The sequence below is a fragment of the Dama dama genome, chromosome 32 (assembly GCF_033118175.1).
Source record: "Dama dama isolate Ldn47 chromosome 32, ASM3311817v1, whole genome shotgun sequence".
In the NCBI taxonomy this organism is placed as follows: domain Eukaryota; kingdom Metazoa; phylum Chordata; class Mammalia; order Artiodactyla; family Cervidae; genus Dama; species Dama dama.
This window is the reverse complement of record NC_083712.1, coordinates 38,644,178-38,702,020: the sequence shown is the minus strand read 5'-3', so window position 1 is coordinate 38,702,020 and position 57,843 is coordinate 38,644,178. Positions and strand designations below refer to the sequence as shown.

General features: G+C 50.5%; 1 protein-coding gene, 1 long non-coding RNA gene and 1 pseudogene across 2 annotated transcripts; all 3 read right to left on the bottom strand.

The window, feature by feature from the left end:
* Positions 1 to 8,952: 8,952 nt before the first annotated feature.
* On the bottom strand, positions 8,953 to 23,041 carry LOC133050541 (elongation factor 1-beta-like; annotated as a pseudogene).
* Positions 23,042 to 25,030: 1,989 nt separating this feature from the next.
* On the bottom strand, positions 25,031 to 28,801 carry LOC133050475 (uncharacterized). Its single transcript, XR_009691628.1, has 3 exons — positions 26,865 to 28,801; positions 25,275 to 25,487; positions 25,031 to 25,188 (listed from the first exon to the last, which is right to left on the bottom strand). It is a non-coding gene; the product is annotated as an uncharacterized LOC133050475 (long non-coding RNA).
* A 3,760-nt stretch (positions 28,802 to 32,561) lies between these two features.
* On the bottom strand, positions 32,562 to 36,821 carry ZNF703 (zinc finger protein 703). The gene is made up of 2 exons (XM_061134519.1): positions 36,423 to 36,821; positions 32,562 to 35,428 (listed from the first exon to the last, which is right to left on the bottom strand). Exons 1-2 carry the CDS (start codon positions 36,654 to 36,656, stop codon positions 33,902 to 33,904), a joined length of 1,761 nt encoding a protein of 586 aa, XP_060990502.1. The 5' UTR covers positions 36,657 to 36,821; the 3' UTR covers positions 32,562 to 33,901.
* Positions 36,822 to 57,843: the final 21,022 nt, after the last annotated feature.

Here is a 57,843-nt window from a genome sequence, read left to right as displayed (position 1 = left end):
TTTTTTTTTTAACTCTGGAGCAGGTTACCAGCGTATTGCAACCGTTCTAGCTCTCCGCTCCACTTAACCTGTAGCACCGCTGAATGAAACATCTTTTAAGTGTGCAGATTAGCACCATTACGTCGCTAATCAACAGTCCCTACTGTGAATTGCCCTTTATGCTTTTCGAGGAGCTTTCACCTCTGAGGTCCCCAGAGCACCGTAAAGTAGATTAAGCAGGAATTATCTCAATTTTTAGTGAACAAAATCTAGGTTGAATGAAGTGCGAGGGTAACTGGATCATAGTCGTTTTTCAGTTCAGTTCAGTTCAGTCGCTCAGTCGTGTCCAACTTTTTGCGACCCCATGGACTACAGCACCCCAGGCCTCCCTGTCCATCACCAACTCCCAGAGTTTACTCAAACCCGTGTCCATTGAGTCGGTGATGCCATCCAGCCATCTCATCCTCTGTCATCCCCTTCTCCTCCTGCCTTCAATCTTTCCCAACATCAGGGTCTTTTCAAATGAGTCAGTTCTTTGCATCAGGTGGCCAAAGTATTGGAGTTTCAGCTTCAGCATCAGTCCTTCCAATGAATATTCAGGACTAATTTCCTTTAGGATCCAATGAATATACAGGACTGATCTCCTTTAGGGTGGACTGGTTGGATCTCCTTGCAGTCCAAGGGACCCTCAAGAGTCTTCTCCAACACCACAGTTCAAAAGCATCACTTCTTTGGTGCTCAGCTTTCTTTATGGCCCAACTCTCACATCCATGCGTGACTACTGGAAAAACCACAGCCTTGACTAGATGGACCTTTGCTGGCACAGGATTGTCTTGTAACTCTTTACCGCCTTGTAACTTGTGTGGCTCCTCACAGGGTCTTGCGCTTGTCTATATCTTCCAGCTAGATTGTAAGTTCTCTGAGGGTGGAGACAGGGTCTTCCTTCAGCATCCCAGGCGCTTAGGTGCTCGGTAAAAACAGACTACAGCACACTGGACCCAGAGGCAACATCCAGACCTCGTGTCTCCCAGTCTGCAGCCTTCCCGGGCTGACAACATCACACCCGGACCTTTCTCATTCAGCCTCTGAAGTATTGTGTTTGTGGAAGAGACAGTCCACTTAATTACAGTCTTCTGTACTTGGAAAGCAGTTTACACAGGGAAGATGGCAAGCTGGGGGTGTTGGACAGATTTAGGACGCAGGAAAAGGAAAGTGTAGGTTTTCCAGACAGGGCTGCTGGGGACTGGCCCATTTCCAACCTCCTCTCTCACCACCTCCTGGGGGATTGCGCTAGCTGAGTTTGTGTTGAGAGGTTTCATTGTATGTTAAGGCCACAAGTGGGCTGCAAGGCGCTGCCTGGATCTGTGCGCCCACCTCCATAAGTGAGGGTCTCCTGACGACCCTGTCACTGCACCCGCACCTCTAACACACACAGGCTTGGCCAGTTTCCCGATTGATCCTATCAGAACTTAAGAGCATTTCCACTCCAAGGTCAGTGATAGAACTGGGCCCCACATACTTAATAAAAGTTTTGTTAATAGTTCACACTTAACAAATGTTTCCTTAACAGTTGAGTGAATCAACAAGAGAAATGGAAATGTTGGGTTTTATCAGCCGGAGGAATGGGACTTAGCTTGCAGATAAGAGAGTTAAATTAGTTGTCATTTAAGAATTTCCTGACTATTAAACTTTGGAATGATCTATGAACGGAAGTGGTGGGGTTTCTTTCTCAGGAGACTTTCTTTTACCAGGTCTGGGTTATTTACTTATGGCCCTGCCTACAACCGTAACTAAATGATGATCTAATATTTCTGAGAAGGGCATGGCAACTCACTCTGGTACTCTTGTCTGGAGAATTCCACAGACAAAGGAGCCTGTGGGTCCTTTGGGTCCATGGGGTCGCAAAGAGTCAGTCACGACTGACAGCAACACAATATTTCTGAAAACTCCTTAAGAAGCCCGTGATTTTTATGACTCAATACCCAACATTACCAAAGAGGTAGATCTGTGTTTAAAAATCCATTAAAAAAACACTTGCAGTAGAGAGAGTGGCAAACTGCAGATACTCCATGGTAAAATTGTGTGTATTTAAATCCTGTGGGCCCCACCCCCCCCCACCCCCGGCCTCCTATTAGCTGTGGGACCTTGGGATAATGATTTTATCTGTGCCTCAGTTTCTTCATCTGTAAAATGGGGGTCAACTTTACAGGACTATTGTGAAGATTAAATGACAAACCGAGAAAAGCACGTACAATAACCCTTGGCCCATTTTAAGTTTCCAATAAGCATTAGTTATTGCTGTTTTAAATAGGAAATTTCCTTAATGTGTTCTTGTCTGTGAATTCAGATTATTATTATAATTAAGATTTTGTTTTAATTTGCCTGCATTGGGTCTTAGTTGCAGCCACAAGTGGGATCTTCATTTCGGCTTGCAGCTCAGTAGTTTCGGAGTGAGGGCTCAATTGTCCTGAAGCACGTGGGATCTTAGTTCCCTCACCAGGGATTGAACTAGCGTCCCCTGCACTGGAAGCGTGAATTCTTAACCGCTGGACCACCAGAGAAGTCCTGGATTCAGATTATTAATGTGATGGAAAGTGAGAGAAGGATGAGCTCTAAGGTCTATGGTTTTGAATTGTAACTAGGTGAATGCTTATCAGAGGGAGTGATAAGGGATTCTAAAATGATACCTCCATAAATGTTTACAATACAGGTTTAATAAAGTATGACTGAATGTTTTCCACATACCAGGCCCTGTGCCTTTCCCATTTTATAGAATCTTCGGCTTAGCCCTTTGAGTTCAACTGCATTTTAGAGGAGGATGTTGAAGCTTGGAGAAGTTAAAGGAGTGTCCAAATCACAAAGCTTTTAAGTTGCCAAGGCCAGATTCAAATGAAGTGAAAGTGTTGGTCACTCAGTTGTGTCTGACTCTTTGTGATCCTATGGACTGTAGCCCTCCAGGCTCCTCTGTCCATGGAATTCTCCAGGCAAGAATACTGGAGTGGGTTGCCATTTCCTTCTCCATGAGATATTAGCAACCCAGGGATCCAACCTGGGTCTACTGCATTACAGGTGGATTCTTTACCTTCAGAGCCACCAGCGAAGCCCATAAATTCAAACGACCCCAAGTCTATTTCTTCATCATAGTAAATGAGTTAGAAAATAATGATGCAACTTAAAACACATACACACACACTTACCACGTTTATTTCAGATGTAACTTTGCAGGAATGTAGATCAGTGGTCAGAAATTGTGGAATTTTAGGTTGGGCTGGTTCATTTTGGAAGTTGAAGCAGGATTTTGAAAAAACATGCTCACCTCAACCATTCATGTCCCCCAATCTCTGGATGGCTGTTTAGTCCTCCAACAAGTTAATTGTTGGTGAGGGTGCCGCTCCAACAATGGAAGAGATACCTTCTTTCCATATTAGAACCCTTTTCATCAATAACTGGGTCAGCCCTGGAGCAACCAGGCAGCTTTTAAAACCTTTGGCTTCAGTTTATTTATATCATAAGAGTGGAAGTTGCTGGAAAAAGTTTTTCTTTATTTTGAATTTTCCTCTTTAGCTAATGCCCTAAACAGAGAATAGAGGTCATCTTTTAGGACATTTGATCCCAGTAAGATTTTGGTTGGGGAAGAGGAGTGAAGAACTTCAACCTTAATTATTGTGAGGGCTACTCAGAACTTTTCCAGCTGGCGAACCTAGGGCTGGTGCCTTGTGACAACAAAAGGATATTTGCTTGGGGCTAATGACATTTCTTCAAGGGAGTTCTGTAAAAGGATCAAAGAGAAATCATGAAAACAAAATTGAGTTGGAAGTCCTCTAGAGATCATTTTGTGACTATATGTTTTTACAACGTTATTGAGGTATAATTGACATACAATAAAATGCACATAAAACATATAGTTTGATGTTCTGACATGCATACATACCCGTGAAACCATGACGACAGTTAAGATAATGAATGCATGCATCACACCCTAAATTTCCTCATGCCCCGTGCAATCTTTCTCTCCCAGCCCTCTCCATGACCCCTAATTCCCAAGCTCATCTCCTTGTTATTCTAGCTTAGTTTGTAGAATTATGTATGTATGGAATCATGCCATATGTACTCCTTTTGGAGGGAGGGGGATGTCTAGCTTTTTTTTTTTAAACCCAGAATAATTACTTGGAGAGTCATCTATGTTGTTAACTAGATCAAGAGATCATTCCCTTTTCATTGCTGTGTAATATTTCATGGCACAGTTGTACAACGGTTTGTTTTAGCCACTCAGCTGTTGATGGACATATACACTTTGCCTGTGATTTTAATCCAACCTTTTAATTTCACTCCTGGATAAACAAAGGGCAAAGGGGAGGATGTCTTCAGAGAGGTGGCTTGATCAATGTCCACAGTGCTTTAGGGAGTGATGGAGTGAGGAGAAGAGAGTCAGCTATCCTGGGAAGCTATGCTGGAGGCTGATGGCATGAAGTGTGGCTTGGCTTGGTTTGCCTGGGGTGCACCTTCATCTGAATCTTTGAATCCATAATAATATCAGACATTTTAAAAAAATGGTTTGGCATTTGTTCTGCATGTATTTATCCATGTGCTCAGTCATGAAGTCGTGTCTGGCTCTTGCGACCCATGGAATGTAGCCCACCAGGCTCCTCTGTCCATGGGATTTCCCAGGCAAGAATACTGGAGTGGGTTGCCATTTCCTTCCCTAGGGGATCTTCCCCACCCAGGAATCGAACCCACGTCTCCTGCATTGGCAGGTGGATTCTTTACTACTTAGCCACCAGGGAAGCCGATGGGATGGGAAAAGCAGAACTGTTGGAGTATATGCTTGGAATGTAGCTCTCAGCTCATCTTACTGAAATGAAGTCCAAAGAGGGAAATCACTTGTTCTTCAGAAGATGAGACATGGGGAGAGGCCGGGCTGTAAATCTTGGAGGGGAGGACTTTAATGCCACTTAGAAATCAGGCCTGAAACACCCATAATGTTTGTCAGTTCACATTTTAGTGTTCTTGAGTAAGTGTGCAGGGTGTGGGGGATGAAATATGGCAGGTATTTGATTTAAAAAGCCTGCCCAGATTTAATGTCCTGATAAAATGTATTAAATCTTTTAAGGTTTTAATGAATCTAGTATGTGTTTCATAAATCAAGAACTCTGCTAAGCCGTCTCCTGGTTTAATAAGAGTAAACTCGGAAATTGCTCTGAGCAGAAGCAAAATACATTTATATCACATTGAAAAGTAATAGATTTTTAAGCTGAGGGGGTCTTTCTGGGCCTTTTAAGCTGTTTGCTTATTACATTGCTCCAACTCCTTCAAATATTAAACCCCAGGCAAACACGTGCTTAACCGTATCAAGATGTGAACCAGCACAAAGGTAAAGATTATTTGAAGGAGAGCAGAAAACAAAGCCAGTATTTCCTGACCTGCAGACCTCAGACCAAGTTGCTTTCTGCACGAAACCAGGCTTTGTGTATCTAGGCTTATGGTGGTTGGCTAAAAATCATTAGTAACTGTTATTAAACTTCCTTTCCTAAATTCTCTAACTCCTCCATCCTCACTCCAACACATTTGCTGGACTCAAGTGGTAAGTATGTAACACCCTTTCTGGGTTTTGCAGCTGTCCAGGAAATGGCTTGTGAAGGTCGCTGGTCAGACTGTCTATACAGCGGGCATAGGAGACTCTTCTTCCACCGAAGGTTCTGTGCTTAGTCGCTCAGTCCTGTCTGACTGTTTGAGACCCTGTGGACTGAAGCCCGCCAGGCTCCTCTGTCCATGGGATTCTCCAGGCAAGAATACTGGAGTGGATTGCCATGCCCTCCTCCAGGGGATCTCCCCGACCCAGGTAAAGGTTTGCTTTTGTTCCTTTCCCTTCCTTTCTTTCTTGAGTTCCCCCAGCACCCAGGACTCCAGCTCCAGCAGGGGTGGGAGAGGGATCCTGGGGGAGTGGGTGTAACAGCTGGGTCTCCCTGAGCAGGCTGGGATGGGAGCCTGGTCCCCATTTTGCGGCTGGGGCAGATTCTGGGTGAGATGGTGGTTCAGGACACTTGCAGGGGGGAGGTGGTGTTGGAAGAATGAAGTGGGGGTGGTGGGGCTGGAACATTCCAGCGCACAAAAGCTGGCAGGGCTTGTGAGCTCCGCAGGGGAGGGAGCCGGGGCCCCATAAAGCTCAGTGTGGAGAAGCCTGTCCAACCTCATTAGCTGTCACGGGCAACAATACTGATCTGGCAATAAAGGCGATTCCAAACCTGTTGGTCATTAATCACCCGCCTGACAGTTGCGAATGGAAGTGGAAAAACCTCATCCCGCCCCCACCCCCCCCATCCTCCTCCCCCCATGGCCCAGCTCTGGGGTTTCAGGTTACCTCTCGGTATATACGGGGTTCGCTGCTGGGGGCCGGTCCGTCCCCCTCCGCTTTTCCAGGGGCCGGGTTCCGAGTGGACAGGCCACAGGTCGGCCAGAGCAGATTCCTGCTCCGGGACCGGGAAGCGAGGAGGTCCAGGGAGGCGTCAGCCCCCAACCCCTCCCAGGTCGGCCCCCTGGGATCCAGGCTGAAAACTTGGCCAGCGGGAGCGTGGGGTTGGGGAGAGCTTGTCATCAGCGCTCCAGCCTCGTCTTTCCACACCCCCTGGCTCTCCCTGGCACCCCCTCATTCTCTCCCTCCTGCAGCCAGGTGCCAACATTATTTCCCCTTCTCTTCTAGTCTTCCCACCCCTTACCCTCCGATCCCCCGCCCCAGGCAGATCTCCGCTCGGGAAAAGCTTTCATCTCAGTCCTTTACGCCCCGCTCTCAATGGTAGACCCATGTCCTTTCCCAGAGGCACTTGGATGGTCAAGCCTCGTCCTGAACCGTGGCATTTGGCGACAGGCAACTTGGTTGACAGGGATGGTTTGTGCGTGGGAGGACCGGGCGGGTCTGTCCCGGCGCCCCCTGAAGGCAGCTTGCGGGAAGTGCAGCTGAGGCTCCTGGTCCGCGGAGTGGACCGGCAGTGATCAGCTCGGGATGGGTGATGGGTTAGGCCAGGCTGCAGCGCCAGCTCTGCAAAGTTCTGGCCTGCTCCTCAATGCGCTTGAGCCACGTGACGTTTTAGAGCCAGGCGGTGCAACTTTTGCTCCATTTCTGCCTCCTTCCAGAGGAAGAGGAGGGCTTCCCTGCTAGCTCAGTGGTAATGACTCCCCCTGCCAAGCAGGAAACGCAGGTTCGATCCCTGGGTGGGGAAGATCCTCTGGAGCAGGAAATGGCCACCCACGCTCGTATTCTTGCTTGGGAAGTCCTATGGGCAGAGGAGCCTGGTGGGCTGTAGTCCATGGGGTGGCAAAGAGTTCCCCGTGACTTAGCTGACTTAGCAAGGGAACAACAACAGAGGGAGAAGGGTGCAAAGAATTAGCCAGGACTTTCTGAAATGGTAGCCTGACTCTAATTTGCATACTTCTTTTGGCTGTTAGGAGGGGCGGTACAAGAGAGAAGAAACTGAATGCTAAAACCTAGGATGGGGAGAAATTATAAAATTCCAAGTGATCTGAACTGATCCTCTAGTTTCCTCCCGCTTTTCGGAATCCCATGGGCAAAGACTGACTTGGCCTGGCCAACGTTAGCTGGTACCGTCTGTTCTCCCCACAGCAGAGAACAGCAGCGTCTGTCCCCAGCTGATCCATCCAGACTACTGTGACAGAGATGAATTCCCATGACCAACTACCAAATGGAACAAAGTGGAAAAGAGCAGTTTTTAAGGTCTGTTTCATAGTTTTCTTTACATTCCTCCTTCTTTTATTTCCTTTTGTTTTTTTTTTCCTAATACTGTGATTGTTCTTCATTCTACCTACACATTAGAATCACTGGGGGACCCTTTAAAAAGTAGTGATGCCTAAGCCACATTCCCTGATACTCTTTTTTTCCCGAAACAAGTGACATTAAAATCTTTTTTGTTTGTTTATTTTTGGCTGCACTGGATCCTCTTTGTTGCTGCTTGCAGCCTTTCTCTCTTGGTGGCGAGTGGGGCTACTCTTCGCTGTGGTGTGAGGGCTTCTCATTGCGGAGGCTTCTCTTGCTGCAGATCAGAGGCTCTAGGTGCTGAGACTTAGTAGCTGTGGCGTGTGGGCTCAGTCATTGCAGCGCATACGAGCTTAGTTGCCTCGCGGCATGTGGGATCTTCCCAGACCAGGGATCAAACCCGTGTCCTCTGCGTTGGCAGGTGGGTTCTTAACCACTGGACCACCAGGGAAGTCCTCTCTGATAGTCTTATTGATAACATTGGTCTGGGATGGGGTCCCCCCATGGAAATACCTTCAGGTGATTAAAGTCTCTGGTGGGGCTGAAAACTGTGGGTGTAACGTCTTTACACTCATCACATCGGTTCCCATCATGATGTCTTTGCTTTTGAGTTTCCTCCGCCTGGAATGCCCTCCTCTTTTCTGTCTGCCTGTCTGTGCCACTCAAGTCAGCCGCTTCTCCTGTGAAGTACAGTCTTATTCGAGAAAGGAAAGAAGCAAAAGATGTGGTCTTGAGCTGGGGAAGTAATACACGTTAGTCGCACGTAATGTTTCTATGTGATGACTAAATGGTCTAATACCAGAAGAAGGTGCAATCAGAGCTCAGAGGAGGGAGAAGTCAGGGAGGGCTGGCGCAGTCACGGGAATTTGTGTTGAGGAAAGAGCTGGGCTGAGCGCCCATGGGTGTTTGGGTTTGGAGACGGAGGCAAGGAGGATAGAGGACTTCAGGCAGAGGGATGACATGAGCGAATGAGTAGAGGCTGAAATGATCCGGGCATGTGCTGGGGACAAGGAGAAGGTTTGCTTGACTAGACCAAAAGTTCAGCCCGTCCCCCTCCTTCAGCCTTGCGCTCATCCCCACCAGGCTTCCTGGAGCTTCACCCTGGAGTCCACCTCATCAGGAGTTGTTTTGTACTGTTTGGTCATTTTCTCTTTCTTCCTTTCTTGTCTTTCAGGCTTTTATTTAAGGGCACTGATCCACGATGGATTTTAGATCTTATTGGACGCAGCCACATCCATAGACGGCCTGTACTTGTCAAAAGCAGTGATCTGCTCCCCTAGCCTATCTCTTTCAAATTTGTTGTCTTCCGATGCCCACTGTATTTGAAGTTTTTAAAATTCCGTACCCCACCAGAACTAGTTTATAAGAGTCCCATACCAGGCCATCTGCCGCGTGCTTCTGACACACTCCTCTAGTTTCGCTGTATCTGTGTCATCACTCCAAGGTCTCACGTCTAGTAAGAGGGAAGACTTGGCAACAAGGGCTGGGTTCTTGGCTTTCTTTGACTCGTGCTGTGCAAGGCATTCTTCTCTTAGCCTTTTGTCTTCTTCACTTTCCCCTCCCTCATCAGACCCAAAGAGATCACTGTCATCACTATCTTTACTCTCTGGAGCTCCACTTTCTGTGGTGTCTTTCACACCAGCAGGGCCATACTTGCCCAAAGCTTTCTTCACTCCTGGCAGGTTGACCTTTTCCTTTTCCTAAGATTTGATGTGATTGTACCACCATAGGTCATGGCACACGGTGGCAGGTGGTGGGCCCGAGACAGCTTCAAATACTACTGTGTTGGCTTGTGATGGTATATGTCTCTTGATGTAGATTTTGTCTGCTGAGTAAGTCATTGAGCACCTGGAGGCCGATGGGGCATCTTAGGTTTCCAAAATCCAAGGCATGGGCTGAGGGGGGCCTGGGCAGCAGTGGAGGAAAAGAGGAGCTCAGGCGGTCGGAGCCAAGTGCTAAGAAGAAAAAGGATGTTCGGTCAGTTTCATGTGTGTATCTCCAGACCCCGCCAACAGATCTGTAAGCAACAGGGAACTGGGACTGTATGTAAGTTGGGGCTTCAATTCAGTTCAACATACTACTTATTGAGTGCCACTTCTGTGCCAGTTCTAGGCTTTTGGGATTCAACTAATCCCAAACAGAGGATCTAACTCATTTGAGCCGAGATTCTAGGCAGGGGTGATACAGACAACAATAAACACTATGAATAATATATATAGGTAAATTACATAGTCTAGTGAAAAGTATAAGTACCAGGGAAAAAAGAAAAAGAACAGGGCAAGAGGAATCAGGAGCAAGTAGGTGAGTGTGCATGTGTGTGTTTGTGTGTAAAGTTATTAAATGGAAGGTGTTAAATGCAAGGTCTGACAAAGTCTCATTGAGAAGGTGAATAGTGACCAGAGACTTGAAGGAAATGGGGGGGTGTACCCAAGTGGATCTCTGGGAGGAAACAGAGCTCTAGACAGCAAAAAGATTTCTGTGTTGCAGCAGGCCTGGCCTCTTGAGGAGAAGCACAGAGGCCGTGTGGATGAGGCCCTGTGATGGAGGAGACAGTGATGGGAGAGGAGGCCAGAGAGACAGCAGGGATCTGGACCATGCTGAGTCTCAGAAGCCACCCTGTGGGCTTGGGCCCTTGCAAGGTTTCAGGCAGATGAGTGACATGGTCTGAGTGATGTTTTTAAAAGACGTCTTGGGCTGCTGGATTGAAATAGACATTGGGGTTTGGGGATAGAGCATTGGCAAAGGTATGGCCAGGAAGTCCATCATGAGATCAGTGTTTCCAGACACAGCTGAGTCCACGCAAGTCAGTGAAAGAGGACCTTCAAAGCATTCACATGGGAAGGCAGGGCATTATCGTATGTGTGATCAAGAGCATCATTAGAAGATCCCCATTATTTCGATTGGGCTTCCCGGGTAGTTCAGACGGTAAAGAATCCGCCTGCAATGCAGGAGACCTGGGCTCGATCCCTGGGTCGGGAAGATCCCCTGGAGGAGGGCATGGCAACCCACTCCAGTATTCTTGCCTGGAGCATCCCGTGGACAGAAGAGCCTGGTGGGCTCCAGTCCACGGGGTCGCAAAGAGTTGGACAGGACTGAGCAACTAACACAACAACATTATTTAGATTCTTGACCGGACTGAATAAGCCTGACCCTCCAGCTTGGCTTCAAGAGACAATTCTCTCCTTTGGAATTGCTTGGCGGTCCAGTGGTTAAGACTCTGGGCTTCCCTGCAGGGGGCACAGGGGTTCGATCCCTGGTTTGGCATCTAAGGTCCCACATGCGGCACGGTGCAGCGCCTCTAACCCCAAAAGGGACATTTGTCTCCCCAAATCAACACCCACAACTTTGTCATTGCCAGTAAGGTATGTGATGGGCTTTGAAGGTGATTTTAAAAGAGGTTCGCGGCATTTCGAGCAAGGTAAGAGAATAGAATAAAATGTATGTCATTCCAAAGTATCCATTCTGAGTGGGACAGTATTTTGATGTCTAAGCCCTGTTAAGTCTGTTAAAAAAAATTCTGCTACTTTTATAGTATTTCTTCCTCTGTACTCCCCCCTTCTACTGAGCAGGGGCTTGGCACTCAGCACGCAGTACACTCAGTAAGCACTTGGGGAATGGAATTAAGCCTTGGGCATGCTGGTATGTGCTCATTTGCAAGGCAGTATTAAAAATTCCATTTGAATTTCCAAATCCAGCTAGTTTCAACTGGGCAATGTATTTTTTTTTTTTTCCCCTTAAAGAGAAGTGAGACCTGCATATTTAAAAGAAGTTCTTTACTTCCACCCCGCCTTCCCTGCCCTCCCCTTCCACCCACCAACGAGAAGCCAAGGTGACCACTTTCTGTTCAGTTTCTTACAAGTCCATTTAAACGAACATGCAGCCAGGGGGCTAATCAGTCTGTCACCCGGTCAGCAACATTGCTGAGTGGTTTCTCTGAGTATTAGTCACCAAGAAAGGATACCAAAGAAATAGAAACCGTCAACTTTGTCCTCGTCTTGCTCCCAGTCTGCCTAGGAAACCAGGAACCATGAAGGCAATAAGGACATTTACAAAGAGACGCTTGTGGGCGATTCCAGGAAGGAGACTCCTTATTGCCAAATGTGTGTGTATCATTGTAAATCCCTCAATAACACGATGTTCGTTATCCCCGTAATGATCCTCTGAAACAAGATCACAGTGTCCCAGCTGGAAAGAACCCATCTTATCCGGACCATTCCCTCTGTGAGCGGGAAACCCAAGGCTCAGGTATGTGAAGTGTGTCACCCTGGGTCACCCCGGGAGCAGGAGGGGCTGGGACCAGGTCTCTGGGCTCCTAGTTCTTTCCTAAAGTTCAGAGTGAGAGGAAGCTTGATGAAGCTGGGAGAAAAGCTCGATTTGGCAGGAGGAGAAAGAACAGGCAGCTAGGGGGAAAAGTGCATAACGGTTTGTCATTTCACAGAGGAGGGGTCCAGGCGGGGGAGATGTACTGGTTCATCTGAGGGGTGTAGAAGGGGAGAGGGGTCACAGCAGGGGGACCCCTAGGTCCAGAGTCACAAGAATGTTAGCTTTTGATTATTATTTTCTGAGGCTGACCCTTCCGCAGCTGAAGGGGGTTGGAGAGTTCAGGAGTGCCAGACTGAACGAAGGCCAGCTGGGCGGTGATGACATGGCGCGGGCCTCAGTGATAAATGGGGTTTTTCACATGGGGTGTTTCGGTCCCAACCACTGGGCTGGAACAAAGACCCCTGACCAGGGACACCCAAGGGAGAGATTCACCTGGTCCCGTGACCCACACGCTTTAGCTCATAGCGGGGATCAACTGGAGGTGAGCCTTGCAAAGCCATCCAGCAGGGGCCTTCCCATTGGAGCAAAGCCTGAAGACTGAGTCTGTCCAGCTGTCTGGTCGGGTCTCTGCTCCAAATGGAAAAAAAGCAGCAGGACCTATGCTGGTGATTCTCTGCAGTGTTTTGGCCGTGGTTCACTGGGCTGTGGGGAGTGAGACGGTGGTGAGGTGGGAACCCGGGTCTTTTACGATGAGCAGCCCTGTCAACAGCCCTGCCAGGGAACTTGTTGCTGCCCTGAAAATAGTTTAATCAATACTGTCTTTCTAGTTTCCATATATATACATTAATGTACAATTAATACTTATTAGCTAATAAATAATGTATTAATTAATATACAAAAAATATTTAATATCCTCTTTCTGACTTACTTCACTCTCTATAATAGGCTCTAGGTTTGTCCACCTCATTAGAACTGACTCAAATGCATTCCTTTTTATGACTGAGTAATATTCCACTGTATACACATACCATAGCTTCTTTATCCATTCATCTGTCATGATGGACATCTAGGTTGCTTCCTTGTCCTTGCTATTGTAAATAGTGCTGCAGTGAACATTGGGGTACACGTGTCTTCTGCAATCCCACTACTGGGCACATACTCTGTTTGGATTTTCTGGCCCTGAGGCATGTGGGACCTTAGGTCCCCGACCAGGAATCACACCTGCACCCCCTGCGTGGAAGGTGAAATCTTAACCACTGGACCACTAGGGCAGTCCCAGGGCCCACATTCTGAGGAGCAAGCCTTTCAAAGGGAATTCATGTGAGTCCAACTTTCTAAAACCTTTGCCTGGAGAACAGCCTTTCCAGCTCTTTCTACCTGAGGGCTGCCATCTTTCGGAGTACTCGGCACATTCTCCGCCTTTTCTAGACATCTCCAGCCCTTCCTCTGAACCGACCTCTCCTCTGAAGGCTGGTGGCCCTGAGCATCTGTGCTGCTCCTTTGGCTTCAGCATCCGTGGTCCACAGTTCTCCTATACTTGCTATTTCCCCAACTCGATTTGCAGCTACCTGGGTTTCCCCTCCCCGCTGCCTCCCTCTGTCTCGGTAGAGCCAGGATTCCATGAGTCCAGAAGCCCTGACTTGATCTGCCCTCTTGGAGCCTGGACCTTCTCTCCTGTGCCCTTTGTCACCTTGCTCAATTGGCCTCAAGGATCCTTGGTGGGCGCCATCTCTCTGTCCTTGTTGCCCAGGACTCTGTTTCTGGAACAATAGGATGGAGTGTGTTCCTCTCCTAAGAGAGGGCTGAGTTCCGGAATGGGGGTAAGAGTTCCCTCTTGGCAGAGCTGGGCCAGCCCAGTCAGGCGGCCAAGGGACCATTGATCTGAGTCCAGTGAAAAAGTGGCTTCTCGGGAGCCCTGGATCCAGGCCCACTTCCAGACAACTTCTTCTTTCAACGCGCTTTCGTGTGTTTTAACTGCACAAACACGCCCGTTCCCAGCTGTCCCTGAGAGATGGTGATGGTGGTGGTGGTGACCACAGCAGGGGTCAGAAGGAGGGGCCGGTGGGGAGGGCGGGCTGGGGGCGTCTCGCTGCATTCGAGACCTTTCCATGGTCAGGGCTGAGGTGATACTGTGGGTCTGCAGATACAGTCGTTCGGACACTCTCTGACTCCTGCAGAAACTGGGGAACGCCTGTGAAAACACAGACGTGAGTGTAGGGCGAAATCACACAGACATCTCACCTCTTTCTTCTGCCTTTTATACCTCCCTCTCATTTTCACACACACACACACACACACACACACACACTCACTCACAAACACTTAACCAATTAAGTCCGTCGAGCGCTATTTGCGGATGATGGTGTGGAATTGTGCCGGAGTCGTGTCCGGCATCATTAAATGTCAGCATTAACAATACGGCACTTGGCAATCAAGGCCTCTCTGTGGCTCTTAGTCATTAATCACCATCTGACAGTCCTGAATTGGAAACGAGGAGCCTGTTCACATGTGCTCCATGGACCCAGTTACCCTCTCGGTAATCAGTCTCGGAAAACTTTTCTTTGCCTCTCTGCCTGTGAGGGCCCCGTCCTGGCGAGGGGGCGGGGGTCCTTAGGCTGAGCCCCTCTCCTCCCCTTCTTCCCCTTCCCCTCCTCCTCCAGCTGCGGAAAGGAGCCCAGGTCCTAAAAAAACAGGGGAGAGAGGAGCATATTGTTTTTGGCCTACCCTTTCCCTCTTAGGCCTGTTTTATGTAGCCTTGTTTTTCTATTTTGGCCCCACGGCCAGGAAAATTCTTTTTCTCCCTGAAGAAATTCTGAAAGACAGCAGGGAGCTCGGTTCTGTTCCAAAAGCTGGTGGGGTCAGTTCGTCAAGTGCGTCCTCAGGTGTGGACCCGTGTCTGGTAGATGGGGGGGGGGCACTTGACAAATTTGGGGGATCGCTTCCAGCCACGTGGGCCTGAATTTCCACGGGTCTTCTGGGTCCCTTGGCAGAATTGAGACGGAGGACTGTTTCTCCTTGGGGTCCAATCTCAGCACCTCTCTGCAGCCTTATTCATTCGTTTGTTCCGGAAATATCCACTGAGGGCCTGTGATGAGTCAGGCATGGACTGGACCCTGGGGCGGCAGCGATGAACACGGACACGGGTCCCTCCCTCAGGGTGGCGGCTCTGAGTGGGTGAGATGGCGCTCAGAGACAGAGTCTGTGTGGCCCCAGGCTTGTTCTCTGTCGGGGAGTCTCTACCTCTGCATCCTTGGTGCGCGTGCTGCAAGCCTGCCGGCTCCTCCTCGGACACGAGCATCTGGGAGAATGGTCATATTCCAGAACTTTCCCATCCGACGTCTCGTTCTCAGCAGCCCCTGCTCTCTGCCAGGTGGGGGCTGCTCCCCAAGAGGTGAGCACTGATGTCTTCAGACATGTCGCCTTCCCTCTGGACCCCTTTCACAAACACATCTAATGATGTCTTTTCAGGATTTTGTTCCTTAACTCCAAGGAATGAGTTGAGTCGGGGGGGGATTTCAGCCACCGTGGCGAGCTGGTAGAATAAGCAGGTCAGTGACGGCCTCGTCCCCATGTGGGTCTCCTCTGCCTGCCCTGAGGGTTCACCACTCCAACCAGGATCCCCAGGGCGACCGCCTTGTCCCCAGGACCACCCCTCCTGCTCTGTGCTGACGAGAAGGAAAGACTTCACGCATCAGGGCGGACTGTGCCTTCTTTCTCTCGTCCCTGCGGGCTCTGTCTGTGGTCCCTCCTCCAGGTTTCACCCCTGGGTCTCCTCTCTCACCCAGCTGAGGACTTCAGTTCATAGATGCTGACCAACACGTAAACCCTTTTGCTGTTTTCCAATTAAATAGAATTTAGCAAACTTTCACTGACTGTCTGCCACATACCTGGAGCTGTCCCAGGCACTCAGGGAACACAAAAATGAAGGAAAGATCCTTCTTGCCTTTAAGGAATTTATGGGCTGGTGGAGGGCTTCCCAGGTGGTGCTCGTGGTAAAGAAAGTGAAAGTGAATTCGCTCAGTTGTGTCTGACTCTTTGCGACCCAGTGGACTGTAGCCTACCAGGCTCCTCTGTCCATGGGATTTTCCAGGCAAGAGTACTAGAGTAGGTTGCCATTTCCTTCTCCAGGGGATCTTCCCAACCCAGGAGTCGACCCCGGATCTCCTGCATTGCAAGCAGATGCTTTACCGTCTGAACCACCAGGAAAGTAACCACCTGCCAGTTCAGGAGACCTAAGACACGCAGGTTGGATCTCTGGGTCAGGAAGAGCCTCTGGAGGAGGGCATGGCAACCCACTGCAGTATTCTTGCCTGGAGAATCCCGTGGACAGAGGAGCCTGGTGGGAGTTGCAGAGTTGGACGTGACTTAGCATGACTTAGCACGTATGGAGGGTGATGAGGGGTCCTTTTATAGAGAAGAGCTAGAAAGAGGATAACATTAAGGGGCTCGAGGGATTCAGAGCGAGGGAAACCTACAAGTGGCTAGGGTCAAAGGACCATCGAACTCATGGGGAAGGGAAGAAGGAACATCTGGTTGGACTGGTCTGTGTGGGCCGTTTTGTGGCAGACTTGAAAGCCAGATTAAAGGTTTGGCCTTAGGTAAATAAGACCCATGGGTTTCCAAGAGTAAGAAACACACCGCTACCTATTTCATCAAAAATATATCTTTCAGAAAGAGAGAAGGCTGAGTTAGTTCCCCCTCGAGCTTTACATTCCAGGCAAGAACCATATAATTATAGGTTGACTTGAGTGATCACCAGTTGAATTTTTGTCTCTATCAGCAGCTGTCCATGCCACAGCTCTGGGAGCTAGAAAAACCTCGAAGCCCTGTCCCAGGGTGTCCCCGTGACTCTGAGAGGTCTTGGCAGCGCCAGCTCTACCTCCGTCTCCCTCTGACTTGCGCAGGTTTGCAGCCCTGCCTCGCTCCTGCCTCGGGCCCTGGGCTTGGGGTGACTGAGTGGTCTGGTCTCTTACCCCCAGCATCCCTTCTTCTCCCAATTCATCCCCTCCTGGTTCTTCCAGGGTCCGGCTGCATTTTTGTCCTTCCGTGGGGGCCCAGCTACAGGGGATGGTGTCTGCACGGCAGGGGAAAACTGGCTGCTGATCGGGTGTGGACTTCTGAGCCCGAGACACTCTCCCTGCCTCCCTGCCTGACTGTGTTCAGCCTTCATGGCTCAGCGGCAAGGTCACGTTCCCAGAGACTCTCCCCGACCACCTTAGTTCTAAACGAGGATTCCTTGTTATCCGCTCTTTGTGCACACCATGAAGCAGTTTGTCATTGCTGCTGCCGCAGTTTATAATTATTTTTTCAGAGGTTTATTTGTTCGACTGTAGTGGGCCCTTGTTGTTGCACTTGGGCTTTCTTTAGTTGTGGAGAGCGGGGGCTACTCTCCAGGTGCGGTGCTCAGGTTTCTGCTTGCGGGGGCTTCTCTTGTTGCAGGCTTTTGAGTGTGCAGGCTTCGAGAGTCATGGTGCGTGGGCTCTAGAGTCACTGGCATGTGGGATTTTCCCGGACCAGGGGTTGGACCGGTATCCCTTGCATTGCAAGGTGGCTTCTTAACCATTGGACCACTAAGGAAGCCCCTCAGTTTATAATTACATGCTGATTTTGTTTAGTTTTTCCCTGCATTAGTTTGTAAGCACCAGGAAGGCAGGCGCAGAGTGTCGTTTTGCTCACAGTTGTACACCCGGAGTCCAGTCCCATGCCAGGTATGTCTTAGGTGCTCAGGAGGTGATGTGGAATGAATGCCTTGGGTCCGTCCCATGCCTGGATGATGTCAGAGCTGGTTGGGCATTTACCCAGTGGCCTGCTACTGCTGCTGTTAAGTCACTTCATTTGTGTCCGACTCTTTGTGACCCCGTGGACTGTAGCCTACCAGGCTCCTCTGTCCATGGGATTCTCCAGGCAAGAATACTGGAGTGGGTTGCCATTTCCTTCTCCACCCAGTGGCTGAGGGGTAGGGAAACTATGGTATTTCTCTCTCTTTTTCAGAAGGAAAGGGAGAGCAGAAAATGGGCAGTGAGCAGCCGTGAAAATGAGTGAAATAGTACCATTTGCAGCAACGTGGGTGGACCTGGACATGATCAGACTGAGTGAAGTAAGTCAGAGAGAGACAGATATCATACGACATCACATATGTGCAACCTAAAAAAAAAAATACAAGGCAACTTATTTACAAAATAGAAATGACTCTTGCAGACATAGACAACGAACTTATGGTTACTAAAAGGGAAGTGGAGGAAGGATAAGTTAGAAATCTGGGATTAACAATATACACACCACTGTATATAAAATAGCTAAACAATGAGGTCCTACTGTATAGCATGGGGAACTATATTTAGTATCTTGGAAGGACTGATGTTGAAGCTGAAACTCCAATACTTTGGCCACCTGATGTGAAGAAATGACTCATTGGAAAAGACCCTGATGCTGGGAAAGACTGAAGGCGGGAGGAGAAGGGGACGACAGAGGATGAGATGGCTGGATGGCATCATTGACTCAATGGACATGAGTTTGGGTAAACTCCCGGAGTTGGCGATGGACAGGGAGGCCTGGCGTGCTGCAGTTCATGGGGTTGCAAAGAGTTGGACATGGCTGAGCGACTGGACTGAACTGAGCTGAATAACCTATGATGAAAAAGAATCTGAAAAGGAGTATGTGTATGTAACTGAGGCACTTTGCTCCATACCTGAAACCAACACCACATTGTAAATCAACTATATTTTAATAAAGAAATGAGGCGTGAGGAGGGTAGGCATGACTTGGCATTCTTGGAGAGCCCCCCCACCCCCACTCATGATCTGGCCCCATGGAAGATGCTTAGCTTGTCCAATAAGAGGTGCTGGGAGATGGCCCTGGTTTCAGAGACTAGCTTCTCCTTAGATGGGGTCCCCAGACTTGGGAGCGTGGCTTGAAAAAGATAGCTATGGAAGTTCCAGAAAGAACCAAACAGCCCGTTCCTGATCCCAACTGCCTTCCACCAGCCTGTTCTTAAAGGCTTCTGAGCTTGGAAACCCCAAAGAAGTTTTGGGGACCATTCTTCTGCCGTACCTGTGGACAGCCACAGTGTGCTGGGGAGATGGGAGAGGAGACGAGGAGGGAAGAAAACAGAGTTCAGAGCAGGGCTGGCCCGAGGGGAGCAGCGGGGTGGGGGGGATGTTAATGTTGGGGGTGGGTGGGGGCACACCCACTTCCCCTTCCCCCCCTTTCAAGGGGTCTCCCTGCTGTGCCGGCTTGAGGGTATGAGAGCTGAGGGAGGCAGGGCAGTGGGCGAAGCCCTCAGTGCATGCGGGATGGAGAGGAGACCCTTGAGCCCAAAGGTGGTCCTCAGCCAGGGCTGGGGCACTGAGATTGTATTATGTCTCCACGATTGGTGGGCGTGGGGTGGGGGATGCCAGCAAGTAGTGTCGATTTTTTAAATTTGTTTTTAATTGGAGTGTAGTTGCTTTATAATGTTGTGTTAGTTTCTACTGCACTGCAGCATGAATCAGCTATAAGTCCACATAAATCCCTTCTCTCTTGAGCCTCCTTCCCACACCCCCCACCCCGCTAGGTCATCACAGAGCACTGAGCTGAGCGCCCCACGCTCTGCAACAGCTTTTTGCTGTTGTTACTGAGTGACTAAGTCGTGTCCGACGCTTTTGGGACCCCGTGGACTGTAGCCCGCCAGGCTCCTCTGTCCATGGGATTTCCCAGGCAAGAATACTGGAGTGGGTTGCCATTTCCTCTTCCGTACTGCAGCTTCTCACCGGCTTCCCACCAGCTATCTATTTTGCATGTGGCATTATTAATATGTGTGTATATATAAATGCTACTTTCCCAATCCAGCAGGTAGTGTCTTGAGACCAAGGATGCTAACCTTTCTGCCCTTACATGGGAGATGCCTTCCCAGTCAGGAATTGTTCTGTTCCCAGGGTCCCAGCTGAGAAACACTGAGATGAGAGAAAGATAAGGACTTTGATGCTTCACTCTTGGGGGTGTAGGATGCCCCGTGGTTTCCATCCGCAGAGCTCCTGAGATCCACGGGGAGGGGGAGAGTGGACAGGCCCACCCCTGACCATGGGGGCGTGTGACATGGTGCTCAAGGACAGCCTGGGTTGCCACCTCCTCATCCCCCCTCTTCAGCCTATCTGCGCCCCCCGCAGCCCGCAGGGCTCCCCAGCAGGCCCTGCGCACCCCGCCCTGGGCCTCAACAGCTGTGACGTCTAACTTTGTCCATATGCGGGGCTGCTCCGGTATCAGAGAAAGGGGAAACAGTGGAGAACTAGAGGTGGGTGTGGGCGGAGGTGAAGGGTAGCTGTGGTGGTTGGAGGTGTGTGTCTGATGGTTTGGGGAGAGGCCTTTTTTTGGGGGGGGGCGTGTTGCTGGGAAGGGGGCGGTGCTGGGGGAAGTGGATGGCCACAGGCCCTGGCCTGTTGGGAGGACGCCGTTGGCACCCGGAGAAATCCATCCAGCGGAGCCAACCCTCATTAATCATCCGGGCGGCTGAACTGCCAGCTCCTTTCAAGATCTTTCAAGAAGGGTTTTCACCCAAAATAGAGTTGAAAATGTGCTGGGCCCTACTCAGGATCCCATCAGTCTGGGCATTATGGAAAGTGTCGGGCGGCCTGTGATGGACAAGGCCCACTCTGTTGCAGGGGTCCTGACTCCCACAGCCTGTCATATCAAGCGCCTGATCAAATTTGACAGCTTCATTTGTACCTACAGAATAGATAAAAGGGGCTGTTCATTGAAACAAATGGAGGGGAAGGGGTGGGGGAAGGACGGGAGGTGGCGGGGAGAGGGGGCGAGTGCGTGCGGTGCTGGGGGGATGGATGGCACCGGGGAGGGGGCGGGGGAAGGCCATGGTTATAGGGGCAAGGGGGTGCCAAGGAGGATGCTGCCAAGAGCGGTCTCTCCTGCAGCACCACCAGAGAAGTGGGAGACAGGTGGGTCTCAAGAAAGGGGGTTGGCAATGGAGACCCCCACCTGTGAGGGTCACACTGAGGGGCTCCTCAGCCCCTTTTGGGGGGCTCCGGGCCCCGAGGCTGTAATTGGAGCCAGGAAGCTGGGCCTGGAGCAGGAGAGTCCGGGGTGACTGGCTGTGATGCCGGGATGTGGGCCAGCACGTGGGAGGCGTGTCTCAGCTCCGAGCCCCGAGCTGAGGTTTGTGGGTGGCCCCCAGCACTGACTTCCTGAGGGTTACATCCGTAGGTGCCTCTGTGTTCCTTGCAGATGGCAGCTGGTTGGCGTGGGCTAGAGGACGTCCCCGTACCCCTGGCACAGTCCGGCTTTGGCTTTGTTGAGGCTGCCCCACTGGCCTGGAAAGACCCCTTCTTCCTCCTTCTGGGGGGTTTAGTGAACAAGGGAGTCCTCCCAGACCCCCCAGAGTGCTCCAAATGCCTCGAAGTCTTCACGGCTCCCCTTCGTTTGTTAATGTCAGACTTGATGTCCTGTTGTTAGCATGTGTTTATTTTCAGTTAATTTTAATTTAATTTTTAAATTTTGGCTGTACAGGCTCTTCAACTGGGGGCTTCCCAGGTGACGCTAGTGGCAAAGAAGCCACCTGTCCACGCAGGAGACGCAGGAGATGCAGGAGACGCGGGTTCGATCCCTGGGTCGGGAAGAGCCCCTGGAGGAGGGCACAGCAACCCACTGCAGTATTCTTGCCTGGAGGATCCCGTGGACAGAGGAGCCTGGAGGGCTGCAGTCCACAGAGGATGCAGAGAGTCAGACAAGACTGAACGACCCAGCACACAGGCACATGCTCTTGGTTGTGGTGTGTGGGGGCTTCTCTCTAGTTGTGGCCCACTGGGCTTAGCTGCCCCGAGGCACGTGGGATCTCCGTTCCCTGACCAGGGATTGCATGCACTGGAAGGCAGATTCTTAACCACTGGGCCATCCGGGAAGTCCTACTAGTATGTGTTTGTCCTGGTTCTCCTACCAGATCGCAAGCAGTTTGGTGTGAGGGTTGGGCGTGTGTGTCTGACGCGTCTTCTGTCCTCTGACAACATTTAGCACCCATAGCGGGTTTTCAAGGAGTGTTCCCACAGGAGACTCCACAAGGCTCAGTGGTGACATCGGGAAGCCAGCCTGGGGCCAGGGGGTTCACGGTTCCTGTCTGACCGCTGGTCTTCAGAGGAGAGGGTCAGAGGTCAGCAAGGCTCTCCCTATCCTGACCCCGCCCACCTGGCGCCTTTGGAGGACTTAGACGCTCCCTTCCAGGCTGATGCAGCCCAGGCCGGCGGTCACTGGTGGCCCCCGGAGACCCCTCAGGCTCCTGTGGCCAGACACCTCTGGTGGCAGGAACATAAGTGTCTGGAATCGGATGGACTTGGTAGGGGGGGTCTTGCCTTTTCTGCTTACTGACTTGGTGACGTTGGGCAAATGTGTTTAAGAGTAGATTTACTGCAGAGAGGAGGTGCTGAGATTAAGTAAAACCTTCTATGGAAAGTACTTAGCACTTTTAGTGCCTGGCATACAGCAAGCGCTCAATTAATGTTCGAGAAGGAGGAAAGCCGGGTCTGGCCCTGTTGTCCAGACCTTTTTCCTTTGAACCTAAAAGACATCCGGTTGATGGCACGTGTTTATTAGTGACCGTTGATTCTTATCACTTTGAATTGATCCTGAGTTTTTTGTAAGTTTCCCAGATGGAAGCTTTGCCTGAGTGCAATACACAGAAGTGCAGCGCACGTCTACCCCTCTTGTCAGGAGCGGATGTTAAGATGCTGCCTCAGGGTACTTCCCTGGTGGCCCAGTGGTTAAGAATCTGCCTTTCAATGCAGGGGACATGGGTTCGATCCCTGGCCAGGGAACTGAGATCTCACGTGCCTTGGAGCAGCTAAGCCAGCATACCACAACTAGAGACCCTGTGTCGCAGTGAAGATTCCATATGCTGCAGCTGAGACCCGATGCAGCCAGATAAATAAATACATAAATATTAAAAATAAAGATGCTGCTTCAAGATTACAAGGTATGTGGAAGGTCACGAACCTCTTTGAACTTCAGGATCTCCTAGCCCTGGGATGTCTGTCCTACCGGAGTGAGGTCAGTCATGTCCGGCTAAAGCATTCCATCCCAGTGTCTTTCCTGTAGACTTTCTCCAGGTGAACAAGGCTGTGTGAGCTTGGAAGGGTTTCTGTCGGGGAAGGTCTGGGGAAGCAGGTGGAGGTGAGGGAGTGAGGGGGAGGTGAGTTCTGTCCTGGCTTCCCCCCAACACACTTTGTGGCCCGTGGCAGTCTCTGCATGCCCTCATCTCGCCAGAGAGTTAGTTTCGCCCTGATTATGGGAAGGGCAGGGTGAAAGCCGCTCAGAAAGCACCTGGGGTGGGGGTTCCCCTCCAGCTCCCCGCTCCTTGTGGACACAATGGAGTGTCGGTGACTTGCCTTCCCAGTTAGGAGGGGCCAGAGGCTTATGAGCAGAGGTTATATGTGTCATTTTTGGCCTGAGCTGTGTGACTGTTCATGCCAGCTCTCCCCCTGCTGAGACTGGCGGGGAAGTCAGGGGGCCTGGTTAATTACGTGCAACACTGTGATGCTTTCCGAGGTTCACCTTGGTTAGACTGAACTGGAGTCCTAGTTATTTAATCAAACTCTGCTTCCAAAGGAATTCTGTGGATGTGACTGAAGTCCCTAATCAGATGACATTTAAGTAGCTCAAAAGGGAGATGACCCAGGGTGAGCCTGACCTAATCAGTTGAGCCCTTTAAAAGCCGCATTCCTGAGCTCAGAGACTCTGTAGGGCTCATGCTGGTAGAGTTTCAGCCTACTTGTGATCTTGACTTCCTGCCTGCCTTAAGAATTTCCAACTTGCCACCATGATTGTGTTAAGTCAACACCTTACAATAAATGCCTTGCTATTAATATATTATTGGTTCTGCTTCTCTGGTCAAATTCTAATTTATACGAGACCCTTGTCAACCCATGATGGAGATGTAGTATAATTGAAAAATAAGCTTTTGTTGTGTTAAGCCCCCCAAATTTCTGTGTTAATTTGTTACTGCAGCATAATCTAGCCTATACCAACTTTTGCAATAGCATTAATAAATCCTGAGTCCATCATATCTTAATTAGCTTATCTGTCTATCTCCTACTAGACTGAAGCTCCTTGAGGCTAGGGCCAGGGTCTCTCTCATCGTTTTAGTGCCCAGAGGAGACCACAGTACCTAATGTGCAGTGGGCACTCTGTAATGTTTAGCAAGTGAGTCAAACTACTGCACTCAGCAGTGTCTCAGCTCTTGGAAGAAGGACCCGTGTACCTTCAATTGCATGGTGTCCAGCAGGGTCCCAACCCATGTAGACACACTAGCCAATACATTCTGATGGGACAGTTCCCCTTAGTCTATCCATCCGCAGCATCTAAACCCACCTGGGTACAAAGTCTGAAGCTTCTGGCTCAGTGTAAAGAGTTTCAGAGTCAGGACTGCAGTTGTATCCTGATTCCACAGCCCTCTCACTGTGAAATCCTCAGCAATGTCCTTAACCTCTCCAAATTCTTTTTTTCATGAGAGTGAACTGCAGGTTTGTTGTAAATATTAAATATTTAACAGAGCCATGGCATACACAAAATGATGCTTATAGAGATGCCACAAGGCAGCGGTCCCCAACCTTTCTGGCAGTAGGGACTGTTTTCGTGGAAGACAATTTTTCCATGGACCAGGTCGGGGGGATGGTTTCGGGATGATTCCAGTGCATTACATTTATTGTGCACTTTATTTTTATTACTATTTCTATTACTATTCCATCAGCTCTGCCTCAGGTCATCAGGTATTGGATCCCGGAGGTTGGGGACCCCTGCTCCAGGGTATGCCTGGCTTATTGTGTATTTGTTTGGTTCTGCCTGTATTTGAAGGTGTCAAAAGTGAGAAGGATCAGTGTGACTGTGTAGTCATACCATTCCCTTCATGGACTGGGTACAAGCCTGTATATAACTCACACCACACACACACACATTCACACATCCACCTACCCAGGAGAGCAAACAGGACATGGGGAACGTGCAGCGACATCTTCCAAATGAGTTTCCATTCTAAAATCTGGCCTCTGATTTAAGCTCCAGGAGGATCATTTTATTTTATGTTCCAAAGAGCGGTGGAGATCCCCACCGCCCACTCAGAGCAAAGGTCCCCCACTGTAGTTTGATTTTCCTCTGCCTTTCATTTCTTCCCTCGCCAGTTCCATTTTCCAAAAGCAATTGGCTGTAGGCTGTGAAAAACAAGATTCTTTATGTAGACCTTGGGTTAACCTCACAGGATTCTCAACACTATTTAAAATAATAATGTTTGACCCACTTAAGCATCCAAGCAGCCTCTGAAATACCGGCATCACTGTATCCTCAGCATTTTGTCAAATGAACAAAGTATTTTAATGCTTCCTTCTTTCCCTGGATGGCAAGTTCACATTACAGTATTCTTCTTGTGGACCCTCCACTGGCCCTCCATCACGGAGGTGAAATCACATGGTTTCTTTTTCTGGATCTTCCACATTTACTGTCCTGATGGGAACTTCAGAATTGCATTAGACTGAGGACCACTGTCAGAGCCAACTCCGACCAGCATAGTGCAGCCCCCCGGAAACATTTAAAAAACTTACAGATGATTTCGGTTAGAAAGAGCTTAAATGTGGAGGAAAGGGAACTCTTGTGCACCCTTGGTGGGAATTAAATTGGTGCAGCCACCATGGAAAAGAGTATGGCGGCTCCTTAAAAATCTAAAAATAGAACTACCATATGATCCAGCAATTCCACTCCTGGGTATATATCCAAAGAAAATGAAAACACTAATTCAAAAAGATACATGCATCCCAATGTTTGTGGCAGCTCTATTTACTATAGTCAAGATATGGAAACAACTCAAGTGTCCATCCACAGATGAAGAGTGGATAAAGATGTGGTGTACACACACACAGATACACACATACACATACAGACACACACACACAGACACAGACACACAGACACACACACACAGACACAGACACACACACACACACAGACACAGACACACACACAGACACACACAGAGACACACACAGACACACATATACACACACAGACACAGACACACAGACACAGACACACACACAGAGATACACAGACACACACACACAGACACACACACAGACAAACACACAGACACACATAGACACACAGACACACACACACTGGAATACTACTCAACCATAAAAAAGAATAAAATCCTGCCGCTTGCAACAATGTGAATGGACCTGGAGAGTATTATGCTTAGTGAAATAAGTCCAAGAAAGACAAATCCTCTCTATTACCTCTTATATGTGGAGTCTAAAAAAAATTGATGAATGTATAACAAAAGAGACACACAGAGAACAAATTAATGGTTACCAGTGGGGAGGGAGAAGGGAGGGCAAGATGGGAGTCATGGAGTCAGAGGTACAAACTGCTATGCATAAAACAGATAAGGTATGATGATATATTTTACAGCACAGGGAAATATAGCTATTCAGTTCAGTTCAGCCGCTCAGTTGTGTCCAACTCTTTGCAACCCCATGAACCTGCAGCACGCCAGGCCTCTATTATTTTACAATAACTTTAAATGGAGTACAATCTATAAAAACATTGAATCGCTATGTTGTATACCCAAAACTAATATAATATTGTACATCAACTATACTTCAACTAAAAATAAATAAAATAAAATGCTTCATGATTAAAAAAATGCTTAAAGATGATAGGGACCAACAGTTGCACTTCAGAAATGGGAAAAAAGAGACTCAGAGAGATTAAGTAACTTCTCCAAGGTCATACAGCAATAAGTTTCAGAACCAGAGCAAAATCCAGGTTTTCTGGCCCCTGCTTCAGTGCTCTTTCTAACTATATGTATGATGACTACACTTTCTGGACTTACCAGGGGCCAGGGTGTGCCTCTGTTGACCTTGAATCTGGGGATGACCGGGGGGAGGCAGTTTCCTTCTCTCTCTGGACTGCAGGTTTTGAATGTCTTCTTTGTTGGTTTGGGGCCCTGGAGACTGCGCTGAGGGGAGAGTCTTTCATCTACCCCCTCAAGCTACCAGAGGACACTCACACCCTAGGTCTCCGTTTTGAATCATGTAGTCACTTCATTTCCACTCGGCTGGCAGGTTCCGTTTCTTTTCTCTTAAGAGGTTTCCCAGCGCCTCTGTGATCCAAACCCACCGACAGCTTTTCCTGTCTTGGGAAGTGTTAATAAAGCTGGCGATAGGCCACTGCCCCTGGGAAAACTTATAAAGGCACTTCATCTAGGAAGAAGCATAAACCATTTCCAGCTCTGGAAGGTGCAAGCTGGTTAAGGGAAGCCTGTTCCTTGTATTCCAAGGGGATGGTTCCCGGACCAGGGATCGAATCCAGGCCTCTGCAGTGAAAGCAGCAAATCCTAACCACTAGGCCCCCAGGGAACTCCAGGGAGCCTGTCCTTTGATCTGCTGGCTTGGAGCTCTGGCTCAGCCTGCTCATCACCATGGAATGAAGGCCTCATCCATCTTCCAGCTTTCAGAAGAGGACAGGACTGAGGGGAACTGGGGAGCCTCCCAACAGGTCAGGGCTCCCATGGGAAGGGAGCCCCAGCAAGCTCTCCCTCCAGCTGCTGCAGCCCAACCGCTGATCTGCACAACTAGCCCCTTATTATAAATGGTCAAGTTCCCCACTGTCTGCACTGCACAACTGAACGCTTACCAGATCAGCATAAATGCAGTGGTATAGAATTCTATCTCATTCCCCATCTCGTGACTGTGTCTTGTCTCCCCCAACTAAACTGGGCAGAAATCTGGTCTGAGTCTTCTTCTGTGTCTCCTGGCATCCGGCGTTGCACTGGTCACATAACAGGAATCCCGTAACCTCTGTTTGCCTTGGTGATCCACCTCCTGGAAGTCTGACTCTCCAACACCAGGTCTGTATTTTCAAGTTGCCATTTCTGTGCTGGTCATTAGGTACATCATTTGTCAAAACAAACTGTGCAAGTGGAATGAAGTCAATATCGCCTACTTTTTAAAAGTTGAAATCAACCATGTTGTGGTGGTTTGGTTACTAAGTCGTGTCCGACTCTTTTGTGACCCCATGGACTGTAGCCCGCCAGGCTCCTCTGTCCATGGGATTTCCCAGGCAGGAATACTGGAGTGGGTTGCCATTCCCTTCTCCAGGGGATCCTCCCGTCCCAGGGATCGAACCTGGGTCTCCTGCATTGGCAGGCGGATTCTTTACCATCTGAGCCACCAGGGAAGCCCCCAAATGAACCATGGGGCTCCATCAATTTCCCACAACCCCCCTGACATTGTTCCCACCCCTGACGGCAGGGCGGCTTCAATTCTGTTTTTAGCTTGGCCGAGCCCATCGGCCCCCTCCCCGGCCTCCCCCCTCTGCTGGGTGCCTTTCCTGTCCTTGGACTCCGTGGCTGACAGCTGGTTTGGGGGGACGGGAGGAGAGGATGCGGGCATGCTGAGTCTGACAATAGGGCGGGCTTTGTCCAGGGGCCAGGGTGCGCCTCCGCTGACCTTGGAACTGGGGACGACCGAGGGGAGGCAGTTTCCTTCTCCCTCTGGGCTGCAGGTTTTTAATGTCTTCTTTGTTGGTTTGGGGCCCTGGAGACTGCGCTGAGGGGAGAGACTTTCGGCTGCTCGCTCCCTCCCGGACAAAAACGGTGCATGCTTTTCCTGTTTAAACAGGGCACAGTTGTGAAGTGCCCTGACTGCACACACCGAGGCCCGGCAACGGCTGCAATAAATCAATAGGAAAATAGAAGCTGCCAGTTAGACTAAACAAGTGCATTTGCAAAGACGGCTAGCTCTCATTAATCACTCTGACAGTCCTAAAAACACATTTCCCCTTTAATGACTGTATTTGGATAATCAGTGCTTTTTCCTCCTCAGTCAGAGTTTGAGTAACAGACAGCTGGTGTTATTACGGGCCATCGGGGAGGGGGTGTGGGGTTTAGGGTCGAGGGGGAGCCGACCACTGGAGGTCTCCTCGAAGGGGCCGGGCTGCCATGCGATAATGAGGGGGAGCTTTTGTGCTGCTATTGATGGCTCCTGGGCAGCCATGTGCAAGTTCCTCCCCAGACTTTGACACCCACCTGCATTCTGTGGACACAAAAGCCTCAGGGGGCGGGGGTGGGGTTTTGGCAGGGAGGGGTTGGCAGGTTTCACCTGGCTTGGGGAAGAGGCAGCCAGGCGAGGAGCTGGGTCCATGTGATCTGGCTTTGTTTCCGTGAGGTGACTTTGGCTTTCAGGAGGAAAGTTTGAAACCTGGGACATTCCTCTTTATAAATGATGTAACACATTAATGCACAGCACATTATGAAAATGGTAATTCAAACCCATAGTGCTCCAAATTAAACCATACATTATCGGATGCACTCAACCATCTATTTTGCAAAAAGACAGGATGAATGAAATCAAGTCAAACAGAAAAACTGGAGTGTAGCTTCCCCTGCAGAATGATTAATACAGGACAGAGTCGCGGCATTATTGGAAGACGGATTCCACGGCAACCCAGACATCCATCAGGAAGGGGTTAGTTCATGTGTTGAGAGACACATCCCAAGATGCTGGAGAGGCCAGGACAGTTAGGGCTGCAGAGGATGGAGGCCCCTGCACCCCACACCTCCCCTGTGTTCTGCAGATTCTCTGAGGATGGGTTTGAGGGGTGAGGGTTTGAGGGAAGTTAAAAAACACGCCCCCCCCCCGCCCCACAATTCTGTTTAGCAATATCTGAGGGTGAGTGAGGCCTCCCCGCCTTCTCTTCCTCTCCCTGCTGTCCATGAGGCCACAAAAATAACCAGGCAGGAGGTGTGAAATTATGACCCCGAGCCAGGAACGTCCAGTGTCTAAAGGTCCAGCTGTGTGGCTGTCACCCTTCCCGGTGCCTTGGGAACACAGGCCCCCGGTTCTGGCGCCTGGAAGAGATTAGAAGGAGGGGCGGGAGGAGGGCTAGGGAGAGGAGGAGGTGGAGCGATGGAAGGTGGAGGTGATGCTGGAGCACAGAGTTGCCGGATGAATTAATTATGCAAATGAGCAGCTGGTGGGCAGCATTATAGCTATGAAAACAGCAACTTTGTTTCCTGAGAATGTAGCTCCTGCAAGTAATACCCCCACCCCAGGCCACCCCCAGCCCCAGTGAATGAAAACAGCCACATGTCTTGGGACCCTCACCCTTTTATGGTGGGGAGAGCTGACGTCGGAGGGCGAAACCTGGGCCACTCCAGGCTACAGTGCCTGCCTGCCCCTGTCACAAGGGCAGCTGGCACCAGCTTCTTCCAATCAGGCCAAAGGCATCCTCCCTGGTCTGCAAAAGCCGATGATACATTTCCTGGGGGAAACCCCCTCCTCTGAGGAGTTTCTAACGTGCATACTCACACCTTTCACACCTTTTGTGTAAGCCAAGCACCTGGAGAGAACTTTCTTTCACTATATGGAGAGATACCAAGTCTCTTCCTTTCTCCTGTCCCAACAAGGGGAGCCTGTGGTCCTTAGTAAGGTCTGAAGACCACAGTGTCAGTTGCTCAGTTGTGTCTGACTCTTTGTGACCCCATGGACTGTAGCCCACCAGGTTCCTCTGCCCATGGAATTCTCCAGGCAAGAACACTGGAGTGGGTTGCCATTTCCTACTCCAGGGGAATCTTCTCCACCCAAGGATCGAACCCAGGTCTCTTGCATTGTAGGCAGATTCTTGACTGTCTGAGCCACCAGGAAAGCCCCTGACCATAGTTTAAGAGAAAAGTTTAACTCCCCCTGCAGAGGGAGCAATGTCCAGCAGTTTTAGCAGGCATTAGAAACAAACAAACAAACAAATAAATGTATCTGAAAGAAAGAGGGAGATTTGGGAGGAAGGGAAGATGGGAAAGAAATTAACCAAGAGCAAACAAAACAACAGAGATGAAGAAGAAACAAAGCAAGTCGCTACAGTTCAGTTCTTTTGAAGCTTGGGGCCAATTTGAACTCTGGGAAGTCTGGTAAGGATGGTCACCCAGGAAGACTCTGAGCTGCCCTCAGGGGCAACTTCTTCAGCGCCTCCAGCCTCTCCCTGACCCTGTTTATCACTGTGGGCAAGGATGCCAGCAGACCAGATTCCTTCCCTGGGGACATGTATAGGATCTTACTCCAGGAGGACTATTTTCTGCAGAAGATGACTGAGGTTCTCTTGACTAGGGAAGGAATTTTGCCCAGAAACAAAGCTATAGGGGCAACCCCTCAAGTCCCAACCCCCACGAAACATCTTATGCTTAAGTTCCGCCGGATGAGGCGAAGACCCACCCTGTGATTCTCTAAAGGAGTTTGGGGCCATTTGTAGGCTGAATCCGCGCAGAGAGAGCACCCCCTTCTGCACTTGACCTCTGGGTCTCCGGACGTTTCCAAAGCACACAGTTTGCGGAGCAGGAATTGCCTTAAAGTCGCATTCCTCACCGAGAACGTCAGGCAAAACAACACGAATGGCAACAACAGCAACTCCCAAAGTTGCCAGGCGCCTGACGCAGAGGAGCGCGGCTCGGAGGGGGCGAGGGGTTAATTTTTCAAGGCGCCCAACAGGTGGCTTCGCGCGCCCTAGGCGCAGGAGGCCGAGCACCCGAGGGCCGTGGCGCGCTGCACCCCTAGAGGTGCATCGGGAACTTGAGAGGGGCCAGCCTCAAGGGGCGCCCCCTGCCCCGGGGAGGGTGGGGTGGGAACGAGCAAGCCCCAGGGAAGACGCGCAGGCCCCGGGGGCCCCCATGGTCCCCTCTTCCGAACCCCGGAGACTCCCAGCGCAGTAGAGGGGTGCTCCGGCCCTTTCCCCATCATCCTGAAAAACAGCACCCCCGCTGTCGTCTGCTCAAGGATACAGAAGCCAGTATGGATCGTGTCAGCTCAAGAAAACGGGGAAACCGAGGGTGGCTTCCACGTGCCGAGTCATCGCCGCGCCTTCTCCGCAAAACCCAAACTGGGGGCGCAGACGGCTGGGATCCACAATCCAGCGCTAGGCTTAGGGAGTCCCCAAGCCGTGAGATGCGCCCTTCGCGGCAGGTGCGTGCACACTTGGACTTCAAGGTGCTTGAAAGGCACTGCCAGGGAAAGACAATCCTTTTTTGAGTGCGAAGCGCAGGTGTTTGCGTCGGGCGCCAGCCGCTCGCCTCTCTGCCACCAGGTGGCGCCAGAGGCACGTCGTCTTCGCCGGCCCGCAGGGCCCGGGGACGGTGCTGCCGAGTCTCCGAGCCCCAGCTCCTGGGTCCCTTCTCCGCCCCTTGCGCCTCGAATCTACGCCCTCGTCTAGAGGAAAAGTCCTCATGCACACACTCCCTCCGCCCCGTCCCCAGATGATATCAAGGCTTTTGAAGTGAGAGCTAAATAACCGAGTTGGAAAAAAAAGGGGGGGGGCTTTTTATTATTTGTAAGCGCTGGCAGTTCTGTTTTTTCTCCCCCCACCCCCGCCCCGCATTCCCCTTCCTCCCCCCCTTTCTTGAGAAAACGCATTAAACTCGTCCTTGAACGGAAATCCGAGAAGGAAACCATAAGGTGTTTTCAACGAGAATAAAAGAAGGGCATCTGCTTAGGTGTCTGGAAGTGGGCCGGTGGGTGAGGCAAGACAGAAACACACCACGGTGTGAATATAGCCAAGTACTCCATTTATTAACAAAATAAGTCTTACCAAGGGAGAGCTCTATTCATCTCAAACGGCCCCGCAGCCCCCTGCATCAGGCCCAGAGGGTGGGAGGGAGGGGGTCGGGAGAAGACCCTGCCCCGAGTCTTCGATCCCAGTAACTGAGGGAGCCCACGGCCAACTCTGGGGACTCTTGGGTCAGGCCTGGGACGGGGTGACAGGGTTCTGCTGTGATCCGTGCACTCCCTGACTCCCGTCCCACACCACCCCCAACGGTGCTAACAGGGTTGTATTGCCAGCTGATACTGCCACTGGTCTGCTTTGGAAGGATCTAGCAAGAATCACCGACCCAGCCCCCATCACCAGGACAGGGACCCCTGCCCCAATTATCAGAGAAAAACAATGACTATAAAAACACTTCGCAAACTATAAAGAGCAAAGTTTCACGCCAGCAGGGCCTTCTAGGACTTTCACTTGAATGAGATGAGCCCTGCCGGCCCGCCCTCTCCAGCAAGCAGTGCGACCACCCCCGGGTGTTTGGGGCCTTTCAGAGTCTGGAAAGGGGAAAGGCTACTGGAAGACTCTCCAGCCACTGACTCGTGCTCAGAGCAAGATAGGGGAGCAAGGCTCTAATTTGGGGGACCAGGGTGCAGACCAAGGAGCCCAGGGGGAGAGAGTGGCAGGGGAGGGGTCACAGGGCAGAGACCCGGGCCCACAGAGCTCAAGACCTCCGGCCCCCAAGATCGCTCCCAACAACCCCGAATGCGTTACAAAAAAATACCTCCTCTCTGTTACTCGTACAAAGGAAAAAAAAAAAAAAAATCCCAACAACAAACCAGAACCTCGAATGGACGGAAACAAGAAGGAATGAAGGGCAGAGGGGCGGGGCGGGGAGGAGGAAACGTAGTTTGAACGTTAGGAAGCATGCAAGCAAGTCCCCCTGGAGGGAAAACAAAAAGAAGCTCCCACGCTCCCCCCTCCTCCGGGTAAAACCAAACCAATCCCAAAAAAAAAAAAAAAAAAAAAAAAAGGCAAACTTACATCTAAGAAAAAATAAAACAGAAAAGAAAGGCAGAGGGGGGCGGGGGAGGCATGTAGTTACTGGTGTGATTAATATTATTATTCGGGGGAGGGGAGGGGCGAACAGACTCTTTGCATACCATTGACTCGTGTGGGTCGTTAATGCACTTATATTCCCAGCTTGTAAGCTAACATTATAGTAAATAAATACACAGTCCGGTGGGGAGGGGAGGGATCTGGGCGGTGGGAGGGGGGTTCCGGCGGCGGGGGGCTGCAGCGGCGGCGGGTGGGGCGGGAGCGCGCGGGGAGGAGGCAGGGCTGGGGTTACTGGTACCCGAGCGCCGAGGCGGAGGCCAGTCTCTGTCCGTACAGCGCGTACGGTGAGTAGTAGGGTCCGGCTGTGGGCAGCGACGGCACGGCCAGGCCCCCGGCTGTGGGCAAGTGGCTCTTGCCGTACGGGTGGTACCGGCTTAGCCCCAAAGTGTGTGGACTCCTCAAGGACAGCGACCCCGGGCTGCCGGGGGCGGCGGGCGGGGGCAGGTGCAGGTGGCAGGAGGCGGCGGCCGCGGCGGCGCTGCCCAGGCCCGAGGCCCCCGGGTAGGCGGCCAGAAGTTTCTCGGCGCCGGGCAGGGCCGTGTGAGTCCGCAGGTGGCTGAGCAGCTCCTCCGAGGTGGCGAAGCGCTTGTCGCAGGGCCCGCTGGCCGCCACCCAGTTGCAGCTGTGGGGCAGCGGTTCGTTCTGCAGCATGAAGCCGTAGGTGTAGAGCGGGTGGCCGGGGAGTGCCGCCTGGGCGGCGCTGGACGAGAGCGCGGCCGGCTGCAGCGGGTGCCCCGGGTACACCAGCGGGTAGCCCCCCGCCTTCAGGCCGGGCCCAGCCGGGTCGTGCGCGCTGCACGTGGAGCAGCCCGAGCCGCCGAGGTGCGAGGCGCCGTGGTAACCTCCCAGGCAGTAGGGGTCTCGGCATAATCCCTGCAGGAAGGACGGCGGGGAGGCCCCGGTGAGCGGGCTGGAGCTGGGGGGCTTGCCCGGCGGCAGGCCCAGGCCCCCCGACAGCTGGCCTCCCACGAGGCCAGACTTGCTGGGATCCAGGCCAGGCACGAACTGAGACGGGTAGCCGGCGTAGGCACCCACGATGGAGCCGTGGTAGCCGATGCTGGAGGGAGGCAGAGGGAACACCGAGTGGCCCGGCTTGTAGGGCGACACCGGCGCCACGTGGCCGGCCCCCACCAGCGCGGAGGGCGGCTCCGACTTGCGCCCGGAGGCCCCGGGCTCGCCGCCGCCGCCGCCACCACCGCTGTGCGCGCCAGGGTCCCCGCTGCTGCCGCGGCTCACGGCCGCCGGCTCCGGGCTGGGCTTGGACTCCTGGTCTTTCTTGTCCAGCTCCCCGCTGGCCCCGGTCTTGCAGTCAGAGTGGTGCGGGGAGCCGCCCCGGGAACCGCCAGGGGAGGACGAGGACGACGAAGCCGAGACCGGCGCTCCATGCGGGGGGAAGGGCGTGCAGGCGGCACTGGGCACCCTGAAGCCCGCCTTGTCTCCCGGGGACAAGGAGGAGGAGCTGGAGGAGCTGGAGGACACGGAGGAGGAGCCGCTGTCCTTGCGGGAGTCGCCGCCCCCGGAGCCCTTGGAGTAGGGCTTGAAGCTGGACTTGTCCTCGGCCGGGGAGTCCCCCAGCTGCTTGAGCGCCGCAGAGGCCGAGGCGGCGCCCGAGGCCGAGCGGCCCGGGTCCTTCTCCGCTCCCAGCCCGTTGGCCGCCGCTACCGAGTTGAGCTTGGACGAGGGCGGCGGGTCCGGCTTGCCGATCTGCGAGCAAGTCTGGGCCAGCAACGCCAAAGGACTCTTCTTGGCGTCCAGCTGTGGGAGACAGCGGCAAGGGGAGGGAGAAGGGGGTGAGACCAGGGACCCAAGGAACGGCCGGGGAAGGGGGCGTCTGGTGGGTGGGGGGGGGGTGCGATGGGAAATGAGGGCCTCAGGGTGAGGGGCTGTGAGCGCGGGGGCTGGGCGCAACTGCGCTGACTGCGCGTCGGTAGTGGTGGGATCCCTCGCTTCCCCGGTCTCGGAGGGCGCCGCAGGCCCTGGGGAACGGGCCGTGGAAGGCGTCCACCGAAGGCCACCCCGGGGGAAGGTGACTTCTCTGGACTCGGGGCTGGGGGAGGGGCCGTGACTCGCCCCCTGCTCTCTCATCTCTTCCTCTCTAGGCCCGGGTTAAAAACTTATGCCTTCAGTTTGGGGAACTTCGCTTGGGACGGGTTTCTGGCGGCGGCGCCGCGGGGTAGGAGCAGGGAGAAGCTGGTTCTTGAGCCTGTGTCGCCGCGGGCGCTCTCTTCGGAGCCCGCCTCCCTCCCGGGGAGGCCTCCAGGGGAGCGGGAGGAAGAAGGAGCCGGGGTCGGGAGTGCCCGGGCGTCGTGCGCTCCAACCGGATAGGGCAAAAGCGGAGTGGGACGGGGTGGGGGTGGGGGGGCGATCGGGCTTCAGAGAGAACAAACCCGGGTGGAGAGGTGGGGGTTGGGGGGCCGATAAAAGCCCAGGAGACAGACTCTCTGGCCTGGGGACTGGGTGCCGAGGAAAAGTAAAGGGCCCAGTGGACACTCTAAGAGCAAATCCAATCCGAGAGAGGAAACGCGAAGCTCCGAAGGGCGAGCGTAGAAGGGGAACCTTCTCCCCCGGGGAGAAGCCCGAGGAGGAGAACCCAGTGGGCTCCGATCCCTCTGAATCTCCGTCCCTCCTCTCACTCCGTCCGCCAGTGGGGCCGGACCCGAGCATCGCACCGAGCCGCGGGGCGCAGGGAGCCGGGCAGTGGTGGGCGGAATGGGGCGGGCGCTCGGCGGGCAGCGACCAGGGGACTGACCTCGATGGGGCTCACGGGCGTGGAGGACAGCGGCTGCAGGTACTCCGGGTGCAGGAGGTGGCCGGTGTGAGCGCTCAGCATCTTCAGGACCCGGATGGGAAGCCGGTTCGCCTGGCGCAGGGGGTCCGCCGGGGGCAAGAGGGACACCGCCGCCGGCCTCTTCCCGCCGCCGCCGCTGCCGCTGCCGCTGCTCTCGGGTGTCCTTGGGTTAGATCCAGCGGGCGAATCGCTCATTTGGAGGAGGCAGCACCGCTGGGGGGGGCGGGGAGGGCGGGGGCGCACCGGGGAGGCGAGCTCCCGGGGCGGGTGGGCTCGCTCCGCAGTGCCGAGCGTAGTGCAGCGGTCGCCGCGTCTCCACCCCTCCTCCTCCGCCGCCGCCGCCGCCGCCGCCGCCGCCACCGCTGGCCCCGGCGAGCAACACAAAAACCTTCGCCTTCCGCGAGCCGCACGTCAAATAGCCGCGATCAGCAGCCACACTTCAAAGGGATCGCCGCGCCCGCCCAATCGCCGATCTCGCCGGGACCCCGGGGCGGGGAGAGCGCCCGGCGCCGCCGGTGGGCGGGGAGAGCCTTAAAGGGGCCGCGCCCGCCAGCCTCCGAGCCGCGGCCTGGCCCCACCGCCGGCCTCCTCCCCTGCCCCCAACCGGGCCGGCCCGGGCCCCGGGGTCCCGGCGAGGTCGGGGCTTCCCCGGGGACCCTGGGCTCTGCGCCCTGCCCTCCACGGGCTTTCCTGTCGTTCTTCGCTCTCTGCCTTCGCACGGCTGGGGTGGGGTGCGGTGGTGCTGGCCGGGGAGTGGGGGCAGGTCACCCGCAGTCCGTGTGTCTCTGGGGTGGGGTGAATTGGGTGGGCTGGGAGATGGGGGTAGGAGCCCCCGGCGGCCGGCTCCGGGACTGCCAAGTCCCAGCCGCTCCCGGAGGCCGCCTGGGGGCGGGCCGCGCCTCCCGAACCCCAGCTCGGCTCGGGTCCTGCTCGGGTTTTCAGCTCTTTTCACCCTGAATTGGCTTCCTCCCGGGTCTGCTCACTAGGAAGCGCCCGAACCTCGGAGGCAGCCACGGTTCTCGCGACGCGGCGAAAACCGCTCCAGCAACTTTGAGCCAGCCCTGTCCGCAGCCTGCAAGTTTGAGGACTTCCCTTCCGGGGTGAGATGGTCTCGATAAGGCGCGGTCCCCGCTTGTGGTGCGCGCCGCCGGGACGCGCCTGGCGCGCGGTGCCTGCGCACCGACTTATAGGTTCGATGCTTGGGTGTGTTCCGGGTTTCTTACGGCGGCTTAGGGGCACACAATTCTCTCTCGGCACCGCGCCTGACTGCTGTTTCAGGGGTAGCGGGTGGGTAGGGACGTGGAGGGGTTTGCATCCTAGAAGAGGCGGGGTCTCTGTAAGTGCCGCACGTCGATGTAAGCTCCAAAGAAGCGGCCCCTCCACGCCCCGTCCCCGCCTTTTCTTCTCCAGGGGGAAGATGCCCGAGGTTTTCCCAGGGGAATTTCGGAATTAAAAACTTTTAAATGAAAGTAACAGTATCCCCCTCCACCCTGTCTCCTTCCTCCCGTGCCTTTCGGATAAAGTATGCATTGCCAGCTTCGCACCCGGCAGAGATTTCACAACGTCACTGTCCTGGCGTTAAAGTTCCCCGTCCGCCGATCAGAGGGTGAAGTTGGCCCTTTGTACGCAGGCCTTTGGGGAGACCCCGTTCCCCGTTCTCTCGGCGGCCAGTGGAGGCGCGCTGGTGTCACTGCCCCGTTCTGAGCACCCCCTCCCAGCCTGCATCTGTCACTCGGAATGTCGGCCTGTCACTCGGGGCATATTGTTCTGGGACTGCCGGTCCCTGACTCTGCTGCTCATTGATCAACGCCTGGAGATCCCAAGAAGGGCAGAGACGATTTCAAAGGCGTTCTTCCAACAGAAATCACAGAAATAACAAATGGCAGTCTTTACGATGCTCAGTAGAGAAGGCACCAGGCACCACTCCCAGGCCACGTCAATCAAACACTAAACTGAATGTACTCCTTGGATCGGTCTGGTTTTTGGATAGTATGCCTAGATCTCCAAGAAATTACACAGGCGTTCCCTACCCCGATTTTAATCCTTATAAAATTAGGTTACAATGAATGCCAAGGGATATCCTGAGTGGGTGATGTATTCCATACCGCAGCAAGGGAGGTACAAGAAGGAGGGGGGAGACCCTATTTATTGTGGTGGTCCCTATCCCCTGCCCACCCTTCCTTCTGCCAGCCTCTGAGCACTCTGACATCTTTGCCACTGCCAGCGTCAAGTTTAAATGACCACTGCAAGGCTGCTTCAGTCTACCAGGTGATTTGGCCTTTGGGAGACTTCTCTGCAGAGAGAGAGAGCAGAACCTTCCAGAATGAAGACAGTGGGCCTTGGTAGGCCACCTTGGAGGAGGAGGAGGATCTGGGAAGAGGGGAGCCCTAGGAGACAGGAAAAGATGAAAGACCCCCTTCTTGATGATCACAATCAGCCCAGCTGTGAACACCAGCCAAGGACTCTTGCTTGGACCCACGCAGATGTGTGTTCTGGATGATTAATGGGGAATCAGTTAGGAGCAAAGGGGAGGGGAGAGAGAGACAAAGGCATGTAGGAATTTGGAAGGAATGGAGGGGCAGGAGGCAACAGAAAGAGGGGAGGAGAATGTAGGGTGATAAAATATTTACTGTCTTTTTGGGGAGGAAAGGTGAAGAAGAAGGTAAGTAATGAATGAAAGTGGGGGAGTGGGGAGTGGGGGTGGGAGAGGAGGAGGTGAGGACAAGGTGACCAGGCTTGGGGTGAAGGGTGGGGAGTTTGCCCAGGGAATCACATATTGTCATCAAAAAACCCTGCTCCCTTAGCTCACAGCTCATCACTAGGAACTGGGGATGCCAGACAGCACTTTGGTGGAGACCAGCCCTGTTTCCCTTCTCCTGGAAAATGCTAGCAAGGGAATAGGGCCGTGCTTCCCTTTGGGGTGCTGATGAGCAAAGTGGGGCCCCTTTGGCTGGATCCATCCAATCACCTTAGTTGGGAAAATGGAAAATCATACTCAGCCAGGCCAGAGGCCTAATTAAAAGATAGTTGTTTAGTTACTAAGTCGTGTCTGACTTTGCGACCCCATAGACTGTAGCCCACCAGGCTCCTCTGTCCATGGAATTCTCCAGGCAAGAATTCTCAAGTGGGTTGCCATGCCCTTCTCCAGGGGATCATTCCCAACCCAGGAATCGAACTCTTATCTCCTGCATTGCTGGTGGATTCTTTACCACTGAGCCACCGGGGAAGTCCTAATTAAAAGATGCTAGAGGATTATTACAATCGGTAATTGATATTCACTTAGCTGAAATGGTAACCTCTACAGAGTCCTAAATGGGGTCCTAGTAGCCTGTTGCAAGGGCTATTTTCAAAGGAATGACTTGTCACCTGGGAGAGAATAAGGTTAAAAGAAGTTTTCAGTTGGGCTGTGTTTATTGCGGTTGATGGGGTGTGGCTGAAAAGGCCATGTGAGACACTGTCTTGTTCAGGGCCCAAGTGCTTCCCTTGCAGAAAAGTGGTTCGTGTGTGCTAAGAGGCCCTTCCCAGATTGCCCTTCGAGGGAGGGCACCATGACAGTCGGACAGGGTGGGGCTGCTTGAGCATCCCCCCTGACAATGCGGTGAAGAGTTACATTCTGTGTTTCAGGCTCTCCATAAGCCTCAGGTAGCTTTGTCATTCCCATGTATATCATGGAGAGGTTAGTCACTTACCCAAAGGTCACTGACCAGTGGGTGACAAGTCCTCATGGAGTTAGGTCTCTGGGACCTAGGCCTCCGCCTCACATTTCTGCCGTGGTCCGGACAAGGTAACCCTGCTGAGCTTTGATTTCCTCAGTTATAAAACCTAAGAGTATGGGACTTTCCTGGTGGTCGAGTGGCTGAGACTCCATGCTTCTAATGTAGGGGACTCAGGTTCAATCCCCGGTCAGGGAACTAGAACCCTCATGCCACAACTTAATAAAAGATCACCCATTACGCTTCTAAAGATCCCACGTACCACAACTAAGACTGGATGCAGCCAAATAAAGAAATAGAAATAAATATTTAAAACTAAGCAAAAAACGAAAAACCTAGCAGTGACCACCTCAGGGTCGGGAGGCCAAACCAGACGATGCATATCCCACGTCTAGTGCTTGGCACAAAGGAAGTCCCGAGTCAGTGATAGCTGTGACCAATAGCGTCGTCAGCATCTGTGGGGCGATTGCTCAGGAGAACAGTCGCCCCAGGCCTGGAGGATCTGAGGCTCCGGCCCAGCTCCCGACTCAAGTGAAGGCACCCCTCCTCCGGTCTCCACTCAAATCTTTGGGAAAAAAAACAAAAACAAAAACAAAAACCAACCTCTCAGAAGCCATCACGAAAATCCTTTAGGAAATTCTGAATATTTATAGATTTTTTTTTTTTCACGATTTCAATTTACATAAAACTCGCCACCCAGGGGAAAAAAAAACCGCCTGAGTCAGGCTGGGAGGAGCGGTGGGAGGTGCGTTGTGTGGCGTTAATGCGGAGTTTTCCATCGTCGCGGAGGCCGAATTGCCTGAATGATGGGTTCTCTCTACATGACACTCAAGTCCTAATGGCAACAACAGGAAATAATATCTCACTGGGTAACTATTTACTTTTTTTTTTTTTTTTTACAAGCTGTAAGAACTCTGAAAAGTCCCTCATAGAGGACTTGGTTTTCCTCCCTGGCGCTTAATATCTTTCAGCGGCTGGCAATTACTGCCTTGGCCAGGAGCCCTGATTCAGCACTACCTGCGTCTGCCTAGCTTCAGACACAGCCCTGGGCACCGGGAGGCCAGAGGAGCCCGGGGCACAGTGAGAGCAAGCGGGCCAAGCTAGAAGGACCGGCTTTGCTGGGGAGCCCGCTCTGGTGGCCCTTTCTTTTCTGTTCTCACAGCTCCAATTCTGTTCTGTTCTTACACTCATCACGGGGCACCTGCCAGTATTTATTGACTTGTCCATCCTCCTGCTGGACCGCGGATGCTTCTGTATAGCTCTCATCATCCTCTTTGTATTCTGTTGCCTAGGGGTATGTCTAACCATCGTGGTCACTGCAGCTTACACGAGAGCCAGGCACGTGTAAGAGCTTTGCATGATTTCTCTCCTTTAGTCCCTGCGGGAGCCCTAGGAGATAGGTCCTATGGTTACCCCATTTCACCCAGGAGGTCGTGGAGGCACAGAGAGAGAGGTTAAGTACCCCCCGCTGCCAATTCCAGCTGGTAGGAGGTGGGGGCTTGAATCCACGCAGTCTGAATGCCATCCATGCTTGTTTGTTGATGAATGAATAAGAATTTTACGTCGGAGGGTTATTTAGCTGTGTCTCCCCTCTCCGTGTAAACAAAAAGGTGGATGACTTAGTATTTTTCAAAATGTCAACCGTATGAGCCCATTAAAGGATCTTTCCCCAAATACGTGTTTGTGTTCATCATCTCGCAGCAATTTTCTGAGTTATTTTGGGCAGGTGTCCTCCCCCTACCCCACTTTGACAGATAAAGTCGGGGCCCCCCAGAGCTTCTGGAGAAGCCTGAAGTCGGGTGGTAGTCCTGGCAGAAGAAGGCCTCCTGGGTCTCCTCTCACAGCCCCATCACCTCGGAGATGGCGAGGTAACTCCCTTTGATGAAAAAAGGAAGAATTACCTCCTTTCCCTCCCCCCCACCTTGAGTTTCTTTTGGAGAAGTGGTGGGAAGGAAGGGACAAAGGAAATGTAGACTTGAAGCTTATCTTCCAGCCCCTGTTTGATCATGGTCCTTGAGCTGGGTGCTTTGAAGAAGTGGTTTCGTTTATCTCCTATCAGCCCTCGGGGAGATAGGCAGTGCGGCTGGGGGTTGAGGGGGGGGAGGTGAAGGAGGGGGGTGCCAGGAGGTGTGCTTTTGAAGTTCCCTTCCCTGCACCAGCCCCGCCCCAGACATCAACCTTAGCCCTGGGCAGTCACCCTTGACGACTTTGTTCCTTTGGGCCTTCAGGTTTCTTCCAGATTTCCCTTTTAAGTTGCAGATACTGCTGGGAGGAATCATCCTTTAGTAATCTGCCAACACCTTGGCTGTGATTAGCAGAGAGTGTTTGACCCTGGGTAATAATAACATTTATGGAGCCTTACGGTATGCCAGCCTGTCTGAGCTCCTTACCTGTAAGAACTCATTCACCTCTCACTACAAACTGATGAGGTAGGGAGTATGCTTGTTTTTATAGGTGAGGCCCTGAGGCTCAGAGAGGTTAAGTAACTCGCCCAAGTTACACAGCTCAAAAGTGGTAGAACTAGGATTCGAATGCAAGTATCTGTTTCTGAGCTAATCTGAGTACAGGTCTGAGGGAGAGAGCAGCAGGAAAGCTAATGACATCAAGGACTTCCCTGAGGGTCCTGTGGTTAAGACTCAGTGCTCTCCGAGCAGGGGCGTGGATTTGAACCCTGTTTGGGGAACTCAGATCCCACCTGCTGCATGGCACAGCCTCATTATCAATATCAGTTCAGTCGCTCAGTTGTGTCCAACTCTTTGTGACCCCATGGACTGCAGCACGCCAGGCCTCCCTGTCCATCACCAACTCCCGGAGCTTACTCAAACTCATGTCCATTGAGATGGTGATGTCATTCAACCATCTCATCCCCTGTCGTCCCCTTCTCCTCCCACCTTCAATCTTTCCCAGCATCAGGGTCTTTTCCAATGAGTCAGTTCTTCGCATCAGGTGGCCAAAGTACTGGAGTTTCAGCTTCAACATCAGTCCTTCCAATGAATATTCAGGACTGATTTCCTTTAGGATGGACTGATTGGATCTCCTTGCTGTCCAAGGGACTCTCAAGAGCCTTCTCCAATACCACAGTTCAAAAGCATCAATTCTTCGGCACTCAGCTTTCTTTAGAGTCCAGCTCTCACATCCACACATGACTACTGGGAAAACCATAGCTTTGACTAGACGGACCTTTGTTGGCAAAGATTTGTAAAATGCTGTCTAAAAAATAGCAAATGACTTCAACCATTTTCCAGAATACTGGTCTTCGAAACCAGGTTTTTATTTTCATCTCCAGCTAGTGGTAAAGAACCTGCCTCGCAGCGCTGGAGACTAAGAGACACAGGTTTGACCCCCCCCGAGTTGGGAAGATCCCCTGGAGGAGAGCATGACAATCCGCTCCAGTATTCTTGCCTGGAGAATCCCATGGACAGAGGAGCCTGGTGGGCTACGGTCTGTGGGGTGACAAAGAGTCAGACATGACTGAAGTGACTGAGCACTCACACCAGGACTGAGAATGTGGCAGAAACAAAACTGATGCAGAGAAGGAAGTAAGGTGAACTTTCATTTCATTAATTGAACTGGACTGAAGGAATTCATTCAACTACTGTTTATTGGCTACTTGGTAGGTGCAGGCCTGAGGTGATCCCAGGGGAGGTAAGGACCAGGGTAGGCTGGCCAGTCCTCGTCGCCTCTGAGACACATACATTCCCTCTCCTAAAAGGCAGGGCAATCTTCTCCTTTGGGCACCTGTGGGCTTCTTTTGCAGATTAAAAGAAAAAGTCAGGAGGCGCTAACTGAAATTGTGCTCATTACCTTGTACTTTCAGTTCAGTTCAGTCGCTCAGTCATGTCCGACTCTTTGCGACCTCATGAATTGCAGCATGCCAGGCCTCCAAGTCCATTACCAACTTCTGGAGTTTACTCAAGCTCATGCCATCGAGTTGGTGATGCCATCCAGCCATCTCATCCTCTGTCGTCCCCTTCGCCTCCTGCCCCCAATCCCTCCCAGCATGAGGATCTTTTCCAATGAGTCAACTCTTCGCATGAGGTGGCCAAAGTATTGGAGTTTCAGCTTCAACATCAGCCCTTCCAATGAACACCCAGGACCCCAGGACTGATCTCCTTTAGGATGGACTGGTTGGATCTCTTTGAAGTCCAAGGGACTCTCAAGAGTCTTCTCCAACACCACAGTTCAAAAAAAAAAAAGAAAAAAACATACTTTGTACTTTAGTTGTCCACTATTCTTTTTTTTTTTAAATTTATTTATATACTATTTTTTAAATTGAGGTACAGCTGACTTACAAGATTATATTAGTTTCAGGTGTGCAACAGTGATTCACAATTTTTTATAGATTATACTCCATTCAAAGTTGTGATAAAATGTTGGCTCTATTGCCTGTGCTGTACCATATAATCCTTGTGGCTGATGTATTTTAGACATAGGAGTTGGTTCCAGTTGCCCACTGATCTAAAAAGCATTTGCTTCATGTTCAGTTCAGATTCTACCACATTTACTGAGCACCTCTGGGTGCTAGTATGCATCATTTCAGGTGTGTTGATACACCATCTTTCATTTGGGTATAAGGGAGTCCAAGAGCAGGGCGGAGGCCCCAGAAAGGGAAGCGGGAACCAGGGTTCCTCAGATGTCCTGCCCCCATGCTCTGGGTACACCCTCCCGGCCAGAACCACTGGGCCTCCAGAGATCGTGGTGGCAAACCGACTATTTCAGTTACACAGGACAGATGTCACACCTGCTTCTGACACCCGTGGGCTTCAGCCATGAAGGTGATGATAGTTCTCTGATGCCCACCCCCTCTTCCGGTGGATAAGCCTCTAAACTTGCCCAAAGCAGGCCCTTTGCTAGGCTGGCCTCCCAATTAGCAGGGATGTGCAGTTTCAGATTCATTTCAACAAACACGATTAGAGAAAAGCGAAGAGCCGCTCAGGCAGTGGCTCAATTACCGCTGCTTGTATTTGATAAAACCAAATTCCAAGATGTCAGAACAATTTCGAGGAGTGTTTATTTCCATGGCCCTCTGCCAGCCTCTGCTGGGAGATGGAAACCCAAGGGGCGGGGTCCCAACCAAGCCGCTGGCTGCGAGTATCCAAGTATATAGTAGTCTATTCAGAGTGGAGATTTACATAATAAGCCCCCTTTAAAAATGATTTAAGCTATTACTTTTTTTGGAAACATGCACTTATTTATTTATGATTAAGTGCATTCCCATGGCGCCAAATTCCCAAACTATGAGAATGCGCATTGAAAAAGACCTCCCTCTAGCAATCCAGTTTTTCTCCCCCATGCATCAATGCTATGAGTGTATTATCCATCCTTCCAAAGGTATTCTGTACATATATTAGCAAATACATATGTATTCTTTCTCCCTTTTATACACAAACGGCAACATACTACACACAAAGTTCTGCAGTTGCTTTTTTTTTTTTTTTTTTAATTAATATAGTTTGGAGATTGCATCATGGGCTTCTGCATTTTATTTATTTACTTTTTTAGTTTCACCACACTGTTACATGGATGTGTGATGAGTTTATTTGAGCATTCCCCTGCTGGTGGACATTTAGATGGTTTCCAGTGTTTGTTCCTGAGGTGAATAACCATATATAACCAACATATATATGTTTATGTGTGTATTTATGTATACAGTAAGTACCCTACATATGAACCTTCAAGTTTCAAACTTTGAAAGATGTGAACGTACGTTCCATCAACATCAGGTGTGAGTCAAATTGCAGCTTGCCCTCCGTCTCCTATTGCTGGTGGCGATCCTTCAGTTCTACCATCTCCCACCTCCTCTCCTTCCTCCGGTCAGTACCTCTTCTCTCCTGTTCACTCGATGCCAGCCCCTGGGTGCCAGTCATTGTACTATACTACTGTACTTTTCAAGGTACTGTACCATAAGGTTAAAAATCTCTTTGTGTGTTTGTTTTATATGTATCGCTTGTGTGAAAACTACCATAAACCTATTCCAACACAGTATTACGGTGTTAATGCTGTTACAGTATTATAAACCTGTGCAGCCGACTGTATTAGCTGGGGACCTAGGCTAACTTTGTTGGACTTATGAACAAGTTGGACTTACGAAAGTGCTCTTAGAACAGAACTTGTTCGTATGTAGGGGTCTTACTGTGTATATGTATGTGTATATACATACAATTCTTCATGTGTGCTAGTAAAACTATAGGGTAAGTTCCTAGGAATACAAATGCAGGGCTGAAAGCTATATGCGTTCAAAATGAGCCCCTTTCAAGAAAGTAGGTAAGACCCAACACACTCTTGGAGTGAATTATAAGTTCAGCGGAGGGACTCGGGGAAGAAAGCCAGGGCAATGCCTCCAGGAATTTCTGGTCACGTTCATCTGGAGAAGGCTCAGTAAGAAGGGTTCCATTTCCATCTCTGGATTTAAGAAAATGTGCGTGCTTCTCTTGCTTTCCTCCTCCTTCTCGTCCCACCTTCTCCCTCATTTAGCAGAAGAAAGAGGAGAGGAAAAATTAGGTCCAGCCTCAAGGAAAACATGATTTTGATAAATACACATTTTAATATTGCCAACTTTCCGATCAGTGAACCCTAACAGGAATGCTGGATTGTCTGCACCTTTTTTCGTTCACGCTCACAAGAAGGCAGAAGTTTGTGCCAAAGAGAATACGTAAACTGCTGTTGTATCCATGGAGGTTTGTATCTGGTTCTCACTGCGAATTTCCAGCACGAGGCTTGTGATGTGTCTGAAGACATCAAATCATGACATCAGTAATGACTATTAGCAGAGTGCTTGCCAAAGCGGCTGAGCAGCCTTCTCTTGGTTCTTATTTTAATATTGTATTTTTGGATAGGTATTGCCTGCAGAATTCAAAGGTACCAAGGGCATGGGTATGTAACTTCTCAACAAGGATTGAGATGATAAGAGTTTTCTGCTTTATCGACCATTTGCCAAGAAAAAAAAATAATAAAAAAAGAGCAGCAGGCGATGCTGCCCTGCAGGTGTTTGGACACCTTAGTTTCTTGCTGCAAAGATGCACAGGAAAGCCTCTGTCTCCTCTAGTTCAGGCCCAGGGCTGGGTCTCCTTGGTCCGCTGAGTCCAAGCTCACTTTTTGTGAGTGACCTTTGACCTTGTGACACTGGGAGGAGTCAGGACTGCACAGAGTATGGATGAGGCGTGGAATCAGGATAAATGTTCATTCCAGACCATCTAAAGCAGAATTCTAGGGGTGTCCCTGGTGGTCCAGTGGCTAAGACTCCATGCTCCCAATGCAGGGGACCCGGCTCAGTCCCCGGTCAGGGAACTAGATCCCGCAAGCTGCAGCTAAAGATCCCATGTGTGGCACAGCCAAAATAAATACTTATAAAAAAAAAGAACTGTACCATCTTAAAGACCTTTCTCAGGCATCCTGAGGGTACCCCTTCCACGTTTCCCAAGGTCCATCTTGATACATCGAACACAGCCACTTTCTGCCAGGCTGTCTTTGTTTTTCTCATTCATTTCCTTAAATAATTAATAAATCAATGCACAAATGATAAAAACAACAGCAACAACCAAAAAAAAAAAAAAAAAGAAAGAAAAAAAAAAAAACCCAACCCAAACAATCCAAACCAGAACAGTTACGGTAGCTGAAAATGCCGAGGAAACTGTGTCCTTTTCCTTATGATGTTTATGCCTGTTCCACATCAGGCCCCGGGTGAATTTTTCCCCCATTGCAGTCGACATGCATAATGACAATCTTATTTATGACAGGAGACATGTTTTTGTTTTAAAACAACTGACAGAGCTGCAAGATGGGGAACGACAAGAAAGTGCGATTGGGTGGGTGGGGGGGGGTGGTGGGGCTGGGTGAGGCGGGTAGGAGGCTGGCGAAGGAGAACGGCATTTTCTTGATTAAAAAGCTGGAATCCGTCCTTTACTTGTGGAGCAAGTGAGGAAAGGCGTCCAGGAAGAATGCTGGGGTGGGGACGTGACGTAACGACAGTCCTCTGAGGTCTGGACAAGGGGGCTTGGGTGGCCTTTGAGCTGCTTCTGATTGGGTGGTGTCAGAAGGGACCACGTGTATGAAGGTGCAGAGACAGTGTGAACAGAGGAGAAAGGTGAATTCTGCTCTCCAGCCCACCTCTCCCTGGGGGTCTCCGGTCAGCTCAGCAAGCATCCAGGAGCCCCTAGAGGTCTGCCCTTGATGTACTGACTCCCAGTCCAGGCAGAGAAGTGAACCCAGATGCCCTGGGAATCGCGGGAGAACAGGGAAGTTTGTACAGATGGCTCTTTCCCCTCGGGCTTAGGGAAGAGAAATACAATGTTCTCACCTGTGTTTGAGGAGCTGGCGCTTTCCTCTGGCCAGCCACTGGGAGTTGTAATCTTCTCCTTAGAGCTGTTCCTCCCTAAAAGTTTGGAGGGGAAATGGTAAAAGATGAAGCCTGACCAGGAGAGGAGAAACAGCAAAAATCAAGAGTGATCTAGAAAGTGGAAAGAAAGGAAGAACTTGGATGAGAAAGAAGTTAATGACTGACTCCACGGTAAGAGTAACTTTTAAAAAAATCTCCCACAGGAAACAGTTTTATGGCTACCAAAGGGGAAAGGGGGTGGGGGAGGAGCAAATTAGGAGGTTGGGATTAGCAAATACAAACTACTCTTGTGAAATAAGTAAGCAACAACATCCTACTGTATAGCACAGGAAACAATAGTCAATGTCTTGTAATAAACCATAATGGAAAAGAAAAAACAAAGTCTCTGGAGATAGTGATCAGATCCAGGGCTTGTGGAAAGGAATTAGAGTACTCCTGGCATATTTTATTAGAATCTGTGTGTGTGTGTGTGTGTGTGTGTGTGTGTGTGTGTGGTTGGGGGGTTCTGTGTGTGAAGGGAAGGGTTGGCCAGAAGCAGCTAATTCCACTGAAGGATTGTTAGCTGTTTCTCTCCTTGATTTCTGGACATGATTAAGTTGATATGGACATGATATGGACATGAGTTTGAGCAAACTCTGGGAGACAGTGAAGGACAGGGAAGTCTGGCGTGCTGTAGTCCATGGGGTTGCAAAGAGTCAGACATGACTTACAGCGATTGAACAACAACGATGTTGATATGGGATCCATCGGACCACTGGGTTGATTCAACCAGCTTTTCCTTTCTGATACTGGCAGTGATACAGCTCTGGGCAACAGAGGCAGGCAGCCCAGGTCTCCAGGGCCCTGCACCCAGGAGCCTGCCCATGCCCAGTCATGGGGCCGGGCCGCCCCCACTTCTTTAGCTCAGACTTGCATAGGATAGATGGTTAAAGCATCGCGTCAGCTCCTTTTTTAGGGACATAAATTCAGACCTTCTTAAAACACCACCCCCAAACCACCCTGCAAACAAAGCTGAACACTGGTTTCTTAAACCCCAATATATTTTGCCAAATAAGAGAGTGTTAATACGCCTCCCTCCCCCTCTCCGAATGAATTGGATTACTTAAAGCATCTTTTCGGAGACGTCAGCAGTTTAATAGAGGCAATAAGTCAGGGCTGCCCTTGTGTTTTATTTTTCTGCCAGTATTTAGTTAATTAAAGAATGCAAATTAAAACACCTTAATTTATATAATATCAATATCAACGCCTTAAAACATTTGGCATAACTGCTCTGGCATGTCCCTTACATAAACTCTTCAGAACAGTGCTAATAAAAATGAAAAAGGTTGTAAATCACATTTAATTTATTCATCTTCTGTTTGGTACCAAAGTGTATGCCAAAATCAAGTTATTTATGAGCACGTCATAACAATAGGCACTTTTGTTGGTTGCAAATGACACAAAAAGTTTCTCTGAGGGATGTGTGTTTTAATTTGGAAATGTCTCCAGGTGCCTCTATTTTCTGGGCTCTGATTTCTCAAATTGCTAAAATTTTTGCACCCAGAAAAAAATAGATTTAGATATTGGAAAACATATAGAGCCTAAAAATAAGGTGACATCTGCTCAGAAAGACACCTGCAACCATCTGTGTGTAGATAGATGTATACACCAGACGTCCTATGGCACTTGAGTCTTCTGGTGAGATAAAAGGTTGGTGATTTATATCTGATTTCTTAAATATTCCATTAAGACGATTATCTCACAGGAGGCTTGGATACAGATGACATTGGAAGGGATTTGGTGCAAGCCTGCTTTTTGAGAAGCGACCCCATGGACTGTAGCCCTCCAGGCTCCTCTGTTCATGGAATTCTTCAGGCAAGAATACTGGAGTGGGTTGCCATGCCCTTCTCCAGGGGATCTTCCTGATCCAGGGATTGAACCTGCGTCTCCTGCACTGCAGGCAGATTCTTTACCCTCTGAGCCACCAGGGAAACCCTACACAGAGATGAACTGCATGTATTTGAATAAATAGCCAAACACCCATCTTCCCCTTTCCCCTCCTTTGCTGATATACCTTTCTTTCTCTAGTGGCTTGGAGCCTAGAGTACATTTTTTTCCAACCTGGAGGAAGAATAGGAGGCAGCACTCAGGAGTCCCAAGGGATGGTGTGCTCTCTCTGCGGCCCATGGTGAAGCTCCTTAATGCAATTAACCTTTTTAAACTCACTACTTTACCCAGCTTTCACCTCCACTCTTTACTCAGTGCTCTGTGGATCTCAGGGCATGTGGGACAGTGAACAGAAGTTCTAGAAAAACCCTTTCCATCCTGAAAACCCCAAGCAAATTCAAGAATGCAATGCTCTAGCCAACTGGTGGCTTCTCTACATGGGAGCAAAGAGCCCAGTACAATCCTGTGCCCTGTTTTATTCATTATCTTTTTTTCTTTATCTGTTAACCATCTTGAGATACCAGTTAGCTTCCCTTGCACCAAGGTGCCCAGAACTCACAGGAGCTCCGCCAGATATTCTAAAATTTAAAGGAAATGCATTTCTTGGATATCACACTAACTAGTCGTTCAAGGTGGTTAACAATTTCAACATTAAACTGAGTTACATTCAGTTTGATTATGTCAGTCCTTGGGAACCTGGGTATTCATTATCTTTAAATAATTTTTATTTGTTTTATTTATGCCCGTGCTGGGTGTATGTTGCTATGTATGGACTTTCTCTGGTTGTGTGTGAGCTTCTCACTGGGGTGGCTTCTCTTGTGGAGCACTGGCTGTGGGGTGAGAGGGCTTCAGTAGTCATGGCTCATGGGCTCCAGAGCTCAGCCTCAGTGGTTGTGGCAAAGAGGCTCAGTTGCCCCGTGGCATGTGGAATTTTCCTGGACCAGGGATCAAACTCATGTCCCCTGCATTGGCAGGAAGATTCTTTACAACTCACCACCAGAAGTCAGTGAACATGAACATTACAAGCTTGGTAGAAGAGGTAGAATATTTGGATTCCTCACTTGGGATGATGACGCAGAAGTGGCAAGTGGCATCTGTCTGTGATCTTAAGAGTCATGGGTCCTGGGCTGCCACTGGGGTTGTGGGGAGGCCCTGCAAAACTCCAAAGGAAATGGGTCCTGAAGTCTCTCTTTCTGATCTTAAAAACACTGAGAGACCTCCTTGAAAACACCGATAGACACTGGTTCCATCTGGAGCTCGTGGGATGCTCTGGTTGCCTCAGTGGTTACCTAGAAACTCACACTCTTTCAGGTGTACGTTTCTTTATTTGAGGGTGGGGGAGGGGGTGTACCAAGCAGAGCCAGAGAAGGTCTTAAAGTTAGCTGCCCTCCCATTCCCTCTCAAAATTCCCCTCCCCCCCTTGACCCGCTAGTGTCTCACTGGGTCATGGGAAAGAAGAGTCTGTTGTGGCAGACAGCCTAGCTTGAGGGGGTGAGCTGAGCTCTGAGGCATCACAGTCCCTTGGTGGTAGGATTGGTGGGTGGCCTGTAAGCACTTTCTTGACATGTTGGTGCTGAGCCTATGTATCCTTGTGTGTGATCGTGGACATGTTTCTCTCTTCTTTTTTCTTGCTACATGTCATCTTTAAAAGCGAAGTTTTACCTTTTATATTTATTTGTATCCCTCTTGCCTCCATAAAAGATTTCAGGTCCCTTACTATTCAAAACATAGATACAAAAAAAAACAAAACAAAACAAAAAAAAAAACCAAAACACAGATACAGTATGACCGGAAGCCATAAACACAAAAGTAACAAGATCAGGGCCAAGGACAAAGGAGGAAGGGGGAGGAAGAAGCAGAGTAATTGCACCAGAGAGGGAAAGCTTCAATTTAGGAAAGCAAATGCAATGGAGAACAAAACTCAGCTCCCAACTCCCTGGCACCTTGGTGGGCAGTGGTCAGCTATTGTAATAACCAGATGAGTGCCCCTTAGGGGCAGGTTGAAATGCCTGCTGGGGGCTCAGTGCTCTGTGAGCTGGTCAAGCTATTGCATCTCTTGAAATCTCTGCTTCCTCACCTATAAAATGAAGATTCACTTGCCCATGATAGGGGTCTTAAAGGAAAGGGAAGTGAAGTCGCTTCAGTCGTATCCAACTCTTTGCGACCTCATGGACTGTAGCCTGCCAGGCCCCTCCATCCATGGGGTTTTCCAGGCAAGAGTACTGGAGTGGGTTGCCCTTTTGCTTCTCCAGATAGCAGTCTTGGGAGAATGCAATTCAGTGATGAGGACAGTAGCTCACTTAGCGTGGACTATGCAGTCTCTCTTCTAAGTGTTTTGCACAGACAAATTTAATCAATTCTACAGTTTTTTTTTGTTGCATTTTTAATATCTCTGACGTTGATTTCTTAAAAAAGCATTGTATCACAGATTATTTTGCAGCATTTTTCTTTCGTTGTTGGACCTGAAATAATGGTGTAATGTAGATGATTAGGTGAAATGTGTTATTAACTCATTCAGTCCTTACAATAACTTTATGAGGTAGGTGGTGTTTTTGTCCCATTTTACAGATGAGGAAGCTGAGGCAATGGAGGACTTAAATGATTTGTCTGAGGGCAAGCAGTGGAACTAGGAGTATATCCTGGGCTGTCTGACTACTGCCACCCCATACTGTGGCCTTTCATCAAATAGTTCAGCTGTAATCATTTCAACAAAAATTTCACAGTTATGTACCAGAATGTACTTACCTGGTCTCTCTTAATGGCTGTGTTTTCCGAGTGTTCTATTGTTATATGAAGTAATGCTGATGCTATTATTACACATGTATTTGTACAAATGTTCTTCACACACCTGTTTATTGTCATCTGACTTTGCTTGTAAAATATGTAAAGATAAATTACATAGACAAATTTATCCATCGTTTCTATTATGACTTCTAGGCCCTGATTTTTATGCTTTAGAAAGGTCTCCACTGCGCAGTTATAGAGTACAATGACTCATTTGTGAAAATATATATATATATTTTTGAAAACATTTTTTTTTACTGTTAATAGAATTACAGTATGATCCAGCAATTCCATTCCTGGGTGTATATCTGAAGGAAATGAAAGCACTAACTTGAAAATATACACCCACCACAATGCTTCCAGAAGCATTATTCACAACAGTCACAAAATGGAAGCAACTTAAATATTCATCAACAGATGAATGGATAAAGGATGACATGTGGTACATACGTACAATGGACTATTACTGAGACATAAAAAAGAATGAAATGTTTCCATTTGTAACACCATGGATGGACCTAGAGGGTATTATCCTTAGTGAAGTGAGTCAGACAAAGATAAATACTGTATATTGTCAAATATATGTGAAATCTAAAAAATAAAATGAATGTATATAACAAAACAGAAACAGACTCACATATATAGTAAACAAACTAATGGTTACCAGTGGGGACAGGGAAGGAAGGAGGGGCAAAACAGGGGTAGAGACCCACAGGTACAAACTACTATGTATAAAATAAACAAGCTACAAGGATATATTGTACAGCAGGAGGAGGACTATAGCTAACATTTTATAATAACTTAAAGTGGCGTATAATTATAAAAATACTGAATCACTATGTTTAACATTTGAAAGTAGTATAATATTGTGAATCACCTATGATAAAACACTTTTTTTCAGGGACCTCCTGGTGGCCCAGGGGCTAAGACTATGCTCCCAATGCAGGGGGCCTGGGTTCGATCCCGGGTCGGGGAACTAGATCCCACATGCTGAAACTAAGACGGAAAATCCTGCATGCCACAACTAAGACCTGGTGCAACCAAATAAATAAATATTTTAAAATTTCACTTTGCACACTGGGACTATAAGATGCAAAGACATGTACTTGCCCATGGACTCCACTGAGGGGACCAAAATATAAACAGATCATTATATTGTGGGACGCTAAGCACAACCAGGAAACATATCCAAAGCAGAGAGGCCGAGAAGGAAGAGACAGTTAGTTGCTTGAAAGCCTCTGCCCTGGGGCTTAGCCCTGTAGAAGAAGCTGCCCCTTCAGCAGGTCAGGAAGGGACATGTGTTTTCTTGCCTCTGAGAGGAGTCTGTAGGTGACTTCAAATGATGGGTGACAAGCTTCAATACCAGAGAACCAAATGCAGCAGCTCTTAAGGGAACACCATGTTCTCAGGCAAGACTTGGAAGCAGGCAAGACTCTGGGGGCAGAGACAGAGGGAGAGGTTCAGCCCCTCGGTGCTAGGGCCAGAGGCTGTGTCCCTGGACACCCAGACCAGGAAGGTGGGGAGCTGGGACAGGGCTTGGAAAGGGGGAAAACGAAAAAAGAAAAATAGGAAGGAACCACCTGTTAGGCGTAAGAAAATGCAGCTTCCAAAAGAATGGGACAGGGACTCCCCTGGTGGTCCAGTGGCTAAGACTTCCAGATCCCAATGCAGGAGGCTGGGGTTTGATCCCTGGTCAGGGAACTAGATGCCACATGCCACAACTAAGAGTTTGCAAGCCACAACTAAAGACCCTGTATGCCACAAGAAAGATTGAAGATCTGGAGTGCCGAAACTAAGACCTGGCATAGCCGAATAAATAAATAACAATAATTAAAAAACAACAAAGGAACAGTTTAATAGTCTCTAGGCTACAGTGGGGGTGGCGAAGGAAGGAGCAGACTTGGAGGGTGATACCTGAGTTTGAGAGCCAATTCTGCCTCTTGGGAACATGTTATCCTTTGAGTCTCAATTTTAGTACCTTCTAATGGGCATAACAACATCCCACTTACTACCTCACACGGTGGTTAAAGGACCAATTAAGATAATATATGTGAAATTACTTTCCAAACTGGGCAATGCTATGCAAATGTGAGTTATTATGATGCCTTTCTAGCCAGGGTATCTACTCTTTCACTTCCTGGCCCAATGATCTTGTTTCAGTTACTACAGAGGAAGAAGAGAAACACAGGGAACACAGCTTCCCACAGTCACGAAAGCAGCTTGAAGCTGGCTGGGGTGGGGGTGGGGGGTCGTCACTGACCCCTGACTTAGTGAGGAAGCCTGAGGAAACCCTTCCGGAATCCACGGGCTCTGCCCCATGGGTGGGGATGAAGTGCCAGCCTTCAATACTCAAAATCTCTAACACAACGAAACCTCTATGATTAAAGCCTCTTCTGGCCCAAAGAGGAATGGGATGGAAAGCCCACTGGACCTGAGTCCCTGCCTTTAGGCCTCTGCGGCCCTGGTCCCTGTATGGTCACTACACCAGTGCAGTGAGGAGGGGTCCCAGGGTGCTCCCTGCTGAGGCCTCGCCGCCTGCAGCCTGAGAAGGGACGGGGCGGCTGTCCCGGGGACCGGTGTCAACAGGCCACGCCGGGGTCAGCAAAAGCCAACTTCACCTCGTGGGGCCTTTCCCAGCAGAAGGAAGTGCGAGGGGAAAGAGGAGGAGTAGGCAGAGGCCACGAGCTGGGGAGTCAAGCGAAGAGAGGAGAGTTGAAACAGAGAGAGGAAGTGAGGACAAGGAGGAAGAGGTGAGCGGAAGCCAGCGGGCCCAGCAACAATCGGAAGAACAAAGAAGCGGTTCCGGTTCGCAGGTCCCGGCCTCCCCCTCCTCCCCACCCCGTACTGTGGACCAGTTCTCAGCATCTCAGGCTCCCCTCCACGCCTCATCCTCCTGGGAGACCGGCCGGCCCTTCCGAGCAGGGCCTGCCTTCCTTGGCAGCAGACAAAAGGCCATTTCTGAGTTGCACAGAAAGACGTGTTACTCTGCCAGCGGGGCCGGGTCAGGGCTGCCGGGCCCAATCCTCGGGCGAGGGGAGCGCGGGCAGAAGGGGGGCTGTCAATCACCGGGAGCCCTCCGTGAAAGGGGCCCCTTGTCAACTTCCCCCGCCTTTGAAGTGCCTGGGATGGAGGTGCTCAATTAAAAGCCCATCAGTCTGTAAGTAAATCAACGCCTATCAGGCTTGTCACATCAAACAAACGATTATTACCCCAGCCCGCCCACCCCATTAATCTGGCTGTTCCTTCTTGACGGCTCAGGGTCAGGGCACCGTAAATCCTGTCCTGGATTGTAGCCACCTGGATCGGGATGAAAGCGCTGGCGCCACGAGCTCCGTTCCCAGGGTCTCCTGGAGGATGGAGGCTAGAGGAGAACCCGGGGACAGAAAAGGAGGCAGGCACATGGGGCAACGTGCAGAGGCCTGGAGCCGGACAGAGGGAGACACACGGAGAGAGGCAAAAAGAAATTGAAGGAGCTAAAAAAAGAGATGGAGAGAGCGCCCGGGAGAACAGACCCAGGTAGACATCATTGGAAGACACCCAGAGGGGTTGAAATAGGTGCCATAAAAACTCACCCAGAACGTTAAGAATGAACAGATGCTTCTAGAAGACACGGAGGTGTCTGGAGGAGACTTCTCGGTCACTGGGTTCTGAGCCTCAGTGTCAGAGAGCGATCAGGGTTAGGCTCCTCCCATCCCCAGGACAGCCCCCGCCAATGTGGCTCAGCCTAGGGAAGGGGGGTGCTTTGCTGACGGATGGATGCCCTGTAGGGGACATCTCAATATGCAGTGACCAGAAGTGGAACTTTCTGCAGTGAAAGGATCTGAACAGACAAGCTGGACTGAGTGTCGAGTTCTGATGCTCTGATGAGTGAGGCCCCCAAGAACCAGTTTCATTCCAGGGCATTTCTTCCATGCTCCATGGGCTGTGTTGTAGGCTCTCTCTGCTCCTGACATCAGCCTCTGGCTTTCCCCGGGGCAAGCCCGAAGGAGGAGGCGGGGAGGAAGAAGAAAGGACAGGACATCTGTGTTTTGAGCTTGAAGGAGCCGCTGGGTAGGAGGTGAAGGACTGGGGAGGAGAGAGGAAGGGGGTTAGTGTCCACTGTGGAGGAACAAGGCCTGCTATTTAAGGGACAGCAAGAACAGTCTTTCCCCAGACGTCTGTTCCAGAAGGTGCCTCGAGGCATAGCTCACCCTGGCTCGTGATGTTGTCTATCTGAAAAGGGCCATCAGTGCCTTCCCCACTGCTAGAGGAATAATTCCCCAAGGAAAACCAGAGGTGGACATGAAGCAGGGGAGACTGAGGAAGGGAATGTCCTTCCCTCCCCCCACCACAAAGCTGGATGTTGGTGGTGACTTCTTTTTAAAAAATTTTTAAACCTATTTTTAATTGGAGGATAATTGCTTTATGGTGATGATTTCTTACAAGACAAAGTTAGAAAATCCTGAAAAAGGAAACTGGACCTCTATCTTACCCCCTACACAAAAATCAACTCAAACTGGACTAAGGATTTGAACATCGTACAAACTACTAGGTATAAAATAAGCTACAAGGAGATATTGTACAGCACAGAGAATATAGCTAATATTTTATAATAACTTTAAATGGAGTGTAAGCTATAAAAATA

What these genes read in the sequence shown, in the direction of transcription:
- ZNF703 (XM_061134519.1), bottom strand. Translation starts at nt 36,656, where the DNA reads ATGAGCGATTCGCCCGCTGGATCTAACCCAAGGACACCCGAGAGCAGC. An exon ending in CGCCCGTGAGCCCCATCGAG is followed by an intron (nt 35,429 to 36,422) that starts GTCAGTCCCCTG and finishes TGTCTCCCACAG; the next exon opens with CTGGACGCCAAGAAGAGTCC.